A 72089-nucleotide genomic window follows, 5' to 3' on the forward strand; every position below is an offset into this window, starting at 1 on the left:
AGAAACCCATACGTTTGCTGCCGGGCTTAGCTGCACCTTTTACTTGTTGGAGCTGTCAGCGACACCTGTTTTAAAAACTTTGCTGCTGTGTGGCATAAGTTTGACAATGCAGAATGCCACAGGAATTTCCCCTCAGCATGGCAACTTGACCAAGTCGATTGGTTCAAGGCTTCATATGATCCTCTTGCCCTTCAATGGAAACGACACAAATAGAATTTCGAGTTGGTTCTTTTGACTGCTTGGGCTTTAAATATCAGTACTGGATAGAATAGTTAAAATTATGACAGCTGATGCTGATATATTGGTTGAAATTTAATCAGTGATACTTTTCTGGAATCTGGGAATGTGAAAAGAAGGGAGGGGAGGGGATGAAAAGTGCCACAATTTCGTGGCATCTACATATATTTAATTATTTATGCAACAGCATTGTTGGGAAAAATGAAGTTCGTGATTAAATAATTATCTTATGTGAAAATAATATTTTATGTAATAAACTTTGATAGATTAATATGGTATAATTCCAATTAAAACCTACATTTTACATTTTATAAATATTCTGAACAATTTTAAATGGTTTCAATTTCTAAGTACAGGTATAGGTTGGAAATGGTAAGAGCATTGACTCAGACATAGTTTGTAAGTGTAATTTTAACCTTCGAAAGTGCTTTTGTGATATTGAAGTACTTATAAACTCATATCATATCTGGTAAGTGAATCATGTTGTCTGCACATGAAATAATATTTTCCCAGGAACAATATTAATACTTTCCCTAACATTTCCTTCTGCTTAATCACAACTATTTTTTAAAAAGAAAATCGCTCACTGAATTTATTAACTCAACATGGTACAAAAATAGTCAACAACGAATAAATAATTTATACATCACAGCACATGATCAACAATTTCATTCTCTCTCTTTCTACCATCAAAGTTCATCTTTATGCATTTTCAATTTATCCAACAAATTTGAAATCATATCATACATATTTGTATAATATGAGGTATCGGCATCATCAGAAATGTTCTGAAATTCGTTTTTGAAGTGCTCTTTCACCGCCAAGTCTTTATACTGGGCATGCAAATGCGAAAGCACTTGCCTGACCGATTGAAACCGAGACGCGCACACATCAGCGAACGTAAGCATCGCACTGACAACTTTTTCAACAACATCATGCTCTGGACGAATAGGGATGTCCTGGTTCACAGCCGAACTGAGATCGTCCCTTTTGTCTTGCCTGTCGGACTTAGGAACAAACAGGAGTTTTGTGAATCTGCTGCACCAGCCAAGCTCGACTAGTTGTTTTTCTAAATTTATTACGACGTATTGTCTCAACTTCTCGACCTGGGTCGAGTCTTTCATTTTGCCGAGACTTTCCTCGGTGTGTTTCTTTTCTAACACCAAGTCGTTGAGCAACGTTATCACTTTCACCTGAAGTTTCTTATACGGCTGCTCGTCTTTCTCGAAAAGTTCTCCAAAAACAGACAAGCCACCTTCTTCGATTAACTTGCGCTGCGCCGACGGGAAATGTCGAGCCAAACACGACAAAGCATACAAAGCCCTTCCTCGCACAAAAATATCACTATCAAATGCAAGGACACGTAAAAGTTGCTGTACGGCTCCAGTTTCTAGTGCAGCGATCTGAACACGCGGGTTGCTCTGAACGGCTGAACCAAGCAGGTGAACACACTCCGATCTGATGTTTGCTACGCTGCTGTTCATTCCAGGAAACACTATGTCGGTGAAGCCGCCCAGCTTTATGAAGTCCTGTGCATTGTCAAACTGATGGACAAGGTATTCCAAGTCCATTAACACTGATATCTTCTCTTCATCTGATCCTGCCTTATATTCTTGAACAAGTTTGGAGAGGAGTTCCACATCCGTTTTTACTGCCATGTTGATATCTTTCAATTCTTTCTTCAATTCATCATAGGAACGAAAGCTTTGTTTCACTCGATCAATATCCTTTAAAAAAAAGAAAAAAAAAGTATGAGATTATACTAAGATCTCGTCAACAGTACAGTTCATCAATATACTGTGTGAAAATTATGTAAGGCTACATCCTTCAAGACTTTTTTTTTTTTACTTCAAAGGTTCTCCACTTCGCATTTCAGGCTTTTACAATTTGAAAGATACTACAAGATCTTGGTAATTTGTCATTTATACAAGTATCTATTCTTGTAGTTTTATAGATGTAAATGATTAAAGCTGTATTTTTTCAAAGTACAGGAGGATAATTCTTGATGATTTACTGTGTCATTACAAGTTTTAAACATGTAATTATAATAATTTAAACCAGTATATGACAAGATTTAAAATTACAATTTGATTTTTTTCAATATGACACTGAAGTCTCTCCTAGCTACATTTGTTGTTATATCACAATGTTGCCACTGAAAATTCTGCGTTTGAGTCCCAATCTAGACATTAGGGATGGCCAAACGGATCCGGATCCGAAAAATCCGGATCCATTCGGATCCGGATCCGGATCCAAAAGTTACGGATCTGGATCCGGATCCGAAAAATCCGGATCCGGATCCGGATCCGAAAGTTACGGATCTGGATCCGGATCCGAAAGTTCCGGATCTGGATCCGGATCCGAAAGTTCCGGATCTGGATCCGGATCCGAGAGTTCCGGATCCGCGGATCCGGATCCGAAAGTTCCGGATCTGGATCCGGATCCGAGAGTTCCGGATCCGCGGATCCGGGTCTGAAAGTTTCGGATCTGGATCCGGATCCGAGAGTTCCGGATCCGCGGATCCGGATCCGGGTCTGAAAGTTTCGGATCCGGATCCAAAAATTTCGGATCCGGGTCCGAAAGTTTCGGATCTGGATCCGGATCCGGATCCTAGAGTTTCGTATCTCAATCCCATTATAATATTACCACACCTTAGTCCTACAAGAATTTTTTTCAAGTGTTGTTCCTAAAATACTTTGCTACGCATCGGCTAACACACTCGTGCACAAATGTCCGAAGTGATTTTGCAAATGCCATTGAAACGAATATGTATTCATTCGAATGTATTGGAAATGAAAACACACATAAATGTGAGACATTCCATTCCAGGATGAAACCTTTATCACATATAACAAGATAGAAATGTTATACAAAAATTATACAATTGTTCTACAGTTACAGTTCAACAAATTAAAATAAAACATTATAATATATGCAGTGTTAAATAATTACAAAATGTAAGACTAACAAGGGAGGTTATCTAAGTATCCCCCTCCGATTTCCATGAAACTTGGCAGGTGTATAGTGGGGCCCAAAGGAAGAATTACGTGTTTTTTTTGTTTCAGCTAAAAAACGGTTTTAGGGGGCAAAACCCCCTCAAATGTCAAGATGAGGTCAAATTGAAGTGAGGATCTGACCCCTGTGTCTTTCCGATTTCCATGAAACTTGGCAGGTGTATAGTGGGGCCCAATGGAAGAAATACGTGTTTTTTTGTTTCAGATAAAAAACGGTTTTAGGGGGCAAAACCCCCTCAAATGTCAAGATGAGGACAAATTGAAGTGAGGATCTGACCCCTGTGTCCCCCTCCGATTTCCATGATACTTGGCAGGTGTGTGTATAAACGGGCCCAAATGAAGAAATACGTGATTTTTTTTGTTTCAGCTAAAAAACGGTTTTAGGGGGCAAAACCCCCTCAAATGTCAAGATGAGGACAAATTGAAGTGAGGATCTGACCCCTGTGTCTTTCCGATTTCCATGAAACTTGGCAGGTGTATAGTGGGGCCCAATGGAAGAAATACGTGTTTTTTTTGTTTCAGATAAAAACGGTTTTAGGGGGCAAAACCCCCTCAAATGTCAAGATGAGGACAAATTGAAGTGAGGATCTGACCCCTGTGTCCCTCCCATTTCCATAAAACTTGGCAGGTGTATAGTGGGGCCCAATGGAAGAAATAAGTGTTTTTTTTTGTTTCAGCTAAAAAACGGTTTTAGGGGGCAAAACCCTCACAAATGTCAAGATGAGGACAAATTGAAGTGAGGATCGGACCCCTGTGTCCCCCTCCGATTTTTTTGGAGCGAATTTACAATATAGAGAAAGTCTCCAATTTTGTTAATTTTCGGTATACTAACTAATTTTGACCTCCTAATCACGAATCTGTTGGAAAAAACCGGCGGTCACGTCTGAAAATTTCGATGAATTTAGGGGTGAAATGAGTGCTAATGGAACCTAACCTAACAGGCCTAACCTAACCTCGTGTGAATGGTTCGTGGGGCTACCCGTGGATGGTTTTTGGGGCTAACGTCAATGGTTTGTGGGGCTACCCGTGGATGGTTTTTGGGGCTAACGTCAATGGTTTGTGGGGCTACCCGTGGATGGCTTTTGGCGTTAACGAAAATTTTTGTACAATTTCCAGACGTGACCGCCGGTTTTTTCCAACAGATTCATGATTAGGAGGCCAAAATTAGTTAGTATACCGAAAATTAACGAAATTGGAGACTTTCTCTATATTGTAAATTCTAGCCGTTTTTTTTTTTTGTTTCAGCTAAAAAACGGTTTTACAGTGCGAAACCCAGTGAATTGTCAAGATGAGGACAAATTGAAGTGGGGATCTGACCCCTATGTCCTCCTCAGATTTCCATGAAACTTGGCAGGTGTGTGTATAAACGGGCCCAAATGAAGAAATGCGTGTTTTTTTGTTTCGGAAAAAAATTTGTTCTAGGGGGCAACCTCCTCTGAAATGTCAAGATGAGGACAAATTGAAGTGGGGATCTGACCCCTGAGTTCCCCTCCGATTTCCATGAAACGTGGCAGGTGTATAGAGGGGCCCGAAGGAAGAATTACGCGTTTTTTTGTTTGAGCTAAAAACTGTTTCAGGGGAAAAATCCCCTCAAATGTCAAGATGAGGACAAATTGAAGTAAGGATCTGACCCCTGTGTTCCCCTCCGATTTTCATGAAACTTCGCAGGTGTATAGAGGGGCCCAAAGGAAGAAATACGTGTTTTTTTGTTTCGGCTAAAATACTGTTTTAGGGGGCAAAACCCGCCTCAAATGTCAAGATTAGGACAAATTGCCGTGGGAATCATCTGACCCCTGTGTCCCCCTCCGATTCCCATGAAATTTGACAGGTGTATAGAGAGGCCGTATGCCCCCTGTTTCTTCCTATGTCATATTTACGTGGTTTCGGGGACAGATCCCCACTTCAATTTCTCCTCATCTTGACATTTGAGGGGGGGGGCTCTATACACCTGCCAAGTTTCATGGAAATCAGAGGGGGAGACTTAGACCTCCCTAGTAAGTAAGTGTATTAATTAATTACAAATCGCGCACGCGAGCACACACACTATATATATATATGTGTATGTATATTATATATATATGTATATTAGCAGGTAACAATATGTTATAAGCACATTCTTACTTTCCAAAGAAGCGCATGTGGGATGGCAAAACGGATCCGAAAATTCCGGATCCGGATCCGAAAGTACCTGATCCGGATCTGAAAGTACCGGATCCGAAAGTTTTGGATCCGGATCCGAAAATTCTGGATCCGGATCCGAAAGTTCTGAATCCGGATCCGAAAGTTCTGGATCCGGATCCGAAAGTTCTGGATCCGGATCCGGATCCGAATCTGAAAATTCCGGATGCGAAAGTTCTGGATCCGGATCCGGATCTGAAAATTCCTGATCCGCGGATCCGGATCCGGATCCGAAAGTACTGGATCCGGATCCGGATCTGAAAATTCCGGATCCGCAGATCCGGATCCGAAAAATTTTAGGATCCGGATCCTTAGGATCCGGAACCAACCGGATCCGGATTTCGGATCCGCCAGGATCCGGATCTGGCCACCCCTACTAGACATAAGCATCAAATTCATCTAATCATAATTCATTCTCATTTCTGTAATTAACCTGAAAAGGTGAAAAAATGGTGTAAAGAAAGAAAAATATTGTTTGCCAACACAGTAACGAAATTGGTATACAACTGAGCCAGACCTGAATCTACAACACAACAATCTACAACAAATCTGGAGTTCCATAGAGGGTATAGAATTTGTAACCTACAAGACACATTGAAGTCTGATGTCTATAGTCTGTAGAGGAAAAAAAGTACTTTAAGTCAACCTACCTTGTGCAGAGTCTAGAGTTTAAGATGGGATCTGAAACTACTGAAATATACATCCATGCACTGGGTATCAAACCCAAGATCCCTTGATTATAAGGTAGTATTAGCTGCTATGATATCAGAAATGCTTTAATACTCCATCAAAAAGCCCTTTCAGCACAAAATATCTGTATTGCTTCTACTACCATGTCCCCTACCTAAGATTACACAATGTTGTGTGTTATGAAACAAACAAGTTTAGACACTGGCATACAGCTATGGTTTTGAAAAGGTGGGATGGGCATTTTCCATAGTAATGTTTATTTTTTTTTCCTTTATTCTCTTACGATTGCCTGGTTACCTCTGTGCCTAGCAAGTTTGTATGTTTGAATTGATATTTGTCTAAAGTACCTGCAGAATCTACAGCTTAATATTGGCCTATGTAATTTTTTAATAAATATTAAATGTTTGCATTGGTGTACTGAGCACTGATATTTCATTCTACTTCATTTCAATATTACAAGTGTTGTGCATTTTAGATAGCAAAATTAATCTCGAGTTATAATGAATCTAAGAATCTAGAATGCAATCTTCATTAGTATACACCTCTATGATGTTCCTTCATTTCAGAAATCACTGAAATACCAATGTTAATGAAAAAAACCACTGGGTTTTAAAATGGGCCCAACCAAAAAACACACTGGTTGGGCCCACCTTGGTGAACCCTGGCATTTTCATGCTGAATTCTTCACAAAATGCATATGAATCTTATGAAGAATCATGGGGATATAGTGGAGATCTTTTGCATGGAATCATTTTCCTTCCTGACATTACATTGGCAGACAAGTATCCAAAATTCATCATGTACTGCAGAGGCTATTTTGGATCAAGCTATAAAGAACTGACTGTACTAAGTCCAGGTAAATGAATCCATCCACAAACTTAATATAAAATTTTAAAAAACTCCAATATCAAAAGCAACAAAATTTATATTTACGTAAATTATAAAAATAAATGCTGCGAATGTACTGTTATGAAACTTTTACCAATTGAAAATTTACTGAACTGAGAGTAACATAACAGTTGGGCTGAAAAGTTCGTAGGCTGACTCATAGATGGCGTTACTAGAATTAAATCCATGTGATTTTTACTTAGTACTAACCTTCAAAAGATACGTGTATAAATTTCACAGCTGCCGGATAATTAGTTCGTGAGATATAGCATTGTGAGTGAAGCAGATTTTGTTATTGTGAAAAAATGGATAAAAAAGAATTTTGTGTGTTAATAAAGCATTGCTTTTTGGTGAAAAAAAATACTGTTGAAGCCAAGGCTTGGCTTGATAAACATTGTTCGGACTCTGCACCAGGAAAATCAACCGTTGAGAAGTGGTTTGCTAAATTTAAACGAGGCGAAATGAGCATCGAAGACGATGCACGCAGTGGATGCCCCAAAGAGGCTGTTACCGACAAAAACATCAAAAAAGTCCACAAAATAATTTTAAATGATCGTAAAGTGAAGTTGATAGAGATAGCTGAGACTTTAAAAATATCAAAGGAACGTGTTGGACATATTGTGCATGAATATTTGAACATGCGAAAGCTGTGTGCAAAATGGGTGCCGCGTGTGCTCACAATCGATCAAAAGCAACAACGTTTTGATGATTCGGAGCAATGTTTAGCGATATTCAACCGTAATAAACACGAATTTTTCCGTCGATATATTACAATGGATGAAACATGGCTCCATAACTACACTCCAGAGTCCAATCGACAGTCAGCCGAGTGGACTGCACGTGATGAACTGAATCCAAAGCGTGGAAAGACGCAACAGTCGGCTGGCAAGGTTATGGCACCAGTATTCTGGGATGCACATGGTATTATATTCATCGATTACCTCAAAAAGGGCCAGACCATCAACAGCGATTATTACATAGCGTTGTTGGAGCGTTTAAAGGATGAAATCACGAAAAAACGGCTCCATTTGAAGAAGAAAAAAGTGCTGTTTCATCAAGACAATGCACCGTGTCACAAATCAATGAAAACGATGGCAAAATTATATGAATTAGACTACGAATTGCTTCCCCATCCACCATATTCTCCAGATCTGGCCGCCAGTGACTTTTTCCTGTTTGCAGACCTTAAAAGAATGCTCGCTGGAAAGAAATTTAGCACTGATGAAGAGGTAATCGCCGAAACTGAGGCCTATTTTGAGGCTAAAGAGAAATCGTACTATAAAAATGGCATCGAAAAATTGTATGACCGCTATAATCGTTGTATCGCCCTCAAAGGCAACTATATTGAATAATAAAATCGAATTTTGTCAAAAAAATATTTTTTACTATGTTAGCCTACGAACTTTTCAGCCCAACTGTTGTATGACCAGAACTTCATATTTAGTATGGATGGAGTAAAGTCAGTTTCTGACATATACACACATTGGGTGATCGCTGCATATCCAAATCAGTAAAAAAAAAAAAAAAAATTAAATTGATTCTGAAGTTCAATTTCTTAGTTTCGAAATGTTATTCATGGAAAATATGCTTAAACTGCAACAGTTTTTACAAGTCTTGTACCAATCCATAAGGAAAATCTAATGTTATTTTCACACATTGATTTCTTGTAATGATTTAATTTTATCCATTATCATATATATGTGTAAAAGCTGCTTGCTCCTACCATAAAATACATAAGTTGTCCACATCTCTACTAGAGTTTCCAGGATAGATTCCTAGCACAGGACTGTGCCACTGCACAGTCGTTTAGAACCCACTTTAAAGTGTGGACTTCGGTTTGAGTGAATTTTAAGTCCACTTTATGCACAGAAAAGCTAATCGGCACTGGGCCTACAGTTCAAAGTAGGATCCGAACCTCTATGGCCTCCACCGAGTACCAAACCCGGGGCCCCTTGATTACAAGGTGATGACATTACAATTGTGCCACCAGGGAGGCAATAAAGTGGACATAAAACAACAATTCAATTCTGTCACAGGCATTCCTGCAGTATGTCGAATTTCACCAAAACATCATCAATCCACATCACTGCAATTAGCCTATATAAGCAGAAAAGTGATGTAAATTTTTTTTAAAAGTCACAATATCCATAATAAATGAAAATAATAGTCACTTTTACCATGCTGAAAAAGGCATTGTATGCTGGAATTGGTTAAATATTGGCATTGTCATCAGTCATCAGAGAGTATATCGGTAATTTCCCTGCTTTGTTCCATTATGAATACTTTGAAGTTTATTTACAAAAAAAGACTGCATGCAGTATCATAAACGAACTAACAATTCTATCCGTTTGACCTTACAAGCTAATATTAAAACCAACAAAATACCAGTTAAAAGGTCTAGTACCTAACAAATACGTAAAGTGCATACCTCATCAGTAGCAACTTCAACATCATCGCCAACCATGTTCTTCAGAGCATCCTGCAATTGTTCTCTGTTGTACTTGTCCCCAGAGAACATGGTGCTCGTGCCATCATCTGTGGAAAAAACGTCAATGCCATCCACCAAGCTCTCCGATCTGTGAAAATCGTGAATAGGTTCATCACTTGATACTTCAGAAACAGCCGTATCTGTCTCGGAAGTGTCTTCATCCATTAACTTTGCTTCCGTTTTTCCTGTCTGAAAGTTCATTCTCACATGAAGACCTTGCGGTATGGGCTGACCTGCAAAGCAAAAATGCGACTCTGTTCAAGTACAGATTGTGCAATGTTTCTAAATATTTACACAAGTAGGTTAGATAAGTCAAGTTCGGTATTATATGAGTAATTATGATCCTATCTATAAGGTTTTAAGTACGTTACAATGGTTGCCTTAGTATTGCAGCAAGCAAAAAATGCTTCAGACAGCTGCAACTTACGAGCAATGGTGACTTGAACAATTCACTTTCACAACTGAACCCTAAGTATAGATACCAATATTTTGTTGCGTTATACAGACTAGATTGTCTGGATTGTATGTTTTCTTGTCTTCAAATTCATTGTTATTTAAATTATTTTGTGTTTTCATAATTGATACATGGCATAGGGATATGTTCACTGCAGTTAGTGAAATGGTCAAAATCTTGCTCTGTTGGGATTTGTAGAGCTGTCCTTGATTGGCTGAGTGCCCCACAATTGTCAGAGGTGGGGCAGGTTGGTGAACTACTATGTGGTCCTCCCAGCTAGATTCGAGGGATACGTTGACCAACAACAGGTGAGGTCCTCCATTCATATTGGGGGTTAGGCAAAGAGCTGACAACTCTGCACTGTAAAAAATATATATGAAGAATCAGCAGCATGAGGCCATGGATGTTCCCAAGGTAAAATATTCCGGAGGTAAAAATAGTCTCTCATTCGGATCTCTGGGTAGGGAGTACTTTGGGAGGTCCCTGGACTTTGTGCAGGAGGAATAAGGTTATTAAATCAGGCAATGGAATGTTCTGAGCCTTTACAGGCCTGGGGCATTTCAGTCTACAGTTAATGAGATAGTTAAGTATAAATTAGATATAGTAGCTGTCCAGGAAGCAAAGTGGCCATGATTGATTGATTTGCTTTATTTTACTTTGCTTCTTGTGCCACTCTTGGCTAATTTGCGAAGATGGGGATGAGTGATGATATGATGAATGGACACTCACAAACATCCATGCCCAGGCCAGGATTCGAACCCGGGACCCCTGGCGTAGTACCGCGATGTGCTAACCACTCTGCCATAGGGGCCGGCAAAAGTGGCCAGGAGAAGGTAGGTAAAATTAAAATTACACTTTTTTCCATGGTGGTACTGAAAATCTTAGCTTCTTCGTGAATAATATAATTATCTCGGCTCTTAAAACAGTAAAATTTATTAATGATAGGATATCATATGCAGTATTACAAGGTAGGTGGTGCAAAATTATTTTAATAAACATTCATGCACCAACGGAAGGTAAAGATGATAATACTAAAGATGTTTTTTTTCCCAGTATAATTTGAAAATTCTGTTAGGTGAAGCAACAGTTCTTTCTAAATTGCAATATTCGCTAACAAAGAAGGTCTTTCTTGTGAAATTGCATTCCTGAGGTATGTTTTCATCTGTTTTATCTTACCTTTCTTTACTGTCTGCCACTCATTTGTAGGCTTAAATGTTTCATAACTTTCATCTGTTTCTTCTGCAATGCTGTTAGAATCATCTTTGCTCTTGCTTTTCACTTTTATCATTTGGCCATGTTCTTCACTAACAGGTAGAGTAAGAAGGCCAAGAAGCAGGTACAGCAAACACTTTTTATGTATCAGAAACATCTATGAATAAAAAGAAAATATGATGAGCATACTTAATTATGTTAAGAAATCTCTTCTGACAATACAACGCTGTTATTACTTTATTATTACAACACTAGATTGCAGATCCAAGAGTCCCATCTTTTAATATCTAGGATTTTTTTTATTGATTTTCTGGTAATATCAAAAGTTCTGAGAGCACAAGTAATGTGCATCTATGAAGCTATGTATTAGAGGGCTCCAGGGAGAGTATTTCCCCCCGTGTGGCAAATAGTTAGTACAGGACGACGCTAGATAGCATATGGAATTGTGAGCTTCTTCACTCGAGCAGGCAAAATGCGTGGTATAATCTCGAAGCCCAGTTTATTTTATTTGCATCCAAGGACTACCGGTGTGTACAAATTACAGTACATGGTAATATAGGACATGTCTACTTACATTACAATACAATACTACATTAATAGATTTTACAAACACAAAATATATAGCCAAAAATTGTAAAAAATTGGGTCTTACTCTGGTATTATATCAAAATCACAAAAAAATATAACATGAGAAGATATAGAACATTACAGCCTACTTCTAGGTGATACTAATTACCCACTTTCATTTGACATTTAATTTTACAAGAATAATATGTGATTATACTACATTATGTATTTTATAGGTTTGTCGCGTGTTACTCACAAATCCAGAATATAGAAAAGGAAAGTTAAAAATTGTACTTACGTATGTGAGTATAGTGCTCTTATTGTAGAACGACGTTTCAAATACTTCACCGATTATAAGAAAGGAAAGACAACTAGGGAAATACCGGAAAAACAGAAGGGGGTTTATCGAATAGAATGCCAATGCGGGAAGGAGTACATAGGACAGACGGGCCGAAATATGGGTAAAAGATGGAGCGAACATGAAAAGGACATAAGGGAAAAAGTTCCCAAAACTGGTCTCTCAGAACATATTTTGGAAAGTGGGCATAGAATCGCAAAAAAAGAGGTAATCAGAAAAGAGGGGAGGAAATTAGGAAGAAACGTGTATGAAACAGCGAGTATTTGTAGGGGGGGGAAGAGTAATCTTAATAGGGACGAAGGAAATTTGGAAGAAGGGTGGATCAATTTCCTCAAAAAATGGGATAAAGCCTGGAAGATTGAACCCAATATCGGTTTCCACGTCACTCCGGAAGTTATGCAAGCTGCAAGAGAGGAACGTGAATTCACGTTGGATTTGTGACGTAAGAAGGGGAAACGAGAAAATTATGGGGAGGGGAAATATTCGTTGAGAATTGACCTTCATGTGGATAGATAAGCACAGTTGGGTAGGAAAGGCCAAACCTGCAGGTTGCATTGTGATTTATGCAGGTTTTTTTAGAATTTTAACTTTTTTAACTTTTTTTACCTGTGAATAGGTCTACTGTACAAGTTTTATTAGAGAACGGCTTGGTTTTTACGTACTTCTAATAGCAAAAACTTAATATTTTAAATGTACCCTAACCAACCCTTAACCACAATCCTCATATTACATTTTTGACGCAGTACTATGCCAAGTACTTAGTTTTTATACGAACCTGAGGAAAGAGATAGTCAATCTCTGAAACGTCGTTCTACAATAAGAGCACTATACTCACATACGTAAGTACAATTTTTAACTTTCCTTTTCTATACATTATGTACAGTGATCAGAACGCTACATTTTAAAAGTAGCTTCGCTACAACTACAGCTAATCTTCCAAAATGTAGCTTCGCTACAGCTACAACTACATTTACCAAAAAGTAGCTCGCTACGCTACTCCTGTTCGCTACTCGCTACTTCTGCATAAAAAAACTAAAAAACAACGATATGGGTATTAAAAAAAATCCCCTACTACTGGTAAATAGATTCTGTTATTCATTAAAATGATTCCAGTCATTTGATAATTTTGATAGCAATGTTACTTCAGTTACTTATTTTTACTATAGTTTTTGAGAATACCATACCTATGCAAGTGGCATATCAATTCAAATTATATATGAATATTGCAATTAAGGTGTTACCCAAATTACATAATTATTACAATTATACACAAATAAAATTTTTAGAATTAAGTATTTATGTTCACATCAACATATTTTTCTTGAGAATAAATATTTCATTATCATTCTTCCTCGTTCTCACAATTAGCCGAAAGTGGCAGAAAGCAACTATAGATAAGAGAATAATTAAATAAACCATTTATCCTCATTGTCATGACTGAGAGAAGTGGAAGAATAGATGAGGAGGTAAACAAAGGAGGACAAATGAATGGTGGTGAACTATATCAAAGCGTTCGAAGATTAATATGGAATAGGGATGTACCTATGAAATGCAAGAAGGTAATATGTAACACATACTATGTGCCAATAATTACGTATGGAGCAGAGACTTGGACAATGACATAGAGAGACAAAGAAAAGATGCAGGCAGTGGAGATTAATTTTTTAAGGAGTCTTGTGAAGAAGACTAGAAGGGATAGAATGAGAAATGAGGAGATTTGACAGACAGTGGGTGTAGTGAAGCTTCAGGACAGAATAGATCAGGCACAGATGAGATGGCTCGGACACATGAAGAGGATGGATGCACAAAGACTACCAGTAAGAGCTTACAATGCACAAGGAGTGGGAATAAGGCCAAGGGGGAGACCAAGATGTCGGTGGAAAGAGCAGATAGTGGAGAGTGTTAGGAGACAAGATTGGAACACCTTGGAAAGAGAGGAGTTGTGAAAGACCTGGAAAAAATGGAGAGGCTTGACTTCTATGCCGACCCAGCCAGAGGCAGGAAACAGCGAAGGATGATGATGATGATGTCATGATTAGCAAAAGTTACAGAAAAGTGACGCAAAAGTAGGAGAAATACATAAATTTGAAAACTATGTATATTAACTAAAGAAAATTGTCGTTTCTGCAGGAAAGTCAATAACTCGTACGTACTTTTTGCAATATGATAAAATTATTGAGGAAACTGTCGTGTAAACCTGAGTGTTCTAAATGTATTGTAATTTTAAAATTTGTGAACAAATACTATCTCGAAAATAACTCTAATTCCAGAAACTCTATCATTCTTGTAACAATAATTTCTTGCTGGTGAGATATACTGACGATGATCAATGCTGTTAACGTACTGAGCCATTTATTGCTGGCACTATTCCCTTGTCAGTGCAGTGGAAATTCCATCGCTCGTTTTTGCACTGCAAGTTGTGTCTTACACAGCAATTAATGACATTTTGGTGTCTCTTACACCATGAATATCCACAGGATTTGTTCCGGGGGTGACGTAAACGAGGCACTTTTTTCCAGTGGTGCAGCAAACGAGGCATGTTTCTTCCCAAAATAGCGATGCAGCTAAAAAAACGTAGCTGTTAGCAGGAATATATTCATATATGTCAGTTAGTTATCTGAATATCTGAATTCTTCAGATACTAATTAAATAAATTACGCAGATATCTATAATCTACAATCTAGATAATCTGTATCTCCATGTAATAGACTGTCTTTATGAACCTCCTGCAACATTAAGGGTTATTGTCGATTTTTTCTGACACTGTTGCCACATTCAAAATTCACCTCAAAATGCCAAGGAAAAATGTAGCTGTAGCGAAATTTTCGCTACAACTACAGGAATTTTGTAGCTTCGCTACCGCTACAACTACAATTTTCAAAATGTAGCGTCGCTACAGCTACAGCTACAAATTTTGTAGCTAGCTACAGTAGCGACGCTACAAGTAGCTCGCTACTTCTGACCACTGATTATGTACATTTGTCTTATGTAAAAGTCGCTTCCAAGTATTCAGCTACTGAATAAGAAACATGCTTCAGAAGCATTGATTTTATCTTGTGCTTGAATATCATCAATTTTGGTTCTTTCCTCACAACTTGTGGTAGTTTATTGTAGCGATCTATGGAAGAGTTTAAGGGATCTTTCTTACATAAGTTAAGGAGGCAGTGTTTTATGTGAAGTTTGTCTTTATTTCTTGTGTTTAGGCCATGTATTTTCTCATTTGTGGCAAAGTTGGAAATATTTTGCTTAACATGAATTAAGCATTCATAAATGTATATGCAGGGGGGAGGTAACACATTAAGTTTACGGAAAAGAGTTCTACATGAATAAGTTTTCTTTACTCCAGCTATGATTCTTATAGCTCTTTTTTGAAGCATAAAAAGAACATTGGAGTGGCCCTTGTTACCCCAAACCATAATCCCGTATCTTAGTAAAGCATCAAAGTTTGCCATATAGAGGCACTCTACACTTTGGGTGCTTGAGATGTCTACCATTTCTCGAAGGGCATAGCACACACTACTTAATTTTGATTGTAGCGTGTTTATGTGTTCTGTATAGCTAAGGTGTTCATCCAGAATGATACGCAGAAATTTTGAATTTTTTTTAGGCTCTAGTTGTGTATTCCCAGATATTAGATTGAGGCTTATTTGATTTCTGGTTTGGATTGTAGAAAATGTAATGTAATTTGTTTTTTTGCTGTTGAGGAGTAGATTATTATTTAAAAACCAGTCATCTAATTTGTTTAATACGTTATTAGCCTTAGATTGTAGAGCATCTTTGGAAGTGTCTGTTACTATAATATTTGTATCATCAGCATATAATATTGCATTTGCCTCACGTATAACATTTGGTAAATCATTTATGTACATAAGAAACAAAAGAGGGCCAAGAATACTTCCCTGAGGCACCCCACATGTTACACTTTTCATGGTGGAGTGTTGATGTGTTTCGTATCCTTTTGCTGTGGTGTGAGCGATTTCTACAATTTGCTTTCTATTGGTAAGATAAGATTGAAATCACTTTTGTGGTAGTCCACGAATACCAAGTTTTTGAAGTTTCCACAGCAATATCTCGTGATTTACAGAATCGAAAGCTTTTGATAGGTCACAAAAGACTCCTACCGTGTGTTTACAATTATTCAGCGATTGTGTGACACATTCTACTAAGTCTGCTAATGCTGTTTTTGTCCTTCGTTCGGACCTAAAACCATGCTGCGACAAGCTTAAGATTGAGTGTTTACTACAGAAATTTTCTACTCTCATCATTATTGCATGTTCAATGATTTTTGAGAAGACAGAGTTGTGAAATGGGCCTGTAATTTGATAAATCCTTTGGGTCATTTTTCTTCAGTAATGGTTTAACAACAGCTATCCTTAGCCTGTTTGGAAAAATACCCTGTTCAATGGAAATGTTTATTATATGTAGTAATGGTTGACATAGGGAACTATAACATTTCTTAATTAGGAAGTCTGGTATTTCATCAATGCCGGAAGATCGTTTGTTTTTTATACGCCTGAAGATTATCTTTAATTCCTGTTCAGTAATGGGGGAAATGAACAAGGATTTGTCATTCACTGTTGTGTGTGTAGAACATTCTTCTGGAGCAGCCATAAACCCATTCCTTCTATTTGGAACTGCATTTACAAAATACTCATTGAAAGCATTCGCAATATTAGGGGGATGGGTAAAAATTTACTATCCTTCGGACACCTCTAATTTTTTCGTTTCGTCAATTTTTGACATTCATACTTACGTATCTGCTTCGCGGAACATTCCTGAAGGTGTATCAACGTTGTTTTGATGAAAGTAAGAGCAATTTTTCACATTACCAGTACGTATTTCTGGTAGGCCTTTTCGCTTGCCTGACACAATATGGCGAGTACACCTTCCTACATAATCGCGCGTCGTGCTTGTATTTTGTCAAATTTTTGACATTCGTACTTACGTATCTCCTTCGTGGAACATTCCTGAAGGTATATTGACGTTGTTTTGATGAAAGTAAGAGCAATTTTTCACATTACCAGTACTTCTTTCTCCTAGCCTTTCCGCTTACCACACACACCTTCCTACATAATGACGCGTCGGGCTAGTCTTTCCTCTATTTTCAATTGTTATGCAGTGTTTCAACCTTTGGAACCCAAGAAATGCCCGTGAACAAAGTTCATCAGATCTATTTCTTTTTCAATTTTTTTTTTTCATGTTCTTTTACGAAGGAAATTGTAATCTTTCATGGCGCTATCCGTGAATCGTTTTTGGGGCTATCCGTCCTGGAATAAGTGGGAAACATCTAGAAACTGGATAATAAGCGAAAATAAGGCATTAGTTTTCGAAATGGAAACTGTCGATTTTCGCGAATTTTTTTGTTTCACAAGGAAATATATATATTCCTGATACTACCACGACACCAAATTTTAACTATGTTTCCTAACCTAACTGAACTAACCTAACCACGTGCCAATGGTTCGTGGGGCTAGCGCCAATGGTTCGCAATTATTTCCAATTTCTAGATCTTGATACTAACACGACATCAAATTTTAACTATGTTTCCTAACCTAACTGAACTAACCTAAACATGCGCCAATGGTTCGTGGGGCAAGCACCAATGGTTCGCAATTAATTCCAATTTCTAGATCCTGATACTAACACGACACCAAATTTTAACTATGTTTCCTAACCTAACCATGAGCCAATGGTTCGTAGGACTTGCGACACGCCATCCTTCTAACTCTCGTTGCAAACGCAGACAGTTCGAAACACTGGATACCCATTGAACATGAACAAAACACAATCACGACGAGTGATGCATGAAGAAGAAGAAGAAGAAGATGCATGATGGTGTACGAAGGTGTACACACCAAACGCTATTCTCCGTCGGAGAATTAATTTTCAACGAACAACATCAATTTCAGCTATGAAACATTCCCACATCACACAAAACACCTTCCCGATGTTCGACAATGCTACAGGAACTTATTACGGTAAGTAGTTTCTTCTGTAAAAATAAATAAATGTGTCCGAAGGATAGTAAACAAGTAGCATTCCTTACACAATAACCTTTACAACGATATATGCCACATATTTCTTAGGAAAAGGACGTAAAGTAGTCTTACCATTAATTCTAAGTACAAGGGAAATGCTGATGTGTTTCATAGCTTTAAACTCTGTATAAGTATGCCTCATAAATATAATCGCCTACAAGATTTCCCTTTTTTAACCTTAAATGATGACCGCTATATCGATCGTGCTATTTTTTGTGCTGAATTGTAATACTAATCATCAGAAAAACCTACGGAGGGTAAAACACAAACCTACCTTTGTATAAGATGTAATGTGCCCCGCTGTATCCAATTATGTGTCTTCAGGAAAGACAAGAAAATAAAAGCACTAAATGTGTTCCTTGTTTCTTCACACACAAAAAATTCAAGTCTACTACACAATGAATGAGACGAGTGCTTGTGGTGATACCATCATCATATGGTTGGCTCAGTTTTATATGCCATACTTATTGCACCACTTAATTTAAATGAAATAATAAATTTCACTTAAATGTTCTCTCTATATTTGACCTCGTTATAGGCACAATATATTTGGAATCACTGTTGAAACGAATTGTTTTAACATAATTTAACAAAACATCACAACGTTACTTATTTCTAATACCATACACGATGCCACCAAAATATAAATATCACTTCACCAATCAAAACACGAAACGTTTCACCTTATCTACCAATGAGGTTGACCGACGTTCATGCAGTAGCAGAAAACTCACTCTGGAAAGTACACTTTTAAAAATTTTACGCACTGGTTGCTGACTGTCATAAATCAAATACGTAATAAGCACTGTGATTCATCCATCGATGAATATTTGTATGTCTTCGACTGCATTGTAAATAATAAAAAATGATGAGAGCATGTTCCTTATTAATACGGTATTAATATGTCTGACAAATTTACAATTCATGATGGGTTAAAACAAGGAGATGCATTATCTCCTTTGCTCTTTAATTTTGCCTTAGAATATGCTGTTAGGAAGGTAAAAGAAACTAACGAAGGAGTAAAATTAAATGGTGTGACTCAGTTGTTAGCATATGCAGATGATCTAGACTTACTGGGGGACAGTGACGTGCGGTGACGTCAGCGTTGCCAGGTCAGATTTTAAAAAATCGGGAGATCGTCCCCTGAAAAATCAGGAGATCTGCTTAAAAAATCAGAAGAACTAATAATAGCGGATTGTCAACGTTCTGAGGGGGGGGGGGTAGAGTGGGAAAGCTTTCCACTATCATTATTGAAGGTTAATTATTAATTTTAGATGTCAAAAGATAAATTTATTACTGTTATGTCAATACAAATTTTATTATGAATTTGCACTTCAAAGGGTACGATAACCCCACCCCCTTAATTGACCTAAACTAAAGGTACAGTTTCCCCCAACCAGTGGCGACGATCGGGTGCCAAAACTGAGGGGGGTGCAAGGATTCGAGGATACATATCTTTAAATACTCTACCTGATAACAGCTTAGATTGCTTTTATTTAAAACTAGCCAAAGGTACAGGATGTAATTTTTTTAACAACACATTCAAAGCACACTCTCATTAATGGTAATAGATGAGGGCTATCATGCCTGAACCCCCGAAATTCCCTCGAATTAAAACTTTTATTTCAATCACGGAAGGTAACTAACCAGTATTAGACAGATTGGTTGATTGATATGGTTTATTTTACTTCACATCTGCCACATTTGTCTAATCGTAAAGGATTAGAGCTCCCATGCCCAGTCCGGGATTCGAACCCGTGACCCAGTATTAGACAGTTCGCAGGTTTTTCTTCAACTTTTTTCCCAGTCACTCCAGACAATGTACATGTTAATTAAAGCAGCTTTATGCATTCGAGGATTACCTGGTATAAAATCGGGAGAGAGAATTTCTATCGCCACGGTATTGATTGAGTATAAAGGGACATAAGAGCAATTGTAGTAGTAGTTACGCTCAGAAATAGCTTAAAAGAAAACAACGCTCTAAAAACATGAACTATTATTTCTAAGTTAAGAGATGATTAAGAAAAAATAAAAATGCAACGTATAAGTCTGCAACAGCAGTTTACTAAGCCGACCTCCGCGGCTGAGTGGTTAGCACAGAGTCGGTAACGTTTCTGACTACCATGCAAAAGGTCCCGGGTTCGATCCCCAGCCGGTTCAAATCCGGGAATTTTTCTAACGTTGGAAGCGGCCCCAGCTCACACCCAGCGTCGAATAACATGGGTATCTGGCGGAAACCCTGGGGGGTAAAGGCAGTCAGGGGGGGTGATGCTGATCACATCACCCCCAGTTACGACCGGATCAAGGAAGTGTGGGGCTGTGGGGCGTTACCGCCACACCCCCTATACGCCTTCATGGCGTGGTGCTAAGCACAAGGGAGCACTTTACCTTCTCTTTACCTATGACATCAAGGATCCCGTCTCGGGATCGAATCTCGGCCTGGGCATGGTTGTCCCTTCATTAATTTCATCATATCATCACTCATCCTCGTCTTCACGTTTAGCCAACACCCAAAAGTGGAAGAAATGCGAAGAAAAATAAACCAAATCAATGAATCGACAGTTTACTAAGAGCTAATTAACTATAACCTTTGGCTGCATTTGTAATGTGGACTCCCTTTTTTATCAGAGTTAAAAACCTGAACCTGTATCTAGCATTTGCTTCCAATAAACACTACCATAAAACTGAATACTTGTTCGTATGTGTGGGTGGCAACATTGGTATTTAGTTGTAACCAGTTTCCAGTTGCCTCCCGTTTGACAAAAACCGCACCAGATGTGGAAAGTTAGGACACCCGTCTTGAAGTTCCCAATGCACAAAGGGCTCAAGAAGCCGCGCGTCTTTCCCAATATCATCAAGCCTGGTATGACCATATGACCCTCCTCCCCCACATACCTACTACCTCTCTCTCTCTCTCTCTGCGGAATATTCATGTGTCTTCGCATTCCACCAGCTGAATATGTAAATTTTAAATCAACTTTCGATATTTTTAAATAATTGTTCCTTATAAATATTTAAGAAAGCAAAAAATCAGGAGATTTCCACATTTTCTTGAAACTTGTCAGAAGATCGGTAGACCATGCTGAAAATCAGGAAATCTCCTGCGAAATCAGTAGACCTGGCAACACTGGGTGACGTCGACACTTGGGGTAGCAATGAGTGGCGTGCCCAACGGGTCATAATCCCACCCCCCCACCCCTTTTAGGGCCCAGTATTCCTAAAAGAAGAACGTCAAATACAGGAAAAATTGCAAAGTTAGGAATGACTACAAAAAATTGTACACATAACTTCCACCCACTTTCGAAAATAAAAAACGATCTGATTTGACTACTGAGCCAGAGATGCCGGGTTTGAATCTCGGCTTGGCAATGGGTGATCTTTGTGTGTGTGCCCCTTCATCAATTTTATCGTATCGTCTTCGCGATTAGCCAAATATGGCGGAAAGCGAAGTAAAATAAACCAAATCAAACAATCAATCAATGAATGATTTGATTTGATTCGCTTTTTTGATACATTTGGCTAATCGCGAAGATGATACGACAAAATTAATGAAGGGACAAACACAAAGAACACCCATGTCCAGGTAGGGGCTCGAACCCGGAATTCCTGGTGTTGTATAGCGCGCTGTGGTTACCACTCGCCCACGGTTGGTGTTTTAAGTCCACTTTATACACAGAAAGGCTAATCAGTACTAGACCTATAGTTTAATGTGGGATAAGAACCACTATATACCTCCATCGGGTACACATCCAGGACCACTTGCACTCTCCCACGGAGGTCGGCCGACAACAAACATGTGAGGAAGGCGCTAACCATTCGGATACGTGGGTATCGGTAAAGCAAACTGCATTTTTCCTGAGTAGTAATTTTCAATTGAATTTTTGAAATATCATCTTTATATATGATTAACGTTTTTTCAAAAATTTTGCATTGCTTGATTTCCCTAATTTCCCTATCTCACGATCTCGTTACTGAAGGATCCGGACTCGAGCCCTGGCCTTTGCATGAGTGTTTCTTTGCAACCACTCTTCACCCGTTTAATTTATTCAACGTTCATCGTCATGGCAGAAATTAGGTAAAGCGATGGAAGAGAGAAGAAAATACAAATAATTTCCCCCCAGTGCATCTGCAGGGCACTGTGAAATCAGGAGCCTAGAATTCTCTGTTTATGATTGTCCCTCACGACTTTCCAAGCTCTTAGCTACTTATTCCGATTAAATCTATACAGTTAGAAAAAGCGATGGGTAACAAAACAAACCTTTAAACAAACCTTTTTTCTACTTTCTTCAATGATAAAAATTTGGCTTTTTGAGTTCTGGGATACATTTTTTTATTTCTAATTTTTTCATTATTTACTGCAGGCAGAGTACAACACATAAGAACAAGAATGCTGGGTCGTCACGAATTCCGGCCTGAATTGTTCTTTGTGAGGTCCGTTCATCAGTTTCATCATATCATCACTCATCCTCATTTTCGCGATAACCAAATGTGGCAGAAAAGCGAAGTAAAATATACCAAACCAATAACAAGAATTAGAACGCGCGTTCTCTTGCCCAATAAATACATCCGTATTTATGATTGTTTAGCTTATCCATTTATTTTATTGGAGGCCAAGAGATTAGTATATTTAAATAAAACACTACTAAAACGAGAGCAAGAGAGAGCGTGAACAAATATTTGTTATTTAATCATGAGATAATCCATATTTAAAAAAAGCATAAAATTTTTGTCTGCACATAAGACGTTCCAATTGCATAAATAATAAAAGTTCATCCATCCCATATTATACATGCATATTGTACAACGTGTAAAAATTAGTGTAAATACAGAGAACAGAAGTACTGCAGAAAAATTTCCCCCAGTTCTTTAGAGGATTTACAAAGGAAGCGAAGGGAATCCAATCCCCTATCTGTCCTATAGGAGATAGACTGGAGGACCTGAAAGCATGGGCTTTCAACCATTGGAGCGGGGCGAGGGGGCAAGGGAGGTAGAGGCAGAAATCTTCCCTTTCCCTTCGAAAACCCGTTTCTACCCGGAACTGTGAGGCGGAGAAAGAGCGAGCTAGGCCGCTGAATGCACCGAGGGACGAGAAGCGCGTGAAAAAAAAGTGTTGCATATGAACTGTGGCTTTAACAAAACAATAAATATTGTGATTTGAAAATAATTAGAGATTTGAGATTGATTGATCTATCTCTGAAAGACTAGCTACTCCTCAGTGCACGTCACTGCTGGGGGATGATGTGAATACAATTACGAATAATGCTAAATTTTTTTTCAAAACTGCTAAAGAGATAGGTTTGGAAGTTAACAAAGAGAAAACTAAATATATGCTTACAGGCCGAAACCAAGTGTTAGGTAATAATCAAAATCTAATTATTGATAACAACTAGTTTGAATCAGTTTCCAAATTCAAATACTTAGGAGTAATATTAACAAATGAAAATTATATTAAAGAGGAAATAAAAAGTAGGCTTAATTCAGGAAATGCATGTTACTTCTCTCTTCATAAACTTTTGTCTTCTCGTTTAATATCTAAGAAACTAAAAGTTAAAATATACAAAACAGTAATTTTGCCTGTAGTATTATATGGATGTGAAACTTGGTCCCTTACATTGAAAGAGGAACATAAATTGAGAGTACGTATTTGAAAATAAGTGGAGAAGGTTACATAATTTAGAACTACATAATTTGTATTCATATCCAGATATTATTAGAATAATTAAATCAAGAAGACTTAGGTGGGCAGGCCATGTGGCACGAATGGGAGAGGAAAGAGGAGTTTACAGGATTCTTGTTGGGAAACCTGATGGTAAGAGACCTGTAGGAAGGCCAAGACGAAGATGGAGGGACAACGTTGAGATGGACCTTCGGGAAATCGGTAGGGATGGAAAAGAGTATATAGAACTTGCTCAAGATAGGGAAAGATGGAAGGCCTGTGTTGCTGCAGCCATGAACCTTCGGGTTTAAGAAGGCTAGGGAGTTAGTTAGTTGAGAGCATGTTCCTACTTTAGGTTGTCGTCGTTCGTCTTCTTTGTTTGGCACACACCGCCTATTAGCGATTTCCTGCCAGAGGTCCTACAATGGAGTAAAACTTCACAAATCAAAGCAATCTGCTTCCAACGTGACTAAGAAAGTAAGGGTGTGTGCATGCTTTTTGTGTGTTTCTTAGCGACTTGTTAATGCTTCTTTTCTGGACATACATCAATTGATTTTAACTTATGCAGGGTAGTACATTTTCTCTCTCGTTTGTATTTACATTTTGGTATGTAGCATCGCTTTTCTGCAACTTTCGGATTATGGAATATGAAGTTGTTTTGTCTCGGGACGCGCTAGCAACCGGCGTGGAACCACCCACTCTGGTAGCGACGCGCTATTGCCGGATTGACCTCCTTCAGAATTTTCGCGAGCCCATAGAAACACGTGTAGGATTAAACATCTGGTTAAACAGTCAACAACGGGACACTTCCATTGTTCTCATTCCGACTCTGTTCATATTTGAAGGATCAATGTTCATATTTGAAGGATCAACGTTAATATGCGGAGAGCTTTTGGCTGAGTGAAGTGAGTTTTTCTTAATATTCAGTCCGATTTCTGTATTGAATACTTTTGTTCGTGAGCGGGCGTTCGTGTGTGTGTTTGTAAGAGTTGTTTGGAGAAATTGAACTGCAATGTCGGAAAGAAGAAAGAAAGTAATTGGTACACAGGATTCCACTTCCAACTGTAGGTCCATCCCAGATTAGCCGTAGTGTGCATAAAGTGAACTTTAGAACACCAACTCAATCAATCAATCAATTCACACACAATTGATTTGTTCTTGATAAATTCTTCTCCGTAATACAGTAACTCACTTCTCTGAAATTCTGTTTCAGAGGTAAATTTTTGTAGGTTCCGCAAAATATAATTTAAAAACATGTTAACGAAACCAAGTTGTACGTAATTTGTTTATACGTAATTTCCAAGAAATACATACAATGTCACAGAAGAATAAATTCCATGTCGTTACATATCAAAGGGTGATTTTCGTACACAAAAACAATATGCTGACATAGCTGCGGTTGGTATCGAGTTGCGAAAAAGACGAACGTCGCGGTGTGACAAAGGCAAAGAGAGGCGGCATGAAATCAAAGGAGAATGATTTGCCACAGTTGTTCATAACACAAGACGCATTTTCTTTTGTAGGTAATTGTGATACGATACAACACAAGTAAAAAGATGCCGGTAGCTCATGCTTGCAATGTACCATAATAAAAACACAAGAAAGGTTCTTTCAGTGAAGGTTTTCGGTTGCTGTGTAGAGCAGGAAGAGAAAATGTTTCATGCTTGCCAGAAAGTAAAATTCACACGGGAAGTTAACGTTAACCTACAAGAAACTTCAGATTCAAACTTCTAGATTCGTTAATTTATCACTTAACGACGGAAATAACATATATTAGCATACTGATACGTACGTGCTTAATTTCGCGTGACGTTTTATTTTTTCCCGAGCTTGCCAACAGCTGATTAACCTGTTTGCCTGTTTGTGCGATCGTGGCAAATACAGAAAACCCCCAGCCACATGACAGCCAACGAGGAGACAGAATTTGGTCACGTTCTGCCGTTCTGTAGGACCTCTGACAGGAAATCGCTAATAGGCGGTGTGTGTCAAACATGTGTTTCCACCCCGTGGAATTAACAAAATGAAATGTGTAAATAAATCAGGGAAAACAGAATTGTTTTCGTTCGTTCTGCGTTCTGATTGCACACCGCTTGTTATCGCGGCCCGACATTTTTCTCAAAGAACACCTACACTTTAGTAACACTCTTCTGTTTCTGATACCATGTCTCTAAAGTCTAAGTGCGTGTTTTGTTATGTGAAAGTTTGTTTACATTTCAAGTCTGTGTTTGTTTACGTTTCGATTTTGTGTTTCCGTGCAAAGCTTTACAAGATCCACATGACGTCAGTCCGTGGTTCGTAAAGTAGAGTCGAAAGCGACATCGCAAATGGGATATCCATACGTTGAAATTGTTTATAAAGAGTGTTACGATGTTGTTGCCGAAGTGGGCATTGGAGAAACAAATGGGTGATTGATTGTGTAAGTTCTCCACACTGACAGGAAGTTACTGGCACTGTATATGAACTGGGGTGTATAACGATGTGACAGGTACGCATTCGCATGGTAAACACTAATACTGCACGGGGTAAATTCATGTTTTGAAACCAAGGACGGTGGTTACCGACTTGTACATGCCACTTATAGGTAGTGGTATTTTGTAGTTGTTGGATGCACCGTCGTCCCATTGTTTTTCTAATTTGATTTTGACCCGTGGGAGAAGGTCAGTGTACGGCAGGCGTATCGGGGTAACCTGTTATTTCGTTCTCGCTTGTTTAGTCATTACATCAACGCGATCTTGAAATTTATTGAGGTCACTGTGTGCTCGAATATAGGTAAAGGTCGCTGACATACCCTTTTGTTGATTGATTGATTGGTTTAGTTTATTTTACTTCGCGTTTTGTGCCTCTTGGCTAATTTGCGAATATGGAGATGAGTGATGAAATGATGAAATTGATGAATGGGCATTCACAAACAACCAAGCTCGAGCGGGTTTCGAACTTAGCGTCACAGCGCGATGTGCTAACAACTCGGCCACAGGGTCCGGCCCTTTTGTTGAAGTTCTAGCATGATTCGGAGGATAAGATAGGGAAAGACCTTTAACTTATATGCTGCCCGGCCTGTTCGTGATATCGCTTGAAGTACAGTACACTCAATTCGCGATTAAAATTATCCGATATGCCATCTGTGGGATTTTCCGGAACTGCTCAATGTAGGATACGGAGTTGTGTTGATGTTTCAAAGCATGGGAAATGTCTTCGAAATAGTAACGTCTACTGTTCAGTTTCTCGCTCCAAATCGTTTTGTGGGTCAGGACAGGACAGGTGAAACGTTTACATGTGTTTCCACCCCGTGGAATTAAAAAAATGAAATGCGTAAATAAATCAGGGAAAACAGAATTGTTTGACAGAAGATTGACATGGACTGACAACATTGAAATGCGGTAAGGAAATTACGAAGAATGCACGAGTCCGTTCACTTTATTTTTCGAAAGATGATTCTATTACCATGATAGTAAAGTTTTAAATTGTTATTTATGAATAAAACTTTTTTTTTCGAAAACATTGTTTTATCCCAGACCTTGTCGGTGGTATTATCTATTATGTATGAAATTTGGAACAGGTGCAAGTCAATTAAGTGCGAGGATGAAAATAGTTTGAGAATTAATTAATGTCTGTAATCATAAAGGTAACCAGAAAAAGAGAATCGACATGCTAATGTTGCTGTTTCATTCAGTAAGTCCTTTTTCAGTGAAGATAGCCTCGATAAATTGTGAATTCTATTATTATTATTGTGTTATTATTAAACCAGCCTGCCTCTTTGGGGGAAGAACTGCAACGATATGTCTAAATTTTTCTCCTGCCCAAACTTTGCAAATACAGGTGAATTGCTTTATTTTTAAATAATTTCCGAGAGCCCCAGTTACAACATGAGATGCAAAAGAAACAGCACAGCACCAGTGCTTATACATTACTTTCGTCTGGGTTTTTGCGTTATTTTTTACTATTGTAATTAAATGATTCGTTCTCAGAACAGCTTCACCTTCGTTAAAGTTCCTGGAATTCACATCGCATTCGTGATATTTACAAATATCAGGTAATTTAAACGTTTCTTTCATACCAGTCATGACAACATGCTACTATTACGTTACGTACTACTACTGAATGTAAACAAAGATTTATCCTACATAGAGCGGCCATATTGGAAGCGACACTAGCGCTCAGGTGGTAATTTTAATCGCGAATGAGTCCGTGAGAATTAAAGAGTGATCGAGTCGTAATTGCAGGGCAAGTTGTAACGCTTTAAACATAGCATAACATTCCGCCGAGAAGATAGACATATCTGGTGGGAGAGAAAATTGTCGAGTGATGTTATGAGATGGTATGTAACAGCGGTGCCCATCCCCCAAAGGCCAATGGCGCATCCCCCCCAAAATCATGCCATGCATCCCCCCCAAATCATATCATTCGCGCCCTTAAACAATATCGTAATCCCCACAAAATATTTAATTACGACAGCGTGTCTACCAAAAGTAACTTTTTTCTTAGCTTTACTGAACATTATAATTGATCTGCCCCTCCTCCCTAAACAGGGGTGCCATCACTCAAGACCACCCCTAAAATCGTTCATCATAATCGAGAATATCGCGTGGATCCCACTTTACACTATAGGTTCAGTTCCGATTAGCCTTTGTGACATTTTTCTACGCGGATTAATAATAAAAACATTACGTTATATTACCGCGTGAAAAACCTCACAGTTTTCCTCATTACTTCGGTACGCATTGCGCCAGTCTTTTGTTAAGTTTATAGTTGTCTGAATCGCCGCTAGAGGCTCTCAGCTTCATCACTTGTTTTTGCGATTACGCATAGACAGAAGCAGCAGTTTTGGAAAACAGTCTCGACTCGAAAGGAACACAGGACACGTTGGTCACGATATACTTCCTCCTCCTCTTGTTCGACCTTCGAGAACAGTGCCTACCTTTAACTCCCACTCTCGGACCACGTCAAAGAAGTTCTTTCGAAACTGTATGGTGACGAATACCCGAGAGAGTTGTTGCTGTTGAGAGGGAATCAACGTGGTATTGGGACTATACGAAGTGTTTGACTGTTGCCCACTTTGATTCCTGTTTTCTCGAAGTTGACTACGCACGAGGCGAACGTAATTGACAATGTTCGAGGGAAGGATAGAAGCTGTCGTCACGAAGTTACATCGCGTGAAGTCCGATTAGAATGCTGACGTGGGAGCAATTGCAAGTTTGAACTATTCGCCTCTTCTTCACTGCTACAACGTATGGACGTCGTTTTGAGAAGGAACTATTATAATAAACTTGACCACGTGTCGCAAATCATAAATTGTGTTACCTATTTGTCCTAGAAAATATACTCTTGATCAAACTTGGGTAATTAGAATTGTAGGTATTTGGACACGGAACGAACCCTCAACTTCTGTTCTAGATTAAAGTGCCTGTTTGAGAATATAGAATCTCCTTGCATTAATACTGGTGGTATTCTCTTTAGTTTAATTAATTGGGTTGTCCCGATTCGTGGTTCTCTTACGAGACTGAGGCGACTGTGCAAAAACACGTCATTAGCTTCAAACAAAATAACTATTGTAACAATTCGGTTGGGGTAATATTAATTTTGATTCCACGGCCTCAGTTCACGTCTTCTCTTTTACTTATTATCTAACTACCCACCTAATTAGTTACAAAGTTCCTGGTATCAGAGCTGGTTGTATCTTTATCTTTTTGCTACAGGAATTATTAATCGGGCTCAATTTTGGAATATTTTCCCCCTATATTGAAACTTTTTTATTATAGCATCACATTACCCCCCCTACAATTTTTTTTCGGAATTTTGAGTTACTCATCTTTGGTGTTTTGAAATTCATGGCTACTAGTTTATCCTTCTGGGCAGAAATTTAAAAATTGGAAACTTCATTGGATTTTCACTAAAATATATTTCTCATGTTGCAGTTGAGGAATTTTATTGTATGTATGTTAGTGCTGGTCAATCTTGTGCTTTGTTTATTTTTCTTTTGGAATTCGGGGGACACTAACTTTGCGGTTCACATAATGTCGGTTCCTCATAATGACCAATTGCACGGGTCGCCAACTTTTCCACACCAACCTGTTAGCATACAACCTTCTCCCTTTTTGCATTCACCAACCTTTCGTACAACGAGAGAACTTTTACTACCTCCAGACTATTCTTATATCACTAATCAGATTTAAATATTCGGTGGCAGTAGACCTTTTACAAGCTTTACCTCATACGGATGGTTCAGATCCTGACCAATTGTTCCATTTTTTATTAACACTTTATAGAACTTTCAAATTAAACCTTTTAGACTTAGAATCATTATTGTTGATGGCCTTTTCATCAACAACAGGATTATTTCGAGTCGTCTGGTATGACTCACTCATTGAGAAATTTCCATGGCAAATGTTTATAAGAGTTATCTGGTATCGATTAGTTCCGTTTTCAAAATTGCAAATGTTGATGGACAAATATTTAACACGCCTTCAACGAAGAGATGAATTTCTTTCTACTTATTTAAATGATATTTATGACGCCTATCACATATTACCACTTGACTGGTCTGAATCTAGTTTATTGGAATCTGCATTGCAGAATTTACAGGATACAACTCGTTTGCATTTAATGGGTTTAGTCGACCGACATCAATGTTAAATTTCATGTGTTTGTCTAGGGAAATTTGGCCCATGGAATTACGCCATGTGGAACGACAATTGGATGAATGTAAGTTGCAAAAATAGCTCCTCCTTCAACAAAGGCGCAATTACCTGTACAACATTCAATACCTGCTTTGCCTGTACTTCATTCTCCTTCTCCTTCATTGGATGTACTAGATAAAATAGAACATTCTCATTCTAATGTTGCTTCACAGACGAATCACATTTCACCAAATATTCTGTCCACTTCTTTGGTTGTAGAACAAGTTCAGTCACCTGAGGCTACTGCTATAACTCATATAGAGCATCCCTTGACTATTATTGAAAAAACAGTTCCGATTATTCATGCTACGAGGGTCACTATTTATATTTTGAGCCTAACAATGAAAAAAACAGGAATTTGGCATTGAAAACTGCTTTATTGTTTTTCGAAGTATTCTCCTTTATGGTCAATACACTTTTGCATTCGTTCGAACCATTTGTCAAAGCAGTTTTTCCAATCTTCTTGAGACACCTCCATAATATGATTTTTGAACGCATCAACGGCGTCTTCCGCCGACGAAAATCGTTGTCCACGCATTTATTCTTGACATTCGGGAACAAGAAGAAGTCATTGAGTGCCAAATCAGGACTGTACGGCGGATGACCCATCAATTCGATTTTTTGACTGTTCATAAAGTCGGTTGTTAGACGAGATGTGTGACAGCTGGCATTGTCTTGATGAAGAATGATCCGACGGCGTTTGTTTGTTTTCCGTATTTGACCGAAGACCTCTGGCAAACAAATTGTTGTGTACCATTCAGAGTTGACCGTTCTACGTTCCTCTAAAGGCACAGTTGCCACATGACCAGTTTTCCCGAAAAAAACAGGCTACCATTTGTTTCGATGTGTTTCGAGCGCGAACAACTTTTGTTGGATTGGGTTCATCTTGAAACACCCATACAGTCGACTGCTGTTTACGTTCCGACTCATATGCATATATCCATGATTCGTCACCTGTTACAATCTTATATACGTCTTTTGAAGCACCACGATTGTATTTATTGAGCATTTGTTTGCACCAATTGACGCGAGCGTCTTTTTGAGTTTTTGTCAAATTTTGTGGGATCCAACGAGAACATACCTCTCTCACAGCTAAATGATCATGTAATATTTTATATATGCTGGTGGAACTAATGCCTATGGTTGCCTCAGTCTCACAGTATGTCACATGACGATCTTGCAGTATTGGGTTTTGCACAGCATCAATGTTTTCTTGAACAACAACTGATTTTGGACGACCTTCGCGAATCTCGTCGGTGAGCGAATGGCGGCCACGATTAAATTCGTTATACCAGCGTTTCACAGTGGCAAAGGATGGGGCTTCATCGCCAAATGTGGAAGTAAGTTGATCGATGCACTCTTGTCTTGATAATCCACGTCGAAAATCGTAAAACATCATCGCACGAAAATGTTCACGAGTTAATTCCATTTTATTGTTGTCGCGCAATCTCCAAGGCAACATAAACAACACAAATGAAGCTATTGACAAAACATTTGAAGTACGTTATGGTCAATAATGGCAGACGATTCCGTGCAACCGTCAAATCGCGCCTAACTTCAATCAGTGTTGCCAAGGCTCAAAGTATAAATAGTGACCCTCGTACCTTAAATTCTACACCGAGCCGTCTTCTTGTCGATTCGGGAAGTTCTGTGTCATTAATTGCGAGGGGATTTCTAGCAACTTTACGTCCTAAGCCACCCGTTCTTAGTGATACTACTCGTAAGTTACACACAGTAAATGGCCAGGCTATTTATCTCGATTTACGTGTTGTTTTGACGTTGAAATTTCAAGGTTTATCTTGGAGGTGGAGCTTCTGGATTTCAGAGAATTTACCTTTTCCTGTTATTCTACGGTCTGATTTTCTTTCACGTTCTAGGGGCACTATTTCCTTTGAAAAATTAGTTGTATCTTTTCCCTATTCCAAAGAATTAATTCCTTTTGTTCCAACAGCAAATCCAACAATGCAACATCAGGAGCGAACAATTAAGGAAGATATTCTTCCTCAACCGATCAATTTACCCACTAACATAGAACGTTTATTGCAGGAATTCGATAATGTTGTTACAGAACGTGTTGGTAGTTGTACTTTAGAACCAGTTTCCATTCCTTTAATTACCAATGTTCCTTTCCGTTCTAAGCCATTTCAGCTAAACCCCACACAAACGAACATTCTTCGTCAACAAATTCAATAATTGATGGACCAGAATATTATAGAGGCTTGCGCATCTCCTTATGCATCACCTTGCTTCCTCGTCGATAAGAAAGACGGCGGACATCGTCTCGTAGGCAGTTACAAGCACTTAAACAGACTCATCGCCTATGACAACTTTCCGCAAAGCCGTATCGATTTGATCTTTCAGCATTTACAATCTGCTAGGGTATTTTCCTGTTTGGACCTCTGCAAAAGTTTTCATCAGATACGGTTAGATGAGCCTAGTAAAGATCTAACTGCTTTCGTTACCTCCTTTGGACAGTATCGATATACCAGGGTTCCATTTGGTATAAATCTGGGTACCCAACTCTTGACACGTGCTCTAGATAAAATTCTGGGTCCTTTTAAATATAAATTTTTGGTAAATTATGCAGAAGACGTATTGATTTTCAGTCCAGATGAGGAAACTCATCTGAAACATCTTAAATTGGTTCTTCAGGCATTCCGAGAAGTTGGGTTAACTGTCAATCCTGTCAAATCCAAATGGATGCAAACTGAGATCAAATATCTGGGGTACATCTTACGTGAGGGGCAACTTGTTTTAGATCCCGGCCGTATCTCTGCTATTCAGGATATCCCCCCCCCTAGGAACCTCAAAGCTATTCAGCGCATTCTCGGATTATTGGGTTATTATTCCAGGTTCATACCGTTGTATTCGGAGCTTACATCCTTTTTAACAGACAAAAAGAGAAAGGGAATTGCATTTACTTGGTCGGAGAGTGACCAACAACAATTTGATCATCTCAAACAGGTTTTTCTTAGACATACTGTGTTAGCTTTACCAGACTTTTCTAAAGAATTTGTCTTACAATGTGATGCTTCAGGATTGGCATTGGGAGCTACCCTTAATCAACGTATGACCGACGGGTCACTACGCCCTATTGCTTTTGCATCTCGAAAACGCACAGAATTAGAACGTCGACAATCCATTTATGAGGCAGAATGCTGCGCTATCGTTTATGGATTTAAAAAGTTTGAGACTTATTTAACTGAGAAACACTTTACCCTTCAGACAGATAATCAGGCTCTTTCTTGGCTTCTACGCCACCCAGAACAATACGGCAAATTTGGTCGATGGTTGCTTTACTTGTCTAGATTTTCTTACTCGGTCCAGCATATACCCTCTCGACTTAATCCTGTTGCTTATTGCCTATCAAGGATGTACTCACCTGAAGAATTCCATGTTTCTCCTTTACCTGTTACCTCCTTTGCATGTGCCGCACCCAAATTTCAAATTATTCCCTTTAGTAAGTCAGATATCCTTGATCTCCAACAAAAAGATTCTAGTTTGCTACCAATAGTACAACAATTACGCGCTGGGCAAAATCATAAACATTATGCTCTTTACCATGATCTACTTGTATGGCAACCCCCACGCTCTACGGCTTCATTAGTGGTTGTTCCTCAGACCCTTCAACATCTGATTTGCCGTTATTATCATGACACACCTTTGGGAGGTTCTCATTTAGGTATTCAAAAATGCACCAAGAAAATAATGTCTTTATTTTGGTGGCCATCATGTGTTCAAGACATCAAAGCTTATGTCAAGTCTTGTGACACTTGTCAAAAAGCAAAATTAGTCATACGAAAGCCTCCTGGATTTTTATCATCCGAAATAATAAAACACCCTTGGCGACGTCTGTATATTGATCTTGTTGGTCCTGTTGTGCGTTCGTCCAAAGGTCATTCTTATATTCTGGTGGTTGTTGCTGCATTTTCGAAGTGGGTCTCTCTTTATCCTCTTCGTGGGCCCACATCAAATCAGATAGTGGAAAAGCTTCGCTCCTTATTTCTTGTGTTTGGGGCTCCTTGTGAGCTAGTCTCTGACAATGCTTCCTATTTTCGATCTCGTTACTTTAATTCATTTTTGTTTGAGTCTCAGGTGAAGCACATCTATACTAGCTCCTACTACCCTAATCCATCATTAGCCGAAAGGTTTATTCGTAATTTAAAGGCCTCTTTGATAGCTTATCATTCCGATGACCACACTAAATGGGATGTGCACTTAAACGCTATTTCCTTTGCATTTAATACAGCAGTACAAGATAGCATTCAAACCACACCATCGCAAATATTGTTTGGTCGAGACATCGATGGGCCCATGAATTTTTTCTGGGAATTCCAATCAGATTCAGAATTGGCCGGTCCTCCATCTGCTGACCGCGCTAAATGCTGGGCTCAGGCTTTTCACCATCTACAAAAGGCTTGGGTTACGCGGGAAGCTAGATATGATCCTAAAAGGCAACCTTCTTCCTTCAAGGTAGGGGATATGGTCCTTTACAAAACATTTCCACAGAGCAATGCCTTCCAAAAAGTCACCGCCAAACTCCAAGAACGTTGGGCAGGTCCTGCCAAAATTTTCAAGCTTTTGGGTCCTGTAACAGTTCTCCTTGTTGATCCCGAAACTGAGGTTTTTCTCCGTAAGGTGCACATCACACACATAAAGCCTTATTATATTAGAGATGAACCTTCAACAGATATAAATTTGTCAGATACTCAAATTGCTTCATTATTGCAATCACCGCAGGGAAAATTCAAGTTTTCTAAAAACAATGACCTTCAGCATGAAATTCCTGCTTCTTGCATTTCACAGAATTATAATCGCCCACAGCGACAATTTCAATCATTGTATTGCAATTTTTGCCGGAGAACCGAGCATTCTACACAATACTGCCGACGTCGTTCCTCTCCAAATGGGTACAATGCTCGTGACTCATGAATTAGAATGTAGGAAGTACATTGGGCAATAAGTATATCTGTGCAGTGTGATTATTGTTTATATGTATATTATGATACTAAGGGTTTTCGTTGTGGATTGTTGTATAATGTATTTTCCATGATCATGTAGATTTTATCTTCACTGTTGGAACATTGTATAACTTTATTTCCCATAGATATTTGTTAAAATATGCTCCTTTTGAGCTGGTTTGTTATTAAATACCAAACATTAAATTAATTTAGTCAGTTTTTGGTATCACTTGTAGTAATTCTTGATGGTGTGTTTGTTATTGGCTATTTAAAACTTGTAATGGTGCTCTTATATCCCTTTGTCTTCTCTTCTTTTCATGTTTCCTCTCTTCTATCCTATATTTCTTCTATTTTCCTTCTAATTTGCGTTTTTGTTTATTTTCATGATTTACGAGGAGACTTACCCAACTATGGAATTCAGGAATGAGGCATCAACTGGGATTGTCAACTTATGCCCAGTGATATGAAGTAGTGTTCTTACTTGGTATCTTGGAATATTTCAATGTACCAGCACACACCAGGATTACTTCCTTAATCTTCAGACCCCTCCCCCCCCCCCAAGGAAAAAGTGCAACGGTTTCAGGTTTAATATTCATCTTAATGTCTATACAGTGCAATTTATGTGCAGAACCAGTGAAGATTGTTGAATATTTATTGGTGTATACATAGGTATTTTTTTAGCAATGTACTGGAATGTATTTTCTATTTCGTTCATAGTCAAGTGTTTTCATGTGTCTCATGTTCTTCATTTTTCACTTAAGATTGCAATCTCTTAAGTCATGTTCATTTTACATTCATCTTAATTCCACTTATTAATTATTTCAATTATTTATTATGCTTCAATTTCAAGGTGATATGTTATACATTTAGAATGGTATTAGTTCTGTCTTGTGAAAAATTTCATGAGAATTTGGAAGAGGTATTATGATGGTATTGCAATAACTTTACTTAGAATGTCATGAATTGGCCTAATTGTATCCATTTATATGAATTTTCATTATTTGGTGGTTTAGTTTATATTTATGGTGCTCAGGTTTTAAATGGTATTTGCTTTTGAATATGTGTATTGCTGGGGAGGTGTTACTGTTTGTGCCAGCAGGGGGAGATTGTGACATTTTTCTACGCGGATTAATAATAAAAACATTACGTTATATTACCGCGTGAAAAACCTCACAGTTTTCCTCATTACTTCGGTACGCATTGCGTCAGTCTTTTGTTAAGTTTATAGTTGTCTGAATCGCCGCTAGAGGCCCTCAGCTTCATCACTTGTTTTTGCGATTACGCATAGACAGAAGCAGCAGTTTTGGAAAACAGTCTCGACTCGAAAGGAACACAGAACACGTTGGTCACGATATACTTCCTCCTCCTCTTGTTCGACCTTCGAGAACAGTGCCTACCTTTAACTCCCACTCTCGGACCACGTCAAAGAAGTTCTTTCGAAACTGTATGGTGACGAATACCCGAGAGAGTTGTTGCTGTTGAGAGGGAATCAACGTGGTACTGGGACTATACGAAGTGTTTGACTGTTGCCCACTTTGATTCCTGTTTCCTCGAAGTTGACTACGCACGAGGCGAACGTAATTGACGATGTTCGAGGGAAGGATAGAAGCTGTCGTCACGAAGTTACATCGCGTGAAGTCTGATTAGAATGCTGACGTGGGAGCGATTGCAAGTTTGAACTATTCGCCTCTTCTTCACTGCTGCAACGTATGGACGTCGTTTTGAGAAGGAACTATTATAATAAACTTGACCACGTGTCGCAAATCATAAATTGTGTTACCTATTTGTCCTAGAAAATATACTCTTGATCAAACTTGGGTAATTAGAATTGTAGGTATTTGGACACGGAACGAACCCTCAACTTCTGTTCTAGATTAAAGTGCCTGTTTGAGAATATAGAATCTCCTTGCATTAATACTGGTGGTATTCTCTTTAGTTTAATCAATTGGGTTGTCCCGATTCGTGGTTCTCTTACGAGACTGAGGCGACTGTGCAAAAACACGTCATTAGCTTCAAACAAAATAACTATTGTAACAATTCGGTTGGGGTAATATTAATTTTGATTCCACGGCCTCAGTTCACGTCTTCTCTTTTACTTATTATTTAACTACCCACCTAATTAGTTACACCTTAGAGTGCATAAAGTGGACTTAAAACACCAAATCAATCAATCGAGAATATCGCTTGTCTTGTAATGCAGCTTTAGTATAAAAACTTCATATTCATCTCATTAAAGCGCCAAACACACATCGTAACAACAAATTATTGCAAGCGAAGCGAGCAAGAAAATTTTTACATCCACTTCTTTGCAGGCTTTGAATAATATTAATTTAATGGGGTGTCTCCAAAATGTTATGTTCGAACTCTCTCTCCACTACAGGAATCCCTTGACAATCTAAGATTTAGACTTTATCAAGAGCTTTCTATTTTCTCCTTTTAATTTCATACTCAATCCTACCACCAAAATTTTCATGCCAATTTTAGACTTACTGTTAATATTGAAGAGTAGATATTGCCTCCTCCAAAAAAATTAATTCTCAGTCTCCACACCAGAATTCCCGCGACAGTCAAAGACAATAGTAATAGCTAATATCGTTACATGAAACCAACACAAGAATTGGATACCCCCTTCAATTTAATGCTCAATCCGCCTCTAACTAAAGTGCTCGCCATAATCTAAGACCTAGAGTTGGATACTGTCCACCCCCAAAGTTTAATTCAGAATCCCCCTCAGAACCCACGTGTCAATTATGGCCTAATATATACGAGTTCGATATCCCCCCCTTTCGATAATGTCCTAAACACTTTCATTTCTTCATCTAATGGATTAAATATGGTGAATTTAAGGTGTAAAATTTTTACACATATTTTGGAAAACATATAAATGTTGAATTTTATATTATTTGAAGGGAAAAATCCCCCCCCCCAAAATCTCGATGGCGCAACCTGCGCCATAAAACCCCTCTGTGGGCACCCCTGCAGCACAATACTGTACATTCGAAACAACATTTTTCGGTAATTAAAACAACAAATTAGTAAACTTGTTCCGAGCCCTGCTAGCCTATCTCTCTTAATGAATATTCTTCGTTAACTTATATTTACAATACAACTACATTAAGTCATGGCCGTATTTAGAGGGGGGTTTAGGGTTCAACCCCCCCCCCCCGAAACTTCTGGCATGTTGGATTAATGGAAGTTCAGAAACAAAAATTTGTAACCCTTCTTCGAAAATGTATTCGGAGTTTCACATAAATACAACAGCGAGGCAATCCTGGAATGATCGAGCTAGAATTTTCAAACATTTTGAATTCTGAAATTTGAGTGAAACTGATTTAATTCTCAGAAGCAAAGCCCACCTGCGACCCCTTCATTTTCACATCTGCTGTCCTCTTTCCAGTGCTGTTCCTGGATCAGACTGAAAATTTCCTTGTGATTGTCCCAAAATTCCCGTTCCAACTTTTAAATTTTTAAACTCCCTTCTTATAAGAGTTCAAACCTAGGATATCCAGCTTCGTAGCGCGTTACATTCACCATCCTTCATCCAGCGGTAGTACATATATTTAACCTATATGCGGCCCTATAAAACACATAGTGCATAGTGGTTGTATATAATGCTGTTTGGTAAGTTTATGAACAATATGAGGGTCGGAAAGTGGGATAGAACTAGTCTATAGAAACCCCCTCCCCCAAATTGACATCGATTATTGTAAGTTACAAAATAGCAGAATGTTTGTTAGTTTTATTGTTAATAACGGAAATAAAGTCCAGTTAGTTAGTATTCCAACAGAATAACCAAAGAAACACGGCGTTAGATCGAAAAATTGAGGTTACAAGACAGGCACCAGGTTATGCTTTACTATTTAATCCAAATAGTAGCTGGTTCCACAGTTTTCAAACTTCCAAAAAATTAAGTTTTATGTGAATGGTCAAACAACAAAAACTTTATGACTCAAATTTCTCTCCTACTTTTAAAGTTTTTCTTGAGGTACGTAAAACTTAATAACAAAATATAATAACTGTTCATTTCAGTATACACTGCATGAAACGTAAAATAAATAAATTAAAACTGTTGTGCTGCATATCCACACTTCTGATGGATAGAGTAGAAAAGTTTCCTCAAGGATATATAGACAGCAATAATAATAATAATATAAATAATAATAATAATTAGGGGTGTGCGGGATCCCGACTTCGGGAAATGACTTTCCGACTTTTCGGGATCCCGAGCAGTCGGGAAATACCGAATGGTCATTTTAAAAAGTTGTTAATTCTCGACGTTTTCTGCATTGCAAGTGTCTGGAACTTATCGGGAATTGTTTGTTTATATTCCAGAAAAACAATCATTTAAGTTGAAAATGACGTGTAGAATTCGAAATTTTCAGAGCTTCGGGAAATGGCGATTTTTTTCCCGTCCCGAATGTCGGGATTAAAAACATTTGCCGTTCCGATCCCGTCCCGACAAAAAAAATTCTGTCCCTCACACCCCTGACAATAATACGCTTGAAATTAATTAGTTTATGAGATTTAAAAATTATTATTATTATATTAGCAATTATTATTGTTATTATTTATATTATTCAAATTTCTTGCGACGTCCATGGGAACAATTATGAGTGAATTTTTTTCCCTGCAAGTCATTCAATTCGTGTTTCAGGAGAAAAAAAGAGGCAATCCGAGAATTAGGTATTCCTTATAAATTTAAAACAAACAATCGTGCCGCCCCTACCAAAGTGCAGCTCTAGGACCGGACCTATGAGGCCTATTGGGAAATCCTTACTGTGCATAAAGTGGACTTAAAACAACAAATCAATCCAATCTAATCTATTGGGAAATCCGGGCCTGTGTGGAGCAGTTCAGGTTTCGATGATATGAACAATTTTTTAGAAATATTTCTCTTGCTTCATCACAGTGGCAAAGACAAGATCATTTTTTGGAGGAGGGGGGAGGATTCACACAGCCAAATATTTTGTTCGTGATCATTTGTATTTTTTTGCTCGAAACATTTTTTATTTAATTAGGTTACATATATAATACATATGTAAATACTGTTTGGGGAAATTGACTCCTCTTTTGGACTTTGAGGTGGATACTCCTTCAGCCTCCAAAGCGTGGCTGCGCCAGTCTAAGTTTCTACGTGAGAGCCGCTAACATTACGCTTCTTTTGTTAATAGTGAGTTACATGCTCAAGCAAGCTTATCATTTCAGTTCTGGGGGTTGAACCTGACCTCTAGATTGTCGATGGTGACCTAGCATCACCAGGTCAATTGCAATCTGCTACGAAAAAGTAGCAACGGACTCCAGTCTTGAGACAAGGTCCGTTGACTTGTTTGCCGCCTTGTTTGAGCGGGGGAAACTACGGACCTTGTTCTTTAGAGATAGATAATATAGCGTGGATGGGACTTTCTTCACTGAAAATTTGTCACTCAATGAAATGCCGATTGGAATGACTGGACTCCCCCCACCCCCTCCCCAAAGGTAAGGGTTGTTGCCGCACGGGCACAGTGTTTTATTTTTGATGTTAATGGACCTCAATATTATTATTCATAGTTTTGACGATGCCATTTATTTTCGATACACCACTCATATTGCTTTGAGACTCTTTCATGAAACAAGAACCATTTTGTGAATAGATTATCAGTGCCGGAATTCGAACCCGGGACCCCTGGCTACCTGAAGGCAACTCTGGGGGTAAAAGCTACCGGAGCGCGGTACTAATCACATCACCTACACAAGGGGGCAAGATCGTTAGTGTGCAGAGCACCTACTTCCATACCCCCTCAATGAGCCTCCGTGGCTTGTTGCAATGAGTAGGGCCCGATCTCCATGACGGCGAGGTTAGCACAGCGCGCTACGACAGTAGGGGTTCCAGGTTCGAATCCCGGCCTGGACATGGATTTTCTTTGTGAGTGTACCTTCTTGAATTTCATCATATCAGCGCACATTCTCGTCGTCGCGAGTATCCAAAAGTGGAGCATAAGTGACGAACAATAACCTAATCCAGTCAATCATAACTCATTCTCATCGTCACGATTGGTCACAAGTGGCAGAAAAACAACGCTAAAAACAAATATCAAATCAAATGATAGCAATGTGCAGTGGCCTCCCTCATAGGCCTAACTTGGGACCTAAATTTGGGGGCGTGGCAGAATGGAACTTTCAGCTTAAGTTGGGGGGGGGGGGTTGTAGTGGTTACGTCGTCGCCTTGTCGATACTTTATGGCTGTACATAGTGGTTGGAATCCCACTTTAAACTGTAGGTCCAGTCCAGATTAGCCTATCTGTGCCTAAAGTGGACTTAAAACTCAAATTCCTAATCGCAATGTGCAGGGATTACTTTTACCTTTTATGATCGATTGATTTGTTTTATTGTACTTCGCTTTTCTGTCTAAATGTATAATAATAATGTATTCTCAAAATGGCCTTTTATCAAAATTACATTATTTTTATCTCCCCAAAGAGTTCCCATGACACAAGCACGTCATGAATCCACCCTTTCTCTCTGGACAGCACGGACAGAGAGGAACACGGACTAGACAAGATTTCATTCGCGGATGTTCAGGCGAATTCCTTTCATTTGCGCGATATTTCAAAGAGCGACAGGTCTTTCACGTTTATTCTGTTGTTGAGTATCCAATCGTGTATGTTTTGTTGCTGTTATAAAGTTTTTGTACTTATTACTATTTCGCATTTCATTTTTCGGAAGGCAGGTTATAACACGAAAAGCTTTGTTGCAGATTTTCTGTAATGATAATGAAGTTTGAGGTATGCACCCAAGGCAACACTGCATATCACGTGATATGCAAAGGCAACCCAACCTGAAGCCGGAAGGTGCCGCATAACACGTTCACGCACACAGCAGGTACCAGTGTAAGGAACAAGTCGTACTCAAGACACACGCAGAGAATGATCGCCGATACGGAAGAATACCTGTGGGGTAAGATTCGCTCAGAACCAAATTCTAGTTTATAACTTGATTTCTTGAACGCATTTTCGACTGCTTGTTAACAATGTTTGCACTAGCATTTAGTTCGTTCCACAATATTTATTTTAGCAAGAAGAAACCTGTGGAAATAATATTTGCCCCATTTGACTCAATTCGTCTATTGAAGGTTTCCATTTGGCTTTAAGCATAAGGATTTTTAGGTTGAAGATATTGTTCTTTGCTAGTTTTTATTCTTTTGTACAAGTCACGAAACTTAAAAATCTTTGTGAATACTAGGGAAATAATAAATGAATGTTAGTCAGTTTTTGCAGTGAGAGTATTGATATTAAAGTTGGGAATTATTTCTCCGTCAGAAATGCCCTAAACTTAAAAAATATATATGTGGATCCATTTTAATGGTAATTTTCCAACTAGTCTCAATGTAAGCTGTGTGTGTCGCGTAGCGAACGAAAAACTATGACGTTTGTTAAATAGTTCCCGTTCACTTCGACAAAAATGGGAATATTAATTTCTTTGTGCAGCCGGTAGTCATTTTATTGTATTCTTTACTATTTTCTCGTGAAATTATAAATTTTATTCTGTTCGTGGAAAATGTTTTTGGACGGCTTGAAAAAAATTGGAATAAATTTACACTTCAGAAACAAGTTAGTTTGACTGTGCCATGGAACAATATGGGCCATGTAAACACGGATTTCGTAATGTCTTAATGTCACGTCAATTCAAAAATGCGCCGAGAAAGAGAAATGAAGTAGATTTGTTCTTCACTGAAGTTGCGCTGTCAACCCAGGAAGCTTTGAATTCTCAACGAAATAAATTTTCAAACGTCTTGAAAATATTTAATTTTAAAGTAGTTTTCCGCCTATTTGAGGCATTGTAGCAATGAAGCAAAAACAAGTGTTCAATTTCTGTTAATTTTTTCTAAAAAAAAATTACAAATTTCAGCATTCCCTCACGTTTAAACTACAAATAGTTATAACAGCTATGGTTCTTAAAAGTAAAAATAGTATGCCTGAATGTGAGCTAAGAAAAATCTGAACATATTCACGTCCCTGCTGCAATTGGAAAAAAGTATCTTTGTAGAGTTTCGTTCAACGTGTTTTAAGACGTTATTTTTTCGGGTTAGCTGCTGTTCTTGCTGGTTGTGTGATTTTGCTCGATAACAGGCAATGTTCTGAAGCCCAATTCTTCACTCGCCAAGTAGTCACGTGGCGGTCCTTCAATTCCTGCCCTGCTGGTCTTTGCATGATAGAAGAGTTGCTGTGAAGATAATCACCCGATCATCGAAAGGTGAATGCATGTCGCCTACCCTTCTGCATGATCTTAAGGAGTAAGAACATTTTTCCACCACTGTTCACCGTATACGAAATTATGCCTCATGACAGGCACGTATCCAGGAATTCATTTCGATCGATCGAGGGGGGGGGGGGGGTGCTGAACACAATTTTTTAAGGGGTATAGATTAGGGATATCCGGATCCTGGCGGATCCGAAATCCGAATTTGAAGTGGGGATCTGACCCCGAAACCACGTAAATATGGCATAGGAAGAAACAGGGGGCATAGGGCCCCTCTATACACCTGCCAAATTTGATGGAAATCTGAGGGGGACACTGGGGTCAGATCCCCACGTCAATTTGTCCTCATTTTGACATTTGAGGCGGGCTTTGTCCCCCTAAAACAGATTTTTAGCCGATGCAAAAAACACGTATTTCTTCCTTTGGGCCCTTTTATATACCTTCCAAGTTTCATGGAAATCTGAGGGGGACACTTAGATAACCTCCCTTGTTAGTCTTACTTTGTAATTATATAACACTGCATATATTATGTTTTATTTTAATTTTTAAAACTGTAACTAGAACAATTGTATAATTTTTGTATAACATTTCTATCTTGTTAAATGTGTTAAAGGTTTCATCCTGGAATGGAACGTCTCACATTTGTGTTTTTCAATTTCCAATACATTCGAATGAATACATATTCGTTTCAATGGCATTTACAAAATCACCCCTGACATTTTATGTTAAACAAGTAAGATTATTTTTGTGCACGAGTGTGTTAGCCGATCCGTAGCAAAGTATTTTAGGAACAATACTTGAAAAAAATCTTGTAGGACTAACTAATGAAAAAATTATTTAATCGATCATAATGCTTTTTAAGGTGTGGTAATATTATAATGGGATTGAGATACGAAACTTCCGAATCCGGATTTCGGATTCGGTATTTCGGACCCGGATCCGGAATTTTCGGATCCGGATCAGTTTGGCCATCCCTAGTATAGATAGAACCTCACAATTGCATGTTTAAGACCAGTGGTGGCAATTTGGTTCCAAAACTGTGAAGGGGCTGAGGGTGCAAGGAAGTTTACTTTCTCTTGGTAGACAAGACTTAGCATTAAGATGTGATAGTGTGGAGGCAGAAAATGAAGAGCAATTATCCCCTAAATCGTCGGAACTATTTAAATCTGTCATTTAAATCGGAACGTGATATCGGAACATTTTTACCACTGCGACACCTCTGTTTCCATGCATTAACTTTGTGTGCAGGAACCATCTCAGTATGTGTGTTTGTCCATTTCTTCTCATCAGGCATCAAACCACCTGTGTAGCAGAAGTGTTTTTACGAAACTGTTACACATGCACGGGATGGACAATCCACTCAACAACGCAAGATTCAAACTGTTGTCTGCAAACTAGATGCACAGTTCTCAATTATTTTTTTCTGATTCGAGCCTGAACACTACTAATGTGTTTTGTCCTCCCATATTTGCAGCAGCCGAAACCCACCAAATTGTTCAAATTCAGGCCTAAGCACTCGCAAGTGTTCAAAATTGTCTGTCACAGCTTCCGCAGTCTTGTCACATATCGGCACGAAACAAAGGAAGTGTTCTGGAATACAGCTGAATCGCGAAACAATTAATGCACAGTGAAAACCCTTCCGTTCCCAACACATCTGAGGTTTAATCTCCCAAAATGATCAAATGCTTACTCATCTCCAGTGACGTGTCAGTGGGAGGGTTGGTGGGGTCATAACCCAATTTGACCCAGTATTCCTTAAAAAAGATCGTCGAAGACAAGAAAAGATGGTAAAATGAAGACTGATCACAAAAAATAGCATACGGAACCACTCTCCCTTCCGAAAATCCTTGGCACGCCACATCTTTTTAAAATCAACTCACCAGAAGTTTTTTATAATTTCTTACTGGAGACTGAAGTAAAGCACCTTGAACACGATCAAATTATTCCTGAACAAATCCTTGAATTGTACGCTTAAAAGGAAATGACGTCAGAGACGCATTTTATCTGATTGGATCCAAGGTTCGGTGAAAGAATTTCTATTTAGGAATGGTTCTAATTAACGCGTATTTATATAATTATATTCTAGAACGTTTCGCAGATAAATGATTCATAAATATTGCTAAACCTGCCGCAAAATTAGTTTGGTATTGACGCTTGGGAAGCACGTGTTGAAATCGGGTCTACGTCACTGCGGGAGGGTGGGTTGCTGGCATGCGAGCCAATCAAAATCTTCCCAGTGCTTCACCCAAGCCCTGGTTACCTAGCAACAGAAAACGTTTATCTCGGTGTTGCCGCTTATCGGGCGATTCTTCCTGCGATCAGATTTCATGTTGTTGGGAGAGGACGTGTTTTGTTTGTATGTTGCGTTGCGTTGCTGTGATATTTGAACCGGTCAGTTTGTTTAGTGTTTATTGAATTTAGAGTATTCTTTGTTGTTGTTTTTTTTTATTTGTTTTATTTTACTTCGCGTTTTTTGCCTCTTGGCTAATTTGCGAAGATGGGGATGAGGGATGAAATTGATGAATGGACATTTACAAATAACCATGCCCGAGCGGGATTCAAACCCGGGAACCCTAGCGTCGTAGCGCGATGTGCTAACCACTCGACTATTCTTTGTTGTATATAGCGTGTTGTTTTAGTGGGTTATTTTTTGTACATAATTTTCTGTTCTGCTTGAGTGTGTCGTGAGCTTGTGTGAAGAATGTCAAGCACATGAGGCAATACTCGAGATGACAATGTACCAAAGAGGCCATGCACTAAAAGAAAAATTAATTCTTCTCAAAGGACATACGCGGGAGATGGTTTGTTCTGAGCGCAAATAATTTGAGCAAGAGAAAAACAATGGGGGTCCAATCATTTCTGTAAATAAAAGTTGGGAAACTGCGCGTTTCGTTGAAAGATTCGGCATTTTTTCAAGGTGGGGAAACATCTTTAAGGACAGTCATAAAATATCTGGGATTCTCATACAAAAAAAAATAATGGACGCAAAATAAAGTAAAGTATGGAGGCATATGGGAATGTGGAGGTAGAGCTCCACACATTCTCGACCTCGACCTAGGCCATATTATGGAGGTGATGTGGTTCACCAACCGCCTTTACCGCAGGTTTGCCCCAGGTACTCACTTGGGCTGAGTCGACCCCGGAGCCGCTCGGGATATTTGAAAAAGTTCCACAAACCACCGTGGGTCTCACGCGTGAAAGTCAGACGCCCCACCAACTGGACTTTTGTGCAATTCAGTTGCGGTATAATTGAAAGACGGGCAGACTTGAACGGCAACTTCGGAAAGAAATGATTTGACAAGGTAACCTGTAAACAATGCTAGTTTCGTTAATTCGTTCATGTTGTAAGGAAAATGGAAATGAAGAAAGGAAACAATAACACATTCATCATTGTTATCATCATTGTTATTCAGTTTTCCTCGAAAAACAATAACACATTTCATCATTGTTGTTCCTTTTCATAACACGTTTTCCTCGACACAGCGTCAGACGGCTACACTGCGTACCGTACCGTACCGCATGATATGGCAACACCGTGACTCGTGTTCCTTCAGCTCTCGATACCAAACTAATTTTGCGGCAGGTATAGTAGTTTGACTCCTCTTATTCAATCAAGAACATTCCCTCTCGCGCCTTCCAGAGATTAAAAATTACAACGAATCGCCCTACGTGTGGCGCTACTTTTGTGCAGCTTCCAAATGCTGACAAATCTCTACAAAGTCGACATAGTGCTAAAGTTCGCTGCGACAACACTGAAAGCTCAAGAAAAGTTTACGTGCAGTATTATCAACAGGGTTATGGAACATTCTCAGTCTTGCCTTAAGTATTTCTCTACTTAAATTATCGTCACATTATTAAAGACAAAAACCTAATTTTATGTACTGTAAACAGAAAAATATCCTGACTGGGGGGCTCGAGCCCCCTGATCCCCACCTTGAATACGCAGTGTCGGATCCAGAGGTAATAGTTCGGAGGGGTGAATTTCAATCCGGTGTAAACTGTAAACAGGGAGCCATATTGTCTTGCAAAAATAGATTATTGCATATCAGATCCTAATTCTCACCATTACCAGGGTAAACTGAACGGTCAGATATGACAAGTAAAGTGAGAAAAGAAAAACCTATTCTCGCAAGGGGTCTCGGATTGATCCCCCTATTGAGGCGTGTTGCACAGTGGTTCAAATCCAAATTGATTCTCTAGGTCCAGTCCAATTGGCCTACCATAAGAACAAAGTGGACTTACTTTATATAATATATAACCCATGGCGCGACAGCCCTGGAAGTGCCTTGACCTATCTCCCTACTGCCAGTTTCCCTCCCACAAACCTACCTAGAGGTGTGGAGATCTTCAACCGGTAATGGGGTGACGTGGGGTCAGCACGTCGAACCCTCAGCCGTTATAGGAGATTTTCCAGACCGGGTTACGCTACTCACTCGTAGCTCCACAATTGTCTCACGATGGTGGGTTGCCACCGGTCCTATACACAGGACGAGAACCCAGGCGGTCTCGAACCCATGTCTTGTCGAAGTCGAAACACCCCGCGCACCGAGACGCCGGAAGCGCAGCAACAGAACGGAACCGTTTAGTTTCCGGCGTCTCAGTGGGCCACAACCCTCAAGATAACCTGCACAGTTCTAGCCGGAAGCAGACTACAGAAGTTCTGTTGCCGGATTTTTCCGGGTTTCCCCGCGTCTGTGTGCGGGGTCCTTTAGAATGAGAAGCTACTAATCTTGACGATAAGACCGAACATTTGAGTCTTCAAAAATATTAAGCTTAATAATAATAATACAACATTTCAAAAACCTGGAAGTTTGGAGGGGCGATCGCCCCTATCGCCCTCCCCGTGGATCCGCATCTGTGGATACGTCCTATTAACAATAATGGGGTTATTGAACATTCTGTCTTGCCTTGAATTATAGTCGCATTATTAAAGAAATAAAAACTAATTTTATGTAGTGTAAACTGAAATTTCCTGGTGGGGGCACCTGATCCCCACCTTAATAATAACATGGTTATAAAGCATTCTCAATCTTGCTTCGATAATTATTTATCTCCTCAAATAATCGTCACATTATTAAAGACAAAAATCTAATTTTATCTAATGTAAACTGAAAAATTTCATGGAGCGGGGAGGGGGAAGCCCCCTGTACCAAATTTTGGATGCGTGTTATCAATAACAGGGTTACAGAACATTCTCAGTCTTGCCTCGATAATTATTTCTCCTTAAATTATCGTCACATCTTTTCACACCACAAGAAACCAAAAACCTAATTTTATCTAGTATAAACAGAACTTTCGGGGGGGGGGGGCCTCGAGCCCCTAATCCCTCTCTTGTATTCCTGCCTGCCTCATTACGCCATCAAAAGCACCTGCAATGGAAAAATTGTTCTTTGGGGTTCAGGCATTTATTATAATTTAGATACGCAATGGCGGATAAAGTAATGATACTTGGAAGGGGCGAGATTCATAATTACTTCACCTGACAAGCAATTATATCTATTTTCAATTATTTATATAAAGTTTTGGTACTGCAACTAGTAGCGTACGCAGGATTTTATTTCGAATAGAGCTGGAGTCTTAAAGGTGGATATTACTTAGCTGCATTCTTGGGGGCAATAAAAAATATAATTATTAGGGTTGAGTCGATACTACTTTGAGACAATATCCGCACAGATGCTGATACTTTTACGGATTCTCATATACCGTTGCTTGATAACTGTAATAATTAAAACTTGTTCAAAATATTGACTAATATTAGTGTAACTAACTACTTCTAATTAGTAATTATATGTATCAATTTATTAGTTTTGCTTTAAAACATGCATGATTACATCAGAATATTAAAATACCTCCAATGTGGTCTCAAAATAGTTTCCCCACACAGTATCTGTGCAAAATAAACTGAAACTTGGAAGTTGCTTGCAGTCTAATTATCTGTGAATTTAGCGAAAAGTGCCTTTCTGTATTTTTGGGGACCCCGGAAAAGACTAAATTACCGGAAGAGCATCTGCTGGTATCTGTAAATAAAATTCAACCGGCACTTTCAGATACAGACACCACCGGCTAAAAGTTGTTCAAAGACAAAAGTGCTAATCTGGTGTAAAAGGGGACTCCTTCCTGTTCTGCGGGTTTAGATTAATTAAAAAGATCAATTTTGTCGGAACTGTCTGTGGTTAGTTTCTACAAAGAAAATGTAAATGGCCTAAGTAATGGAAGATCCTTAAACAGTTTAGGTAAATTCATATACAGTAAAACCTCGTTAATCCGGGCTCAAGGTAAGCCGTACTTAGCTTATTCCGAACAGGTAAAAGGCAAAAAAAAAAAAAAAAAACAGCAGAATGAAAGGTTTTAAAAATATAGCTATAATGGAAGTCAAGAGAACTTCCCAGAGAAAAGGCAGTCAACCACTGATGAAATTGTTTCCCCGCAGTTTTGTACTGTACTGTGTAGTGTATTTAGGCCTATGCCCTTTAAATACACCATAATAAACTTGTTTTGTTGCTATAAACGGAGTTTTAATGCACTTTCTACTGTTTCTTTAGGTTATTTTAGTTAATCTGGACTTTCGTTAAACCGGTCAACTTATCCCCCATTAGTCCGAATTAACGAGGTTTTACTGTAATTCATCATACAAGAACTGTAAAAATAGTCAAATATTCATAGATGACTTCAATGTTATCCGATATGCTTGCATCTCTTTACGTTTCATTACTTCTTTCTCATAGCCCTACGCAGTGGCGGCGGTTGGGTTCCAAACGTAGGGGACAAAGATGCACAAAGTGGGGGGGGGGGGGGAGGACAGTTAATTTCCCTTCGTTCATAAGGCAGAGGCGCAACCACGAATTTTTTTGTCTGTGGGGGGAAACATCCATGCCCAAGCCGGGATTCAAAAAATCAATTTTCACACGAAAGTAGTAATGAACTCGGGGAAAACCAAAGTGGTAACTGAAAAACCCCTTAAAATAACCCCCGACTGCCATTTTTGTCTTTGAATAACTTTTAAACAGTGGCATCCGTTGGATTTTATTTACTTTTCCACAGTGGCGAAACGTGGTCTTAAGAGGAAGGCAAGCAATGCAGTACTAAAAAAAAAGGGGGTAATTAAATTATACAGCCCATTGCTCCAGTTTTCCTAGGAAAGAAAGTACATTTTAAATAATATACCACAAACTGCTCTCTCCAACGGCCATGCTGCTAAGTTCAAAATTCTTGTCACGTTATTGATGATAAAATACTTCCTATTACTTACAGCTTATCGTATGCAATTTGAAATATCAATGTTTGTTTTGGTAAATTCACAACACACCAAACAAAAGAGAACACTCACTTCAACCACTCGTTCTTCCCACGCAAATGGAAAATATTCCGAAAAGCTCCGAAGCTAACATAAGTTATATCAACCTCGTTGTAAAAATTAATGTTCACGGAGGAGTAAAAGAACTGACTTGAAACTTAAAATTAAGCTTTGGAATAATAGGTTATTACAATAGGAAGAACGAGCTGGTTCTTCTTTTTAATAATGTATTATATTAATAAAAATAATATTTCGAGTTGGATAGTATTTACGACTTAAAGTTTTTGCTAATTACAGGTCTCAGAAGTGTTTCATTGTTGTTGTTTTTTTGTTTTTTTACATGTCTTATCGAAAGAACATCAGTTTATTGCTTGTATGAAAACTTACTATAAATATAGTGTAAATTATTTGGTGTTGTCAACACTGGCGTGGCGTTGTAATTTGAGACCAGAGAAGTGTGAAGCGGACAACAGCCAGCTGTTCTGCAGATTTCCGCGCTCTCCAGTGGCGTGGATACCCATGGGGTAAACCATGTTTGTCTTAACCCTTAAACGTCGACATTATTGACACGTTTTACAAATCTTGAAACTCAAAGTAATGCTTTAAAGTTTGTCTACATGGAATTTGGAACAGTTATAATAATTTATTTCAATAATTCTGTGTATAGAAGGCTGGAGAAGGAAACGTCATTTTTGTTTAAAAATGCTGTAGTTGGTCCTTCCTAGAGAATTTATATTTGTTACATGGTCAGGATAAGAGTGAAGGAGTAGTGTTTGAGGTCGGGATGTGTTGTCTTTAACGCATTTCTCGTTGTCACAGTCCCTCTTGCTGCGTTACATACCCTTTCCATGCATTGTTATTGCTGGAAATCCCCAATTCCTTTGAGGACTCCATTGCGCATGCGTGCAGTGAACTTTTCATAGTGACTTCCGGACTGAGCACAAACGATTCCTTTGATTCCCTTGGAACCGCCTCTCTATCTGTGATGGTATTCGTCCCAGTTAGGTGTGACGTTCACTTTTTCACCTTTTGCGAGGCTCCTATCTCGGAAACTAAGCCTCAGTCGTAAAAATGGAACTCTCACTTTTTGCTTGTTTTCGTGTGAGGAATCACCTCCCAAGCGTTGTAAACGACCTTTAGAATCACCCTGTATATGGGCCTAGAGAGTGATTCGAAAGTCCCTTAACTCCCCGTATAAAAAGTAAAGGAGTTAGGCTGGGTACAATTGGTCATAATAGAAACAGGCTAGGCTTAGGGGAACCACATTGGTGTCTCCCAAGCGTCATATTGAATTTTACTCAAAATTTTTAAATGGGAAGGGGCTGATGTATATCTAGGATGACACTGTTTCCTCACATCTGGAAAATTATAAATTTGTTACAATCATGCAGTCGAAACTTTTAAATGATTAAAGATAGGTTGAGAAAACCTTCACCCTTGCATTTATCGTGAAATTCCAGCCTGATTTGACTATTCGGACTACCGCGCGGGAAAGCCGGGGTGGGTGATCGATGGTCTGAATCCTTCCGGCTTTGTCCCCACATAAAGCGGCTGTAGGGCTCACCCAGATTCAAATCAAATGGTACCTGGGAGGTTGGGGTCAAGGCAGCCGCAGCGTGGTGCTTATCACATCACCTCCAAGATGGCTGATATCGAAAATATGTGGAGCCCACATACCCTAAATGCAAGGACGTCGTTAGGGGGGGGGGGTCACGGGGGGAGCACTGGCCCCGGCAAACGTCTACGTGGCCCCGGGAAACTGTTCTGTATTTGCTGGAAATTTTACTTTGATGACAAATATTGCAAAATAATTCTTCAGTTAATTTTGCTTGCAGTTTGAAACACTTCAATTTTCAGTAGCACGAACCCAAGCAAGACATTTCTTTCAGATTTCCCTGTTTCTTGCTTGTTGAACAGAAACGAATGTATTGGGAGGGGATGCAGTTAATGCATGAGTTTCAAATTCCAAGAACAGAATTCTATTGCTTGTCCCTTTTTCGGCGCGGGAATGAATGACATAGCGGTTCTTCTCACATGCACTCAACCCTCCTGCTAATGACTTGCCCTTCAAAGGAGGGAAAGGCCACTTTCTGAAAATTCGGAGAAACATCGAAGCGGTCGGTTCATCTGTTGGTTTGGTGGACAGTTGATATCTGTCAGATAGTTTGAAGTAGGATGTGTGGTCCGAGCGGTGTAAACTTCTGTAAACGCGAGAAGATAGCATCACGAAGTGTTTGTGATCTCGTTTTCCTACATCGCGAGTAAAATGTCGAATGAGAAGCTGCCAGATTGTATTCCTCTGGAAACAATGGATCAGGATCGACTGATCGACCAAATATCCAACATATTGTCATTCTAAAAGAGTGAATACCACACAAGATCCTGGGTTTGACTCCCAGGGTGGTTGATCTCGTGTATAATGAAGAATAAACTGTTTCAATTAAGGAAGGAAACTAGGTATGTAGCAATTGTTTTTACAGCAGTCTGCATGCTCTATAAGTATTATGTTACAAAATTTGTATATATTTCTGACTTTCTGTGATTTTTCATTTAGCCTCCACCTGCAAATGCGGAAGCTGCTGCTGCTTAGGTGGCTAGACATAAAAATATAATTAATCCCTAGTCATACAGCGAATAATACTTATAATATAATCATGAGTTATGGAGAAGCAAATAACTTATCAAGCATTTTCTGTTTCTATTTGTTGTGCAGTGGTTAACAAGGTGCATTACGATACCAGGGGTCCTGGTTCGAATCCCGGACTGGGCGTATGTGTTCCTTATGATGGTCCTCTCATCAATTTCACATCACTCATTTTCATTTTCATATTCACGATTAGCCATAAAGTGTCAGAAAAGCGAAGTAAAATAAACCAAATCAATCATTTATATATTTCTATATTACGTCGCTTTTCTACCTCTTGGGTTAAATGCGACGATGAGGATGAAGGATGAGCCGAAGGAATGGCGATGGGACAGACATGATACAACCATACCTGTCCAACGTCCGAACCTTGGACCTCTGGTTTCGTAGCGTGTTATACTCAGGTCAGTGGAATTCTTAGGAAGAAAAGCTGTAAAAGTAGGGTGAAAAGAAGCAAAGTTGTACGATGCATAAAAAGCAATGTTTAGTTCTAAAACCTTCCAATTATAGAGTTCGTGTTTTAAGTTCACTGTATGCACAGTAAGGCTAATCGGGGATCCGAACCACTGTGCCTCCACCGGGTATCGAACCCGGAACCCCTTGATTACAAGGCGGCGACGCTACCACTGACTCATCGAGGAGGCAGAGAAAAACTTACAATTAGTCAGTAAAATTAATATTGAGGGACAAGGCCTGCGAAGAGTTCTTACATTCGGTTGCATGTGGTCATCACACAGTCCCATAGTTTCGAGAGCAGAATTTGCTTCCATATCGCTTTCAAGTACTTCCCAAATTGTCCTCACGATGTTGGAACAGCACAGACATTTTTGAACTAATACAAGCAGGCACATACCCAGGGAAGGAGCTCGGGGGCTGCAGTCCTTTCCCGAAATCCTACAAATATCTGATCTCAAATAATGTGTAGTAGTAATTAAATTTACTTCATTAACAGGATTAAACATCTTGTATATGGTAAGTTGCAATATACCAAGAAATTAATCTTGAGCGCATTTACTCCTTCCCCGAACCTTTTCGTCTTTAGATGGCTGCTGCCGATAAGGTATAAGTCCCTTCCGAAATCAAATTCTGGCTACCGGACTGACCACCAGGGATCGAACCTTGAACCTTTAGATTGATTGCTTTATTGAACTGGTGTTTTAAGTCCACTTTATGCACATTAAGGCTAATCGGCAGTAAACCTACAGTTTAAAGTGAGATCCGAACAACTGTGCCTCCATCAAAAATCGAACCTGGGCAGGTTGTTGAACCTGCTGAACCAAAGACGAGAGCGTAATCATTTGAGCGTGTGGGAACTTATATGTGCCATCATATATTCAGTTTTCCACTCACAAATAAGATTAATTTTAAGAAATTAGACGTGTGCATATAATTTCTTAGTCATCATTCTCCAAGTGAACAATCAGATGCCATAGAAGACTCGGGCCCGCCCTTTAGAATACTGCTTAACGCAGTCGCCTTGAACTAAGAGATACCGGATTCGATTCCAGTATGAACTGTATTCATGAGATGCCTAGCTTGGACTCATTACGCACACATTTCATATTTGCACTGTTGCCAATACTTGTAAACCTGGTTCCAGCACTTTGTCTAAAACCATGGAAAAGGGTTTTATCTACTTCTCAATTTTTTCCCAGCAATTTTACAAATCTAAAGACTAATAACATTGTTCTTAGTGCATCAGCCATTAAGCTAATGAGTTCATTCTGCATGTAGTTTCCCGAATAATGGCTGTGTATCTCGCGAGAGTATATCCGTTGACTGTTGGGGGCTACAGAAGAAAATGATGTTCCTTTCCAATTTATTGATTGGTTCAATTGGTGTTTTTAAGTCCACCACTTTATACACAGTAAGGCTAATTGGGACTGGTTCTACAGTGTAAAGTGGGATCCAAACCACTAGGAGCATCCACCGGGTATCGAACCCGGAACCCCTTGATTACAAAGCAACGATGCTACCATGCGCCACCGAGGAGGCCCTTGCTCCTTTTCTTTCAAAGACTGTATATGTATGTATGAATATAGTATAGGCCTATATGGTGTTTAAATAGTTTGTTAATTTATAATAGTTTGATAGAAAAAAAATCTTACGTTTGGGCCCCCCTCCCAAACTGATCAACCTAGCTATGTCCCTGCCTAAATGTGCCTTCATGGCACGGTGCTTATATGCACAGGGAACTTTAAATTCACCTTTACCTGTATATATTGTATTCGTTTCTGTACCCCTGAGTAACTAAGTTTATTTTGTACATACGCATATACGCCCCTCTATGACAATGGCCGAGGGCCCCCTTAAAGGCTTACTTTACTCCCCCCCCCCCCGCACTGCGGGGTTTTGCAGCTTGTAGATCCGGCACAGATTTTAGGTAAATTTGGCAGAAGTGTGTGCTAAAATAAAAACTCAAAATTTTAGGCAAAATAACGCCGAAAGTGGAAAAAATCACTTTTATAAGAAAATAAGGAAATACACCTCTTAACCATAACTATAGTTAACTTTAGACATAACTATAGACACCTCTATATCGGACTGACATATTGCTTGATTTTTTTCTTCCAGGTATCACGCTCACAAAAGATAAGCAGATGGTTCAATGGGACCCAGAAAGGGGAATTTCTGACGATGATTCGGTTGCTAGCAAAAATTTGGAACACTCTTCGAAAGGAGAGTACCAGTTAGTAGTTAAGCAGGTAATATACTTTCACTTTAGCTATACATAAAAAAAATCTACCCAGAGTAGAATCAAATGTCCACATGGACGTCCGCAGGATTTTTTCCAGGGAGGGGCAAGGAAGGTGGTTTTTTTTTCAGGGGGGCAAACAAGTCACATTTTCCTCAATAATAGTGTTGTTCCCTCAAAAAACAATGCTTAAATTTGAATTTATCATATTCATGCAATAATTAACACATATTATTGTGGCTGTAATGAAATTATATGTGAAAAATATATAATTTTTGGTTGACTTTCATTTTCCAGAGGGGGGCTACGGCCCCCCCTTTGCCCCCCCTTCCGGACACCCATGAATGTCCACTAACCCTTTGAAAAAGAAAAACAAATATCGATACTGACGCCACTTTTGTCTACACGGTAAAATAGATCTGAAGAGGCAAAGGTGGAATATACAGGTTGGTCCACTATAATTTGTGTAAATTCCTATTTTGTCTTTATTAACCAGTAGGCCCTTATCAGTGGTAGTATATAAAAGTTATTCTTTTCAAGGTGTAGGTGATAACTCATAGGCAGTAAATTGTTTAAAACTACCAAAAGTTTCTGTATAATGTATGTGAATAAACAATTGTTTATATGGTTTGTAAATCCATTTTATGCACAAATAGGATAATCGCGACTGGAGCTACAATTAGTGGGATCTGAAATACCATGTACCTCCACTGGGTATCAAACCTGGGATCCCTTGATTACAATGAGACATTGTTACCACTATGCCATCCCTGAGGGCAAATTTACTTGAAATATAAATCATAGACTGTATTGTAGATAATTATGCAAATTATGCATAGCCTTTATATCATGAACTAACATTTATAAAAATTCCCCATTTATCATCTTGGTAACAGTAAAGTATACACACATGCTTTTCATTATATTGTATTGTTTTTGTTCCAGATTATTTTAGATAGTGATGCACCATCCGGTGAAGAGAATGTCGTGGCTGTTGATGCAATGGGATACAACTCATCCGTTGATATGCCCATAGCCAGGTTGAAGAACGACTCAAATATCCAGTGCTATGTTGACTTGTACTTCCCTGATCCTCCAGTGAAATTCCTTCTCAAGAAAGGAAGCGGGCCGGTTCACCTTATAGGAAATTTCTCAATAGGTGAGTTAATTCACAAGCCTCCGCGACTGAGTGGTCTCTGGTTCTCAGTCTAAGGTCTCTGGTTCGAACCTTGAATAAGACATGAGTGTATCTTTGTACGATCATCTATCCTCATTTTCGTGATTAACCAAACTTGTAGAAAAGCAAGAACAGAAGGAGATTGGAGAGAGGGGATTTATCCCTTCACTCTAGGAGATAAAAGTTTTTAAGGAAGAAGGGGGGTTGCAGGGACTACTTAAGATAATTTTCACCGGGCGCGGTGGATTTTTGGAACTCCTACTTTCCACTTTGTCCCCCCAATCTTTCTACCCTGGTCATCATACTTTCAACCTTCCTCCAATAAAAAACATGACAATGTTATTATTACAAGTCAAATTAAAATTGTAGGGCAGATTGTATACAGCTCAAATTTAGATGAGGTATAAACTGTTAACAAAACAACCTCAAGGCTGCAACACTAATAAAGTGAGCTTCAAAACGCAATTTTTGTTATTTTAAAGATGGCGCCACCTCTACACACTTGCACCAGTGAAGAGGAGTGCTTTCTTGCCCCCCCCCCCCCCCCCCGTCAGCCTAAATCTTACATTTCTCAGGAAATGAAAATTCAATCTCTGTACACTTCGCAACATCTTATTTGACCGCCCTGAAAAATTTCAAAGTCCGGAATTCGTAAATTTGGCAGCATAGCGCTTCGGAGCCAACTAAGAGTAGCCAACTTTGCAACATTTCTTCTTCATGAATGAAAACGCTCGTGATTTTTTTTTCATTCTTTCACATTCCATAAAGTAAAGATACCCTAAAGCAGTAACAAAATATGAGTAGACAAGAGAAATGTTAAGTAGAAATACGAATGTTGAAAATATTTCAAGATTCTTCGTTCTGAATTTGAAAATAGGAAAATGTATGTGCATTGTGAAACACTGAACAGGTTCTCATCCACCTGGAAAGAATTGCGGTCAAATTTGAATGCAAGAAGGCAAATTTGATGATTTTATGCGAAATGTTTAGTAAAGATACCTTGCACAACACCAAACGATTCTGCAAAGTGTGTCTTTTCCTTGGTTCTTGGCGAAAAATGGTTCGAAACTCCGGCACAATGTTGCTTCAACTGAGATTAACGTGCTTTACTGAGCTTTCTGTTAGCAATCTCCTGGAGTAGTTGGTTAGAAGACAGCACTTTCGTTCTTTTATTGTTTTCGTCAAGATCGAAACATCGTAGGTTCAAATCCCACCCTTTCCTTTATTTTTTCCTTTTTATTTGCCGAGTACGAAGTGTTCTAATAACGTAATATTATAATATGATATTACTGTAAATATTTATGCGATGCATGCTCAGTGGCGGCGATTGGGTTTCAAAACTGATGGGGGCAAGGAGGGGGGAGGGCAAGGACAGTTTCTTTCCCTTGGTAGATAATATTTAGCATAGTGCTGGGTCATCTGCCCCTCCACACTCCATAATCGTCGCCTCTGTGCATGCCTCAACTAATGCTTCTACTAAGGTTTTTAATCTTTCAGTGATTGGCAGGATTTTAGGAAATACGTTTCCTTTCATTCAGCTGTTATAAGTTAACACATATTAAGAACTTACATGTCAACTTTCTGCATCCGGAAATGCTGGACATAAATCGCATAAATATCAACGGAAATATACAAGAAACGTAGATAAGCATTCTCGTCCAAAGCCGTTTACTTCCCGAAAAAGATATTGCAAAGAAGTAGGTTTGAACCCATGACCTTCATTCCATAAGCAAAAGATCCCCCTACACCACACGGTTCACGTTATTTTATGCACTCGGTTCGGATCCCACTTTAAACTGTAGGTCAAGTTCCGATTAGCCTTACTATGCATAAAGTTGACTTAAAACACCAAATCAACCAATTCATCTCCCTTCAGTCCGTATTTTCGATTCTTGGTGAATTTGCTAAAAGAACCATGTCAAGACATCTAAATATGTAAGTTTTACTAGTAAATGCATTTAAAATGCACGAAACAACAGGGAAGGAGAAAAATAAACCTCAAAAATAAGTAAAAATGCAACAAAAACGGTTAAAATACTGACAGATAAACTAAAAGCCAAAAAGTCCGAAAAATGCAAAAAAAAAAAAAAAAAATGTAAAATAGAAAGTGTTTTCAGACTCTAACTGAAGGGAAACGGACATGATATCAGGTTTAGCATTGTTTTTAAGGGTCAGAAAAAAAATTGATTTTTCATCAACTTCCGGACCCTAATTATGACCATTGAAAAACTTGGAGGTAGCTTACTTAAAATTCTCTTGCTGAGGGATCGTATCTTCCCATATCTCCACTTCATAATACAGAAAAACAAAGTTCATATTTCGAAAATGACTTGGAGTTTTCCATCACGAAAATGTTTTTCATAGTTTGAAGTTCGTTAGTATTATCTTTCAAGATTTCCATTGTTTTAATTTTACACATATTTTATATTTCATACGTTCCTCTCTCTTTTCATAGTCTTTGGAAAAAAGCTGAAGTTTCTTGTCAAACGGAGTCTGGTTTAAATGACTCCTTTTCGCTCTCCTGTTCCTACTTTAAACAAACATACTTCGTAACTAAACGATTGCTTGTTCAAAACACGTAATTTTTACACAATTTACAAAATGACAAAACGCCAATAGATATGTTCATCATTTCTCCCTTTCAGTGTTTCTCGATTTTATCTGAATTCGTTTCCTCATGAAAATTGCCATGAGGAAATTAATGATGTGACATTGTGTGAATTGGTTTCTTCAAACTGGTAGCAAATTTTAACATGAGCTACCTGGAGAAGTGGTAGCGTGCTTGATTCTTACGAGGGAGGTCGTAGGTTCGATTCTCCACCTAGGCAGAGTTTTTTTCAGGAGTATATCGTTGGGTGTAAAGTTTATCCACCGTGCTAAGAAGTTAACACTGGTCTCTGTATTTCACGAGAGGAAAGGAAAAAGTAAGAGAGTTATTTCGATGATAGGAGGAAGTCACATGCCACGTGGAATGCGCAGAATCAAGTTATGTAGAGCTAAGTCTGTGATGGTGGTATCGAATATTGCAAAGTTAGTCGGAAAGTTTGTTATATCTGATACTCGTACTTTCTGTTCAAAGAAGACAAACATTTTAGATACAAAGCAGTGAGGAATTAACGATCATTATGAGGTTTTGAATTTTTTGTTTGTCACTCACTATATAAATACTTATTAGTAGTTTCTTATCGAATCGGCCTTCGTCGCAACAATAATTTGTTAATAAGCGATTTACTATTAGTTTTAGACGCATGGTAAGATGCTGGTCCGAGGATTGACAAGTCATTACGAAGGAACGGACATAAAATTACCAATCTTAGCAATTTGAACTCATTAAACGCTCTCCTTCGTTACAGTACTGCACTACATCACTACTTAACATAACTGTATATCTTTTTTTAGTATATCGAAATCAAATAATCAATATTTTAGGTGTCAGTGAAGAACAAAAATAACATAACTTAAATAACATTACATTTTGCATCCTGAATACATATGATTTGTGAATTAATCATGATGTGTGTGTTAACACAGCATATGAACAGTTTAGTTTAGTTTAGTTTAGTTTATTTGCGTCCAAGGACTACCGGTGTGTACAAATTACGGTACATGGTAATATAGGACATGTCAATACTTACATTACAATAACATTACAGTAACTAAAATGAAACGTTTTAACTTTAAAACCTGGAAATCTCCAACTTCTAAGGGGAAATATGCGCAGAAGGGACGTCCCTCAAGTGTGCATCGGATTCATTTTTTAAATATTCTAATATCAACGGTATCTGTTCAGCAAACAAAAAAAAGAGAGAGGAGAGGGTGGGATTTGAACCCGCGACCTTTCACGCTTGATGAAAATTAAAAATAGCAGCGCCTTACAACTGCTCTACGTTAACTTAATGACGTTATACTCTTAAAAACATGTTGACGTTTATGAAAACTCCCACCTTCCTGTGTTTCAAGCACATTTTCTCGACAAGTCGTGTAAAATGTATGTTTTTGAGAACTGTTCGATATTATGCAAGGTATTGTAAATAAAATGTCGCATAAACTCCTCACAAATTTGCTTCTTTCTGCACAAACTTGATGGCAATTTCCTCCAGGTGGAGAAAAACTCTATTCAGTGTTTCAAACTCCCCAACTTTCAAGTCGAGCAAGCAGAATCGTAAATATCTCTCAAGGTTATTTTTCCAATTTATTATATCTGTTTGATTGTGTATTATAATAGCGGTTTATAGTTTCTAAGTTCATGGAAAGTGTTAAATTGAAAACCTATCACCGCTGAGTTTATCGTCTAGTGGAAGGACCTACTCAAAGTTGGCTACTCTCACCTGGAGCTGAAGTGCAATGTTGCTAAGTTTACGATTTCGGGACTTAGAATTCTTTTGGGGCGGTCAAATAAGATGTTGCGAAATGTACATGCTTACCACACCAGCAAGTTTACTAATGGAGGAGAAATTTTGACAATATCCTCAGTTCGCAGGCAGATGGGTGGAAAAGCCTTCACAGTGGCTCAGAAGTGACTGCACATGGACACAGCAATGGGTCTTTGCTAAAATGCAGCAAGCATGTGCAATCCTACATACAGAAATCTATTAGATAAGAAACTGAAGCAAATTAAGGTTTTCATTTGACTCTTCCTTGTATATTTATGGTTTTAATAAAAAAGTAGCCTTATTTTTCAAGTGTTACTGTTAAAGACCACTTTATTGTAGCTATATTTTTACTGTTATTTTGATGTCAGTATAAATAAATCTTAGGTTAAATTGTTACATGATTTTGCAATATACTTGTTATGCAGCAGTGACTTCAATTAATTCTTGTCAACAAGTAAATCACTCTTTTTAAAACAAATAACCATACACCCAGTGGAGGCACATAGTAGTTCGGACCCTACATTAAACCCTACATCCAGTCCCAATTAGTCTCTGTGCATAAAGTGGACTTAAAATTAAGCTCGAATTAAGCTATCAGAAATATGATTTTGGTGCTAATAAAGGGGGTTCTCTCGGTTTGGTGCCACCCTCAGCAGTCACCCAGCCTTATGCTGCCCTGGGGGAGTGTTAAGGTAAAATTACAGATTAAGGAGCTCCACATAGACTGATGGCTAGTGCTCTCATCTTTGTGATTCCTGGCGGGACCTCCAAAATTTGTGTTGACCCAGCATTGTGAAGGCACTTGGGAACTGCTTCATGCCAATAATAGCAAAATGCATTATTGAAAACTGCGACAATGGGGCACGATGTGCTTGGCAATTCGTTACCCTCTTGGTCATGATTTGTATTCAGGGTACAAGTAAGTATTTCTAGGTCACATGACAGGCAGCAAGTGCATGGAAAATTAGGGAAATATGTCATAAGTATTAACTTGCATTGAAAAATTGCTTCAATGCTTGCAGTGTTAAGTCTAAAAGAGATTCCAGCTATTCAAAAGTTTTTCTAGATAAACTAATTGGAAATGTCTAGAATTTAAAGGAGAATCTGAATCAGCGTAAGCAATATCACAGTGGAAGGCTAGACTAGCTCCATGGAGGAAGAATCTACAAGTGATAGAGGAAGTAGGTAGAAGCATGCGTTGTAAATTTCAGTTCAATTACATTTGAATACATTTGGATGCTTTGTAGTTCGCAATGGTTTCTAAAACTCTCATTTTATTAGTGACATTACATTACTGTGTGTGAAACTTCAATTCTTCAGCAGCAGTTTTTTGATGGAACCAGTTTTCCTTATCTGTTCCACTCCTATTCTGCCACTGAACTTGTCCTGTCAGCGAATGCACATTTGCGTCGATTGCCTCAACAGGCACTCATAGAATCTCATATTGGCCTGCTTGTGTACAAGGTGATAGGGCTAGACACTGAGGTGCTTCTAATTGAACTTACTTTTATTTTATGTCACTTTCCTACCTATAGGTTAATCGCGTCGATGAGGATCAATGATTAAGTGAACTTGTTGAGGATCCTTTCATGGAAACCCATGCTCAGGTCGTTAACCAGTCTTGTGCCTAGATTGAGTGGACTACTTGATGCTTGCCCACCTGGCTGGTTTGTTGAACTCTGAATGCCATTGAAATACATAATACTGGAAAGTATTGGTCTTTGGGGGTATTATATTAACATACTAGTTGATAAACTTGCAACAAAGTTAAATTCCCAGAAGTCCTAAGTACATTAAAAAAGTGATTTCCAAAATGTTGGTGTGGTTTGCCCAATTTATAGGATCCCATGCAAGACATATTATCACTGTAATGCTAAAAATATTCCAGTGCTGATTCAATTGCGCTCAAATAATTGTAATCTTTTTGAACCTACAAATTTTCACACTATCCCTAAACATGAGTAAGTTGTTTCATAACTACCAAGCATTCTCATCCTTTTTTATAGGGTCACTTGGAGATGATGATGACGAAGAGGAAGAAGATATAGAGGATGAACTAGATGAAGAGGAACTTCGTGCTCTCAAGGAAGAGGAAGAAGCTGCATCTAAGGTAAGAGAATCCTTGCAATACTGTTACAGAGTACATAGCTCAAGACCAAGTTCTGAAGACCCACCCCGGTTCAATTCTCAAGCTTCTTTCTACTTCCTCCAAACACAGTGGCCTGGCTGCAGGGTTGCCAGTAGCACAGCAGCCTAGTCATGGTTAATATGGTGATCAATTCTGCCTGCCTGTATTCTGCCTAAACTGTATACACCATCAAATGAAAAAACTTCATATTACACTGGAATATAGAATGCTTAATTTTAGTGTCACTGTAGAAGTTCCTGTGACTACTTCATATTGAAGAACGTTGAATTTTTTAAATCAGTTGCTCCAGCCATGCATCTCTATTCTCCCCTCCCATAGGTCAAGAACAATTTTGGAAGTCACAGAATTTTTTCAACAACCATTTTGCAACCACAAAAGCTGATGGAATGGAAACAAATCTGCTCAGCAAGATTCTTTTTTTTGACAAAATTAATTCTGGTTGCAGCATTTTGCAGTCTGTGAAAACAAGACCTTATGCAAAGGTGGTCAAAAGCTTTTTGAAAAAGTACTATCAGATCTGTGGTTTCTAAACTAATAGTAACAGAAGGGGCGCACAAATTCCTAGTTTGAAAGTTGACTGTCTTTTTCTCCTTCGTAAATATTTCTAAGCATGCCTCTGTTTCTGTCTTCTTGTCTTTACCACTTTCTCTGTCAGTGTCCTTTGCCACTGAATACCTCTCCACCTTCCTCCCGTGCCTCTTTCCTCAGTTTCACTTTTCTCTTGTCTTTTCAGTTTGACTCTCTCCGCTAAGTCTAGCCTATTTGTTTCTGTATTTTCTCGCTTCCTTAAGCTGCTTGTGGTCTTTTTCTGTTGCATTCGATTTCTCTATACTTCCATGAACAATAATGAATTGTTAAATTTGTGTACCCCTTTGACCTATATGCAACAACCATTGATACATACAATAGACCTTCACAATATTTGCAAAGTAGTAATTTATAAGTGTGGGACTGGGAGTGTCTGGTGGTATATCTGCATTTAATTCTATTGGCAGCATGTGAAGAAAAATTCAATGTTCAATTACACTGTATGATGTAAGTGTGGCTATGAGAAGGAAATTGTGTTCCCCCAAAATATATGCACATAGTAACCTTAACGTAATGTCAAGTTGACTGACTAAAAGTAGCTCATAGAACAGGCATTAATATTTTTGTTCAAAACAGTTTGGTGTATACATCACTGGCAGTTTAACGACTGTGTTCAGGTAGCCTTCTCCAGGTAATGCCTACTAGGACAATTGTCTATTAATTTTTAGATACGTACGTCAGAGATTATTTGATTTAGACCTGATTTATTCCTTTTGAAATGGACTATTTAGTGTTGCTCTCTAAAGGGGTAATTGGTTAATTTCAACCATCAAAGGAAACTGTTGGCATTTACCAGTGGCGTAGCGTTATAGTATGCCCATACGCCCGGCGTTCCCAGATTTAAAATTTCAAAAATACATAAATGCTGTAAATATAAAGGAAATCTTGACTAATTTCATATATGTTTGACCTTCATGGCATTATAATAGCTATTTTTCGCGACACGCTTGCAACGCTCCACTAACAACTCGTTCCAGCATTTTTTTCAATGCCTTTCCTGTCTGGACATCGGGCAGGTTCGGCGTAAAGAACTCTATATTCCTTGCTGCCTTTCTGGAGGGAAAGCTTGGATCTCTACAGCATGCGCGCAAATGCTCTCTCATACGCCAGCGTATGGAGCAGAGGGCTACGTGATTGGTTCATGTGACCCTTCCTGCCTTCTGAAGCAGATGACAGCGGTAGAATTCCTACCCGGTTCTTCGCGCTCGTGCTATGTAATGCTACAATACGCAATATTTACCAAACTCAAATATACCATTTCTTACCATTGCATTGTATAATTTATCGCACGAACAGCGATGTGCATTAAGAACTAAAAGATCAACACAGTTTTTGTCAAATAAATTGGTGAAGTCCTCGTGGTAGAAGCTCTACCACTTAACCTACAAAACTATTCTTTTTTTTATTATTATTATTATTATTATTATTTCTTCGTTAGTATCTAACTGCAGTATCTAACTGCTTAATATTGTGTCAATGGAAATGTTTAGCATTCATTTGAAAACACTTAACATCGAATGGTCTGTGGACAAAATTATTTTAAAATGTTTATCACCATTCCAAGATGCAATAAACAGTGGTCTGAATTACTAATCGGCACCGTTACGTCAGTAGAGTGTACGATAGTTGGACCATCCTCCCACCTCCGTGTCTGTGTGCTTTCCACAGCGCGCCAAGGCGACACGGGTCCCTGGTTCGAATCCCGGCATTAGCACGGGTGTTCTTTGAGTGTCCCTTCATGAACTTCATAAATATCATCACTCATATTCATATTCGCGATTAACCAAAAGTGGTAGAAAAGCAAAGTAAAATAAACCAAATCAATCAGTAGTTGGATTGCCCACAACAATGACGTCTACTGTTGTTCAGAGGCGCTTGTGATTCAGGTAGGTTTTCTAATGACTTGTCATACCGAAAAGTATAAAACACCAGAGTTCAAAACATTTGTTGCATGGTGAGGCATCTCATTTTCTAGCTAAAACAGGCATAGATGATGTTTTATTGAAAACCCAGCTGACTTCAGGCAAATAAACAATACCTGGCGACTAATACCATAAGTAAATTATAAAGCAAGAAAGGGCCAACCCTTTCTTCGGACTTGGCGTTCCCACCCGAAATGCCCATGCTATGCCACTGGCATTTACTCTATACATTTGTGAGGTTTTATGAATTTTCTTAACTGGGGTGATAATTTCCACCTGCAATCTCAAAGCACAGATTGATGTAAGAGAAAATACCATGGCTTAAATGAGTTTTTGCTGTAATGTGTATTTGTCTTAGGGTTTGAACTGCAGAGTGCCTGTAACCTCTCACAAGGCCATTGATAAAGTAAAATCAGTATGTTGGTCAGTGGTATGTATAATTGGGAGCTATGAGGCTTTAGTCCCCCCCCCCCCCAGATATCTTGAAGAAAAATATTTATGATCAAAAAGGGGCAAAATATGTACAAGTACTTAAAAATGATAAATTACACAACAAAATTTTGAAAAAAAAATTAAATGTAAAGCAAAATATTCCTTAATGGAAAGTAGAAAAATTAAGGGTTGAAATGGTAGAGGTGTGAATGATTTCTGTATTAGCAGGTATAGATATTTCTGCAGATTTGAACTTTAATCAAAGATACATATTAGAGGGAGGGGGGAGGACCACTTGAATCAAGGCTGTGTGAACAACAAACTCTGCTTTATAGGTCATGGGAACAAACATGATAAATTTATAGCATGCAAAAGCATTGTCAGAAGTTTGATGTAAAACTGCTTAGCAAAGTTCATTAACTTGCTGCTTCAACGACATCGAGCTCCACTGAAAGGAATTATTTCTACTTTCAGATGAAAAAGCGCAAGCCAGCTAAGAATGAGACAGATGTCAAACACCCGCAGAAGAAACGAAAAGTAGTCAATGAAAATGATGTAAGCAAAACTCGTTTAAGCCAGTATATAGGATCCCCCCCTCATAGAATATTTATATTCGATAAATAATTTTGGGATTTAAATACGAATTGTAATATTTAGTATTAAATGTTATAGGTGTTCTCTTCCTGCTAAACTCCTAACACAGAGAGTCTGGCAGCCAATAAGTTACTCATGGCTAAGAATATATTGGCTTAGCTCTTCACTAGCATGCTATCTAATGAAGTGACTATTGGGTGGGTGGAAATTTAACCCTATAGGCATTTTAATATTTACAGAAGTATTACAGGTTGGCCTGAGCTTTTAATTGAATGAACCTTGTGAATTTTGATTTTTATTTTCCTAATCTTATTGCGACCAGGGTGATAAATGCTGAAATAAGAGAATGTGTCATGCCTTTCCTATAATTCAAACTTGGGACACCTCTGCCTTATTAGGACATCACACAATCAGATCCACCTTCAGTTAGGCTGCTGAGCAACTATTGTAGGGTGATGAGTTAGGAAAAAAAAGATTGAATTATTTTTCAGACATTAGATTTGTAATCTATGCAGATGTTGGAGGAATCATTTTTGGTTTTATTGCAGGATGAAGATGGTGATGCAGATGTATCCATGACTGAAGACGAGACCTCAAAAAAGAAACCAAAAGGGAAGGCCAAAACACCTGCAAAAAAATCAACACCTTCAAAGAAAAAGTAAATATAACTAAGTTTGATGATTGTAATTTTTTTGAGATATATTTCATTCTATTCCTTTTATATATGTGTTGTATTTCATTCATGTTATATTGCATTTGTACTGAATTGTAAAATATAAAGATTTCTAGTTTCGCTATTATCAGTCTTTTCATTCTTTCCTCGCTTGGAACCACTGCACGAATACAACCAAATACTTAGGTGCAATACGTACAGGTTGAACCAATCTCATTTGGTGCTCCCACGCAGAAAAAACTGTGTAGCAAGATTTAAACACAAATGGAGCATAGTTGCTTTAATGTAAATATCTTCATACATCATATGTTGAATAGGGTATAGAACCTATTAATAACCAGGAACAAAATAACAATGCAGCCGACAAAATTTTTTTCTCAATTCAAATCTCTTGTGGCCGCGGTGGCTCAGTCGGTAACGCGTCTGACTACCATGCTAAAGGTCCCGGGTTCGATCCCCGGTCGGTTCAAATCCGGGAACTTTTCTAACGATGGAAGCGGCCCCGGCGCCCACCCAGCGTCGAATAACATGGGTACCTGGGGGAAACCCTGGGGGGTAAAGGCGGTCAGGGGCGTGGTGCTGATCACATCACCCCCACTCACGACCGGATCAAGAAAGTGTGGGACGTTACCCCCACACCCCCTATACGCCTTCATGGCGTGGTGCTATGCACAGGGGAGCACTTTACCTTTTTTTTTTTTGTTTCTCACCTGCACTAAAAGGAGGAAACATACAAATTACTAAAAGGGTTGAGGCTGAATAATTTGAAACTTGACCTGTTACTTTCCTCTTGGGCAATGCAGGTGGAGAACCTATGTAACCTTGGATGTTGAGGTCTGCTGTTCTGTATTTTGTTCCAGGTTAACAGGTACGTTCTAAGAGCGTACGATGTTCAGTACTGGTTTTGTTTATATGTGAAGTTTTAATTGGATTTCTTTTCCAAATAAGAGGAAAAAAATTTCAGGTTTTTAAGGCTGGTTTACATATCGTATCATGCCGAAGGCATGACTCGAATCCGGGACCCCGGGCGCCATAGTCCGATAGTCTAATCATTTCATAAAAAGGGCCCGAGTACGAAAGAAGCTGGAAAGAGCTTCTTTCAAGCAAACTCCACCTGCGATCTTCACCGGATGTAAAAATCCGCTGATACGAATTCTTCCGGAATCGCAGGAAAGATACTGCAAACGCAGCTTTACGCTGAAAGCACAGTTATTGAGAGACGCGGTCTCTCAACGGCCGAAGTTCGAATTTCGTTTAAATAGCTCGGGAGAATATTTCTCACCCCCAGTCGGTATCTGAAATCTATCGCGTGCACAGTTAGTGCCTCGGAATTATACAAGTTGTTGAACTAAAAGTTATGGCGTGAATAGTTGTTACCGAACGTTACAAAAGGAGTTACAGCGAGGAGTAGTAGTACGCTATCGGAAAGGGGTTTTATTTCAGGAGAGTTCATCAGAGTTTCATCAACGAACCAGCGAGTCGATCGTCACTTCGAGATCTACAGGTAACGAACGTTCCTCTATCCTTGTCTTTCATTCTCACACCCCTACCAGACCAGTCAATTGTAGTGTTTAAGTTTAATCGTGAGTGTAGTTCTTATTTCACGGGGCTAGCCCCCTTGCTTGGTTAAGTGTAGACGTAGCTCTTCAGAGCTATACCCCCTCTTACGATACACCTCTCGCAGCCAAATAACTTCGAATATCAGGCTTCTCATAGCCTATCTACGATCCCTTAATTTAAACAATCGGGACTTTGTACAGTGGGATCCATGAGTATTACCGTGCAAATTGTTCATCACCACATTCGTGCACTTTATTTCACCCAATAAGAGCTTCAAGAATTAAAAGAAAACTCAAAGCAAACTGTTTACAACTTCTGCACCAGCATATATAAAAATCCAAAGTTTAAAAACACACAGGATGTAAAAGAAAAAATAATTAAAATAGTCGTGGACAATTTGTACGGTAATACTCATAGATCCCACTGTACGATATGGGGAGTAGACTGGACAGTACTGGGGCATGTTGTTACTCTTCTCGCCTGTTCTTTGATGAATATTTACAGAAATTTCATTGTTGCAGTTAAGCAGGATGCTAGAATGAATCCTCCTGTAGTCATTGTCGATATTATGTAATAAGGTATATTGAATGGTTACGCATTCTTTTCCAAATTGAATGAAAACCAGCAACTTATCTTCTAGTGTCCACAACCCTCCAAATTAAGTTCATGTATATAATTTTAACTGTCATGCACGATTTCATTTGTTTTCACTAGTGTCCTTGAACACATCCACAAACTTCAAGACTTAGATACAAAGGTGCCTCCAAATTCACAAGGCACCTATACTTGATATTCAGCATGTCGCAAGTGGGAGAGAGAAAAACTGCGACGAAGACAATAGACCAGGTTGCTGTCCTCTTTAGTCACTACTCTCTCTCTCTCTCTCTCTCTCTCTCTCTCTCTCTCTCTCTCTCTCTCTCTCTCTCTCTCTCTCTCTCTCTCTCTCCAAACTGGAGAGAGTACTTGCACTTTACTCATTTTCCCCTAATCTTTCTTGCCACTTTTGGTTGTCATAATTATTATTATTAAATTGAATTTGTGAAGGAACATCCAGGTCTGGAATAAAACCCAGAACATTTGATGGAGCTAATAATAGTTGACCATTCGATGTACTGTACTTTGCCACAAACTCATTTAAGAAGTTATACATTTACTACAAAACTATTGCAAAAGTGATTGTAATATTCATGTAAAGTAAAGTGCTCCCCTGTGCTTAGCACCACGTCACGAAGGCATATAGGGGTGTGGGAGTAACGCCTTCACTTTTTCTTGATCCGGTAGTGAGTGGGGGTGATGTGATCAGCATCATGCCCCTGACCACCTTTACGCCCTAGGTTTTCCCCCAGGTACACAGGAATTCGAAAGAAACTCCCTCCCTTACGGTTATGCAACCCGGAATTTTGTATCATCTAGTTTCGCCTGGTAGAGTAGTTCTCGAGAGAAGCAGTGTTTCCAAACCTATAACTGTAGCGTTTCCAACCCTGTATTGGTTGGTTGTTGATTTGGTGTTTTAAGTCCACAATGCACAGTATGACTAATCGGGACTGGACCTACAGTTTAAAGTGGGATCCGAACCCCTTTGTGCCTCCACCGGGACCCCTTGATTACAAGGCGACGACGCTACCACTGCGCCATCCAAGCCTGTATTGCTTCGTAGAAGACGAAACCTTCACGTAAACTTCTTCATTCGTGAGTTAAATTTGGTATACAGACTCGCATTACAGGACACTATTTTCCTTTATTGCATGTTTTCTGGAGCATTTATTTTTCCTTCTGTGGAGAAAATTCTGTTATTTTACATCTTATCTTTCGCAGCTACTCTAACATTTATTGGCTAATCGCAACAATGAGGATGAATGACGACTCGATGAAATTGATAAAAGGACAGTCATAAAGAAACCATGGGGGGCTAGATTCATATTATTATTATCTTTCTTTTTTACTTTACTTTTGGCTAATCGCAACGATGAGGATTAGTGTATGATAAAATTCATGAAGGAACACTCATAAACAATCATACCCAGGCCGGGACTCGAACCCGGGAATTTCGGCAGAGATCAAAAGCCGACGGCTTACCACGCTCGGGCACAGCGGCGGCCAATTATTATTAGTGATATTGTCTCGAGTAGTGTATTTTTCCACCATATTCTTTCATACAATCATGAAACGGATGACAATTAAAATGTTAAAAAACCTGCCTACATTTTTTTTTTTTAGCTTGCAATATAAACCTCTACTGCACGAAGCCAAATTGTGGGAATACGAAACAGAACAAAGTTAACATATCTTGACCGTGGAAAGTGTTAATACAAAATCTAGAAAAGAGCCATTTAACAGT

General features: G+C 38.8%; 2 protein-coding genes across 3 annotated transcripts; one reads left to right on the forward strand and one right to left on the reverse strand.

The window, feature by feature from the left end:
* Positions 1 to 589: 589 nt before the first annotated feature.
* On the reverse strand, positions 590 to 18847 carry Sil1 (Sil1 nucleotide exchange factor). The gene is made up of 4 exons (XM_083126779.1): positions 18399 to 18847; positions 11126 to 11318; positions 9436 to 9728; positions 590 to 1964 (listed from the first exon to the last, which is right to left on the reverse strand). Exons 2-4 carry the CDS (start codon positions 11316 to 11318, stop codon positions 927 to 929), a joined length of 1524 nt encoding a protein of 507 aa, XP_082982905.1. The 5' UTR covers positions 18399 to 18847; the 3' UTR covers positions 590 to 926.
* Positions 18848 to 42233: 23386 nt separating this feature from the next.
* On the forward strand, positions 42234 to 68316 carry LOC145991510 (nucleoplasmin-like protein). Of its 2 annotated transcripts, XM_083127530.1 has the most exons (6): positions 42234 to 42348; positions 56163 to 56293; positions 57229 to 57442; positions 63840 to 63943; positions 67399 to 67479; positions 68067 to 68316. In XM_083127530.1, exons 1-6 carry the CDS (start codon positions 42318 to 42320, stop codon positions 68178 to 68180), a joined length of 675 nt encoding a protein of 224 aa, XP_082983656.1. In that variant the 5' UTR covers positions 42234 to 42317; the 3' UTR covers positions 68181 to 68316. The 2 variants fall into 2 exon arrangements, with proteins under 2 accessions (XP_082983656.1, XP_082983657.1); XM_083127531.1 differs by lacking the exon at positions 67399 to 67479.
* Positions 68317 to 72089: the final 3773 nt, after the last annotated feature.

Source organism: Lepisma saccharinum, chromosome 8 (assembly GCF_977018435.1).
Source record: "Lepisma saccharinum chromosome 8, izLepSacc3.1, whole genome shotgun sequence".
Classification (NCBI taxonomy): domain Eukaryota; kingdom Metazoa; phylum Arthropoda; class Insecta; order Zygentoma; family Lepismatidae; genus Lepisma; species Lepisma saccharinum.

Coding starts and splice junctions, on each gene's coding strand:
- Sil1 (XM_083126779.1), bottom strand. CDS start 11,318: ATGTTTCTGATACATAAAAAGTGTTTGCTGTACCTGCTTCTTGGCCTT. Junction 9,729..11,125: donor GTGGCAGACAGTAAAGAAAG/GTAAGATAAAAC, acceptor TTTGCTTTGCAG/GTCAGCCCATACCGCAAGGT. Junction 1,965..9,435: donor TTGAAGTTGCTACTGATGAG/GTATGCACTTTA, acceptor TTTTTTTTAAAG/GATATTGATCGAGTGAAACA.
- LOC145991510 (XM_083127530.1), top strand. CDS start 42,318: ATGATCGCCGATACGGAAGAATACCTGTGGG. Junction 56,294..57,228: donor ACCAGTTAGTAGTTAAGCAG/GTAATATACTTT, acceptor TTTTTGTTCCAG/ATTATTTTAGATAGTGATGC. Junction 63,944..67,398: donor AGGAAGAAGCTGCATCTAAG/GTAAGAGAATCC, acceptor TTCTACTTTCAG/ATGAAAAAGCGCAAGCCAGC.